The 72,089-nt window shown below is 40.9% G+C and overlaps 4 protein-coding genes across 4 annotated transcripts in view; 2 read left to right on the top strand and 2 right to left on the bottom strand.

The window, feature by feature from the left end:
* The window catches only part of crtc1b (CREB regulated transcription coactivator 1b), a 29,727-nt gene extending 9,312 nt beyond the window's left edge, over positions 1 to 20,415 (top strand). The window contains exons 6-12 of the mRNA XM_063012630.1: positions 2,460 to 2,550; positions 4,372 to 4,729; positions 6,298 to 6,510; positions 7,921 to 8,010; positions 13,819 to 13,905; positions 16,663 to 16,849; positions 19,599 to 20,415. Coding sequence (XP_062868700.1) covers positions 2,460 to 2,550; positions 4,372 to 4,729; positions 6,298 to 6,510; positions 7,921 to 8,010; positions 13,819 to 13,905; positions 16,663 to 16,849; positions 19,599 to 19,810 — 1,238 coding nt within the window. The 3' untranslated portion in view covers positions 19,811 to 20,415. The remainder of the gene's footprint in view (positions 1 to 2,459; positions 2,551 to 4,371; positions 4,730 to 6,297; positions 6,511 to 7,920; positions 8,011 to 13,818; positions 13,906 to 16,662; positions 16,850 to 19,598) is intronic.
* A 13,798-nt stretch (positions 20,416 to 34,213) lies between these two features.
* Positions 34,214 to 53,171, bottom strand: comp (cartilage oligomeric matrix protein). Its single transcript, XM_063013106.1, has 18 exons — positions 53,046 to 53,171; positions 48,255 to 48,328; positions 47,194 to 47,245; positions 45,327 to 45,478; positions 45,041 to 45,178; positions 44,872 to 44,946; positions 41,609 to 41,761; positions 41,218 to 41,322; positions 41,022 to 41,129; positions 39,427 to 39,586; positions 39,219 to 39,337; positions 39,078 to 39,130; positions 38,805 to 38,998; positions 36,300 to 36,478; positions 36,153 to 36,201; positions 35,859 to 36,055; positions 34,477 to 34,649; positions 34,214 to 34,363 (listed from the first exon to the last, which is right to left on the bottom strand). Exons 1-18 carry the CDS (start codon positions 53,128 to 53,130, stop codon positions 34,216 to 34,218), a joined length of 2,214 nt encoding a protein of 737 aa, XP_062869176.1. The 5' UTR covers positions 53,131 to 53,171; the 3' UTR covers positions 34,214 to 34,215.
* A 2,047-nt stretch (positions 53,172 to 55,218) lies between these two features.
* tmem38a (transmembrane protein 38A) lies at positions 55,219 to 69,567 on the bottom strand. Its single transcript, XM_063012736.1, has 6 exons — positions 69,337 to 69,567; positions 62,572 to 62,728; positions 60,036 to 60,220; positions 58,752 to 58,839; positions 57,132 to 57,249; positions 55,219 to 55,998 (listed from the first exon to the last, which is right to left on the bottom strand). The coding sequence occupies exons 1-6, from the start codon at positions 69,458 to 69,460 to the stop codon at positions 55,783 to 55,785; spliced, it is 888 nt and encodes a 295-aa protein (XP_062868806.1). The 5' UTR covers positions 69,461 to 69,567; the 3' UTR covers positions 55,219 to 55,782.
* A 2,052-nt stretch (positions 69,568 to 71,619) lies between these two features.
* The window catches only part of smim7 (small integral membrane protein 7), a 2,463-nt gene continuing 1,993 nt past the window's right edge, over positions 71,620 to 72,089 (top strand). Inside the window, exons 1-3 of the mRNA XM_063012997.1 lie at positions 71,620 to 71,691; positions 71,858 to 71,899; positions 72,000 to 72,058. Of these exons, the coding sequence (XP_062869067.1) occupies positions 71,666 to 71,691; positions 71,858 to 71,899; positions 72,000 to 72,058 (127 nt within the window). The 5' untranslated portion in view covers positions 71,620 to 71,665. The remainder of the gene's footprint in view (positions 71,692 to 71,857; positions 71,900 to 71,999; positions 72,059 to 72,089) is intronic.

The raw sequence follows: 72,089 nt of genomic DNA, 5'->3' as shown, positions 1-72,089 counted from the left end.
TGTGTGGAGTTTGGATGTTCTCCCCATGTCTGTGTGGGTTTCCTCCATGCGCTCCGGTTTCCTCCCACAGTCCAAAGACATGCAAGTGATGTCAATTGGAGATACAACATTGTCCATGACTGTGTTTGACATTAAACAGATGCTTTTATCCAGTACTGTGACAGCATAGTGTCTATGAAATTGAAGATTAATGTCCTTGCTCAAGGACCCAACAGTGGCAACCTGGCAGTGGTGGGGTTGAACCAGCGACCTTCCGATTACTAGTCCAGTACATTAACCGCTAGGCTACAACTACAAGCGTCTTTAGTATTTAGTAAAGCACCCTCATGCTGTTATGACCAGCTGTAAACATGTGCATAGCCAGACACCAGCTTCTGGAAGTGTTCATTAGGGATCTTAGCTTATTTAATTGGGTTCAGGTGACTGACGGTCACTCCATAATGTTCCAGGACTAATTCTGAAACCGAGCCATGGTGGATTTGAGGTAGCATCTGATCAAAACAAACCACATCACCGAGCTACATATCGACAGTGCAATCGTTAAGAAAATCACTTACACAGTGTGCAGAACCAGTTCAGCATTCAGAGTGTAGATTTCAAACACTCGCTAGTGAACGGTTCATTAAAGGTGCTAACCAAACATGCTGATCAAAGCAAATAAAGGTGCAGTCTTTAAAGATCACAGCTCATCCTGACTGTTATTATAAGATAATAAGCAGAGTTTAACCTTTATACTGGAGCACTGGCGCAGCGGGATATTCCACTAGCACACCAGCGCCGAGATTCTGAACTCCTCGGTTCGAAACTCTGCGTTGCCACCGGTCGGCTGGGCACCATCTAGCGGGCATAATTGGCAGTGCCTGCAGCAGACACGGTTCTGCTAGGGCGGGATCACTGGACCATGTGGGTGGGGTCTTAAAACGCTGTGTAAGGACCCTGATTGGCAGATAGAGAGGCGCCTGTGCAGAATGCAAAGGTGAAAAAGGGTTCCGGTAAGGGCTGCACGCGGGTTGGAGGAGGTGTGAGTAGCAATATACCCACCTCGACTGCAATCAGGAATCCCCCAGCAGCGGAAGACAAATTGAGGACACTAAATTGGGAAAAATGGGAGAAAATGCATAAATACAATAGAAAATATATATACAGTATATATATACAGAAAATATATATATATACACACACACTGGAGCATGATGCAAAATATCCACATCAGTTTAACACGACTCGAGTCCAGGTTGCACGTAAGTCGCACATACAGCAACTTCAGACTCTACTCAGGCTTGTTTCAAATGATTTGGACTCGACTCATGACTCGCAAAAAATGAATTGTAAACAACGAGTCCCTTTTATTAAAGATGAATGAAACGTCGATCCGACATCATTCTGATCGTGTCATTTTCTGCTCTATAATAACGCTCCGGACGTCTTAACGCACGCAATGGGTAACTGTTACAGCCAGCTTCCGGCGTATGATTTTTTTTTTGCTGTGTTTTGGATTTTGGCCGCTGTGCCGTGATTTATCACACGCTTTTGTTTTGCAATGAAAAGGAAACGTATCAGTTTAAGCTTTTAACTGGTACCTTCTTGTTACCAAAATTACATTCATTTGCACAATGACTAGGAAAGTAAAGGCACGAAGTAAAATGGCAAAATACAGTCACTAATCTGTTGTTGTTTTTTATCTGAACTTACATATTATTTGTTTATTTCTATGCTACATTTCCAATACAGTCGAATCCGGTTAATCGGACCACATCGGGACGCGATCGTTTTGGTCCTAATAACCGGCTGGTCCGATTACACGAACATGCCCTATGTTACAAGGAATGATAGTGGAATGATAGCTTTCTTGTGTAGACTTTAATCGTGTTTGACAGGAGGGAATTCCCTGCACGTTTTGCCGGACACTCTTGTTTACGCTTGACTTCATTTCGCCGAAAAGCGGAGATGCAGATGGATCCAATAACCACGCTGCTGGCTACTGGGTGCTTCGTTGTGGGAAAGAAAGTGGTGGGCGTGTTCACCTCCCGCTGGTTTTGCTCTTGTCAACACAACTTTTCGGATTTCCTGACCTTTGATAAAAGCATAAATTCTCCCGGGGAGCCCAGGAATCCTCCCATATCTCGCTGACGCGCTTTGCATCCGCTCTAAGTGGCGACTTGTGGCTTCTTTTTCTTATTCGCTCTCACGTTCTTTGGTCCGATTAAACGGAATTTTGGTCCAAATAAGCGAATAACATTACACGTACATAATAGGATTTGTTTCGGTACTTTAGGATTCGTTCCGAATAAGCGGCTGGTCCGATTAACCGGTGGTCCAATTAACTGGATTCGACTGTATATGTTTTGTGTAGATTATATTGACTCGTGATTGACTCTAACCTAAAGACTCGTGACTTGACTCGGACTCGTATTTTGTGACTTGTGAACATCTCTGGATCTGACTTGTGTTTCCTCTAGTCCTTTTGCTTACACCCCCGGATACAGACGAGCCTGAAACAGAAATGGAGAAAGACGACCAGAAGGCATCACATGATGTTCCAGGGATTAAGTGAGTATATACTAAAGTGGTTGTGAAATTGAAATATGTTTGCTGTTGATTTCTGCAACTCTAAATCTATCTGTGGCTGAATGTAGTAAATTGTTCTTACATTTCCCCCCCAAAAAATTAATTAATTAAAAAGCTCTTTATTTATTGTGGGTTCTCTAAAAATAGGACCGAATGTGCAACCTAGACCAGTAATTTGATGATGTAGAGAGTCCCATACTGTCATTTACCTTTGTGGCATAATGTACATCAATTAGGCATACCATTATGACCACCTCGTTGTTTCTACACTCACTGTCCATTTTATCAGCTCCACTTACCATATAGGAGCACTGTAGTTATACAATTACTGACTGTAGTCCATCTGTTTCTCTACATACGTTTTTAGCCTGCTTTCACCCTGTTTCTCATTGGTCAGGACCCCCACAGAGCAGGTATTATTTAGGTGGTGGGTCATTCTCAGCACTGCAGTGACACTGACATGGTGGTGGTGTGTTAGTGTGTGTTGTGCTGGTATGAGCGGATCAGACACAGCAGCGCCGCTGAAGTTTTTATACATCTTACTGTCACTGCTGGCCTGAGAATAGTCCACCAACCAAAAACATCCAGCCAACAGCGCCCCATGGGCAGCGTCCTGTGACCACTGATGAAGGTCTAGAAGATGACCAACTCAAACAGCTGCAATAGATGAGCGATCGTCTCTGACTTTACATCTACATGGTGGACCAACTAGGTAGGAGTGTCTAATAGAGTGGACAGTGAGTGGACACGGTATTTGAAAACTCCAGCAGCAGTGTATATTCATTATTATAATAGTTTTTCAGTGCAGCTGGCACATCCCAGTGCCCAGATAAATACTGCACCTATTAAAATGATCCACAATTTTATCCCAATCTAGTCATATCCAATTATGCAATTGCATCTCGCTTGCTCTACTGCTACTGACCTCCACTCCTGATCGAGGAGAGCCGTGACTAACACACTCCCTTTACATGTGTGCTGCAGTTGACCATATCGCGCACAGAGAGTCACACACTGATCTCCATTATCCCCCGTCTCCGTTCAAGCGCCATCGACCAGCCAGCCGAGGGCGTATTTGCAGCTCTTATGAGGAATCTTCTCTGACATCCCCAACCCTATTTTCAGGAAATCCACAATAAATCTCTCAAAAATAAAATATTTAAAATATAATAAATATTTAATCAGTTAGTCAGAAATTATTGGGATTAAGACCACTATGACGTACCTATTTTTTTTACTTTATACCTCTAGAAGTGGGCAGATTTCTTAAGGTGCCACATTAGAAACTGGGACCAGTGCTGAGATCAGGGTTTTGTCGTAACTACTGCAATTACTCTGCTGCCATATTGAAAAGAAGTGATTGAATGCGATACATGTTAGAGGGGGCATGTGACTGTTGTTACCCTCTTCAGTCAGGAGTGGAGGTCTGCAGCAATAGAGATGAAAAGTCATCGGGTAATTGGATACACCTTGATTGGGAGACACCATTGGCTGTGCCTTGTGCCTGAGGGAGGGACTGGACGAACAGGGTTTCTTGTTGATGCTGCAATTGCGGCCTCTGCTGGCTGCTCGAGACGCCTGCACGAGAGATGGTTGGTTCATGGATAGAAGTGTGTGACTCTCTGTACGCCATACTACCTTCTGCCAAACCCCATCTCTGGCAGGTGGAAAAAAAGCAGTTGGTGACTATGTATCTGTCGGAGGGGTGTATGAAATATTTTATGACTCTCTTAGGAAGAAAGGGGGGGGGGTGCAAACATACAGACTTACAACTCAGCTAAACCATTTGTGCCATCCTTACAGCATATTTCCATCCCCTGATCAAGAAGTGAACGCCACGTTGATGCCGGCCACACACAACACAGGAGGCTCTTTGCCCGACCTCACCAACATCCAGTTTCCCCCTCCACTGCCCACCCCGCTGGACCCAGACGACCCCGTGACTTTCCCCTCTCCCAGCGCCTCCGGCAGCACAGGCAACCTGAGCACTAACCTCACCCACCTGGGCATCAGCGCTGCTAGCCATGTGTCTGCCTCCACTCCTGCACCTGCTGTCACTGCACTTACGCTCAACCTCGACGGCCAGCAACAGCAGCCATGCCCACAGCAACTCTCACCCACGCTGTCTCCCACCCTCTCACCTCAGATGCCCATTTCTCAGGTAAAGGTCAAAATAATCTAGGAGTTGTCAGTTTGAATCAGCAAAATAAAAAAAACCCGATACAGCCAGTATACACTGGGTCAGAGTCTGTCCTAAACCTAGTGAGCTGCCTTGCTGCTTAATGCCTATCCAGACAGCTGCCAAACTAAAGAGGATTCTAATAAGGCATCGAAGCGTTAGACAGTGCATCATCAAAACACAGATTTGTTTATCAGACTGCCAGATAGTGAAGCATGATTCATTACTCAAGAGAACACTTTTCCACTCCTGCAGAGTCCAGTGGCTGTGTGCTTTACACCACTTTCTAAAAATGGATGGTACCGCGCTCTGCGGTGGATGATACTGCGCTCTTTGTAAGCCTGCCTCTTGCCTGGCAGCTGCATGGGTGCCCTCATCGACCGGGGGGTGCGTTTAGCAGCAGCGCCAAGAGAGAGAGACTTCAATTAGACACGACTGGATTGAGTGAAAAAAGAGAAAAATGAATACAAATGAAAGATAAAATAATGGGTAACAAGACAATGCATTCTATGTAAACAATAATAGGGACTATTAATAAAAACTAGGACTGGCATCGATCCAATAAAGCAAATAACACACAAAGATACGTTCCAACAGAGTGTTGTAAAATAATTCAATGTTCGTGGGGTTTCACGAGAACTCTACTTTAATGTCACAAACGCTCAGTGCAAACACAGAACAACATAGCACAGCCGGATACTATCATTCTCTAATCTCTTCACTACACACTCGCTCCCTATACCCTAGCATTGTACACTTAACATTCTTAAAGGGCCAGACAATATATATGTAATTCACATTCACATTACATATTAAGTGTCGGTTATTGCCACTGATGCTTGATGACATCATTAACATGTGCCACTGATCTACAACTCATCCGCAACAGTGATTCAGAAATTAAAACACAGATCTACTTTTTTAAAAGATTTTAAAAAATCATCTTCTACTGCCACATCTAAAACACTGTTTAAACACAATAAAAATCGCTTTATAAATGATAAATCGGACTTTGATAAATCGGTCTTGTCCCGGCTTGGAGATATCTCACATCCTCAACAATTAACCCATTAGTGTTATAATAAAACAAACTACACTGTTTCCCGGTTTCCTCTTCAAAATCCAGGAGGGTTTTCAATAAGCGCGCTTGGTCCATCGCGTTTGATTGACATCCACATCTTCCAACTGTAGACACTTTTGTTAAACAAGCCAAAAATGCTGCTAAATGTTGTGTGTGTAAATGTTAAAATAAAAACAGCAGTTTTGCGTAAGTGTGATGATGTAGGTTCTGTATTTATTCCTTTAGAATATTTGTTTCACAGTCTGAGCATTGTTATCTAGATAGCTAGTTTAACCATGGTGCATTGAGAGATGTATTATTACTGCTTAGTTGTTTGAGAGAAGAAATGATGGTATCAGATTTGTATCGGTATCGGCAGATACTCAATTTGCGGCATCGGTATCGGACATAAAAAGGTGGTATTGAGCCAGCCAAATTAAAAACAAAAACCGTGGACAAATCTGTAATGCTGTTTTTTTTTTTTTTTCAGCCAATCACGTTGGACAACATGTCTCTGGAACAGCAGCTGTCACAGTACTCGCTGCTCAGCCTGCTAAACGACCTGCAGAAGCAGCAGCAGACATTGCCGCAGAACATCCGCCTCATCCAGCTGCCGCCGATTACGGTCAGTTCTGCCCCCAGCCCTCCACAGACCACTATGGCCAGCCAATCACCGACGGGGACGAGCCCAACAGTCAACTCTGTGAGTGCTAGCTCATTAAGAACAGACTTCTTTGTGATTATGAAATGTTCTGGTATGTACTGTTATAATTATTAGTATTATTGTTGGTAAGCTTGATACAAGATCAAGTATGAATGATAATTTTGGTTGCCTGAGCTAGGCAATGATTTACAGGGGTGCCCTCATTATAAATATAAAAAAGCCACTGCGCTACTTCAGTATGCAGACAGGTAATTAATTATGGGAAAAAATAAATAAGTAGCTGTGAGTGGTTCCAAAGTTCCAAAGAGATCAATTTCAAAGTTATTTTGACTTATTTTATGTACAATATAATGGTACATTTCTATTTAAATGGGAATGGTCACAACGCTCCCATTAACAGTGCACCAGATTGCACTCCATTATAGGCTACACCGATTAGGCATAACATTATCACCACCTTCCAAATATTGTGTTTTTCCATACTCGACAAACTGTGATGCACTGTGTATTCTGACACCTTTCTATCAGGACCAGCATTAACTTCTTCAGCAGTTTGAGCTACAGTAGCTCGTCTGTTGGATCGGCGACCCACACGACCCAGCCTTCGCTCCCCGCCTGCATCAATGAGCCTTGGCCACCCATGACCCTGTCGCCGGTTTACCACTGTTCCTTCCTTGGATCACTTTTGATAGATACTGACCACTGCAGAACGGGAACACCCCACAAGAGCTGCTCTGACCCAGTCATCTAGCCATCACAATTTGGCCCTTGTCACGCTTGCCCATTTTTCCTGCTTCTAACACATCAACTTTGAGGATAAAATGTTCACTTGGTGCCTAATATATCCCACACACTAACAGGTGCCGTGATGAAGAGATAATCACTTCACCGGTCATAATGTTATGCCTGGTCGGTGTATAATAACCATAGGAGCTGGCTATTTTTTAAATTTTTTTCAAACACGTATCCCAGCTTGTTAGGAAGCTTGGGTCAGAGCACAGGGTCAGGCATTGTCGGTGCCCCTGAATATTTTACAGAATTAGTCATCAGATATGTTTTTAAATATTAAAAAGCCTCAAGCAGGGTGAACATTTTAAACAGTCTAATCTTCAGTAAGAAAACTCATGGACTCAAAAAGGAACAAACTTTGAGGGAAGCTGGATGGACTGACTTGCAGATCTGATGTTCATGGATCAATTATAAGCTCCTACTTGAAAAAAAAATGCTGTATTCATTTGGAACAATAAATAAATGTCTGTCACAATTATAGGAATGACAATTAAATGCCAGTTGAAATTATACCAAAATTATTACTTAACATTGTTAAGCTTGATTGTACCTTCATGTACTGTTGGAAATTTCAGTAAGAGTACGAGTACATCACCTTTGCTCACTTTTAGAACTTTTAGTGGACATGTGATATTATTTTGAAAGGCCTCTTCCTTTCAGCAGTATCGCAATCAGACTGGCTCTCCGGCCAACCAGTCTCCAACCTCGCCAGTCTCCAACCAAGGCTTCTCGCCTGGAGGCTCGCCTCAAGTAAGGGTGAAATCCCTTCTCATCACATTTGCTTGTTGTGCCTTTGGCCGCTCATTACTGTCACAGTTCTCTGTTCTCCCTCGTCCTCTCTGTCTGCATTTTAAATCCATGCTCATTGCTTAGATGATGCTGCGATCGTCTTTTTTCTTTTGTGCCACAGTGTAGGTTATATTATTATGAATTATATGGTGATTGGCTTGGCTTAAAATCCTCTTAATGCATGCCATGTTTGGATATATTTTTGCATTGGGAATACAGTAAGATTGTTAGCCAGCTGGTCAGGTTAAAATATGTAGAAGTGGTATAGTTTTACTGTATAAAAAAAAATCATTTTATTAATATAACACAACTAATGTCTCATAAGGATGTATGTGAAACCTGTTTAATTCGTTCCATGGTATAGTGAAATTGCATATATTTTAGGCTAATGTAAAATAATGGGGTTGTTTTGACACTTAAATACTGAAAATAACAAATCTAATATGAAAATATTTAAATACAATTAAAAAACAGTTAAAAACCAATAAAAAGTTGCATGAACAACGATTGGCTGTTGTTCATAGGGTAGGATAAGTGTGGCTGTCCGTGCACAAAGCTGATCGGCATATGAACTTGCCACGTGCAGGTGAAAAGATGCAGTCAGCTACTGCACACACACAGAGGGGGCTGTCTTGCTCTCCTCAATCGGGGTGGGGTCAGCTCCAGTAGAGAGGAAGCATAACACAATTAGGTAAAAATTGGACATGCTACATGCTGTTACAAATCTGTGTTAAAATACAAACAAAAAAACCTGATATCCCACATAACCCATATCCCCTCTGAAACATGGGCAGCAGCCGGACGCATTTTTGCCACCCACACATTGATGAGTTTGGCGCCACCTAGCATTGCACGCGGAGAGACACACACCCTAAGGGCACTCTTTCCTCATCTCTGTGCAGGCGCCTCCAATCAGCCGGCAGAGGTCGTAATCGCATTCTGACAGAGAGAGACCCACATCCGGTTCTTTGTCCCACCCCCCAACTGAGCAACCGGCCAATCGTTGCTCATACAGCCACTCAGCCTCGAACCGGTGAGGCAGAGCTGGATTCGATACGAGGTACTCAGAATCCAGCTCTGGTTGCAGCGTGTCTTTTTACCGCTGCGCCACCTGAGCGGCACCAGTTTGGTATTATTTATGGTTTTGTATTTTATGGGTTAGGCATTGTTGCTCAATTCCAGTAAAAGGAAGTCTTAATGCTTCAGTATGTAATGCTATTTTATATGCAATTTTGTGTGTAACATTTGGAAAAGAACCTGACTGGCCTGCACAGAGCTCGGACATCATCCCCAACCAACACCATTGGGGATAAAATAGAATGCTGACTCAGTAATACTAATTGAATACTGAATAAGATCTCCCAACTCTTAAATAAAAATCTAAAACAAAATTGGTATTTTATATTAAAATATTATTTATTATGGTGATTAAAACTCATATTTAAAGTGTAGGGTTGTTTACAGTGTGCAAATGTGTATCAGCAGTCAAAGCAAGGCCAGCGTCAGGATCCACTGGTTCGTCTTTCCTCCCCTCATTCTTCTCTAGACACTCTTTTTTGCTGCATGCTTAATCTCTATGCTGTTACTGAAATAATGATGCCAGTAGTTTCAAATATCAGTCTGTACCATTGCTTTTATAATCAGCTATAATCACAAACTAACGCTGTATACACTGCACATGGATATCCAGAGTAACTGACAATTAGAGATAATAGTGTCCTTACAGAGAAGTCTTTTTACTGGTTAATACTGTATTTTCAAACTGTGTTGAGTGACACCCCCCTTTCCCATTCCCAAGCAGTGATTCTTAAAATTGTAAGACCAAGTGCCACCTTTTATCAAACCGAAACCCCCAAGATACTAAGGTGCAAGTGATGAAAAAAGCTTGAGCCAGTAGAAAGAATGGTAATAAAAATACAGCAAAGATTTACAGATTCTTTATTTAAGTACAACAAAGGTACAACGAAACAATTATTGTTTACATGTGTGCATGGGGCTGCAACTAACAATTCTGATAATTAATTAATCTGTCATACTACTACTGTATATCTATTCTATAACTTATTACTAAGGGGCAGTTGTAGCCTAGTGGTTAAAGTACTGGACTAGTGCCGCTCAGGTGGTGCAGCGGTAAAAACACACCCTGGAACCAGAGCTGGGATCTCGAATACATCGTATCGAGTCTCAGCTCTGCCTGCCGGCTGGGGTGAGTAACCACATGAACAACTTTTGGCCTGTTGTTCAGATAGAGGTGGGATTAAGCCGGATAGGGTCTCTCTCTCATGGCTATTGCAATTGCGACCTCTGCTGGCTGATCGATGGCGCCTGCACAGAGATGGGAAAAGGGTGCTGTCAGGATGTGTTCTTCCGTACACAGTGCTGATCTGCACCGCTCTCATCAAAGTGTAGGTGACAAGATGCTTACGGCATGCTGCCCACGTGTCGGAGGGGGCGTGGGTTAGCTTCGTTCTCAGGGGACGCTACAGACGATGTTGCAGAACTCACAGTACATCCTTTAGGAGGTCTAGGTCTACACTTTGGATAAAGACCTCTGCTAAATGCCAAAAATGGAATATTACAAATAGTGCACAAAAACATAAATGTATTTGTTGTATTGGATTGTTAATGGAGACTGGGATGCAATTATGAAATAGTAAAATCATTTTGCAGCCAAGCATTCCCAGTATTTTTAGAAAAGAGTAGTAGTACAATAAACTGTAATACGGTGCTGTCCCAACTTTTTTAGATTGCGTTGCAGGCATCAAATTAAGATAAGATAAGGTGCTTTTATTGTCATTGCACAGTGTACAACGAAATTTAGCAGCAATCCAACAGTGCTTACACATACAATAAGTAAAAATAGAAGCAAAAATTATATACATATACACAGTACACACACATGTACAGTATATATGCCTAAGAATCTTAAATATAGTGAATAAAGACTAAACTATAATTATAAAAAGGATAATAGACATTGTTTAAAAATAAGCTACCCTGAGTAGCTTAAGAAAAATTTAATTTAAATTAAATTAAAAATTAAATTGTGCATTAGCTATATTTACTACATTCAAACTACAAATCACTGCTTACTGAATTGATTTGCATCTAACCTACTGTCCCAATGTTTTTGAAATTGTGTTTGTACATTGCATAGCTGTGTTTGATGTTTGCTTACCCTAGCAGTGCTGTGTGTGTTTAAATTAAAATTAGGCGCTGGTTGACTGCTGCTTTAGAACGTTAAACTCCAACGCACAGTATTGTTTATTCAATAGCACTTTTTTTTTTTTTTTTTTTTTTACATTATTGTTGCAGCCAATTTTTCAAGGTCATGTGGAGTACCACACCCGGGGGCGCTACACGTACCACCAGTAGTATGACTATTACCACCAGTAGTATGACTATTACCACCACAGTTTTAAGAACCACTGCCTAAAACTATCCCGTCGATGCATTCAGGTTGTTATTTTGATAAGAAACTGCTGCTTTACAGCTTTAACTGTTTACATAGAACTGTCTTAAATATTTTGAATTTTTTGAGTACTGTATGTCTTATTAATGTTAAGCTACACTGATCAGCCATAACATTAAAACCACCTCCTTGTTTCTACACTCTGTCCATTTAATCAACTCCACTTACCATATAGAAACATTTTGTAGTTCTACAATTACTGACTGTAGTCTATCTGTTTCTCTACATATCTTTTTAACCTGCTTTCACCCTGTTCAGACACAGCAGCGCTGCTGGAGCTTTTAAATACCGTGTCCACTCACTGTCCACTCTATTAGACACTCCTACCTAGTTGGTCCACCTTGTAGATGTAAAGTCAGAGACGATCGCTCATCTATTGCTTCTGTTTGAGGTCATCTAGACCTTTATCAGTGGTCACAGGACGCTACTGGATATATTTTTGGTTGGTGGACTATTCTCAGGCCAGCAGTGACAGTGAGGTGTTTAAAAACTCCAGCAGCGCTGCTGTGTCTGATCCATTCATACCAGCACAACACACACTAACACACCACCACCATGTCAGTGTCACTGCAGTGCTGAGAATGCTCCACCACCCAAATAATACCCTGCTCTGTAGTGGTCCTGACCATTGAAGAACAGGGTGAAAGCAGGTTAAAAAGGTATGTAGAGAAACACATGGACTACAGTCAGTAATTGTAGAACTACAAAGTGCTTGTATATGGTTAGTGGAGCTGATAAAATGGACAGTGAGTGTAGAAACAAGGAGGTGGTTTTAATGTTATGGCTGATCGGTGTATATGCTTCCAACTTTGTCTGCATAAATGCTCAGTTGACTAAATAGGTACAACTTCCCACAGGCACAATCTTGGGTCTTCTTTAAGGACAAAGGCTGTAGGAGGTGCAATAAAGGGGCCACATTCATACGATGTCACATGGTTTTAGAATAAGATGTTCAATAATCATATACGATGAGGCATAACATTATGACCACCTTTCTGATATTGTATCGGTCTCCCTTTTGCTGCCCCATACACAACAAACTGTGATGCACTGTATTTTGACACCTTTCTATAAGAACCAGCATCCGCTCCCTACGTGCATCAATGAGCCTTGGCCACTCATGACCCTGTCGCCGGTTTACCACTGTTCCTTCTTTGGACCATTTTGATAGATACTGAGGAACACCCCACAAGAGCTGCAGTTTTGGAGATGCTCTGACCCAGTCGTCTAGCCATCACAATTTGGCCCTTGTTAAAATCCTTACACTTCTCCATTTTTCCTGCTTCTAACACATCAGCTTTGGGGCGGCACGGTGGCTAAGTGGGTAGCACTGTTGCCTCACAGCAAGAAGGTTCTAGGTTCGATCCCCAGGTGGGGCGGTCCGGGTTCTTTCTGTGTGGAGTTTGCATGTTCTCCCCGTGTCTGCGTGGGTTTCCTCCGGGTGCTCCGGTTTCCTCCCACAATCCAAAGACATGCAAGTGAGGTGAATTGGAGACACTTAATTGTCCATGACTGTGTTTGATATAACCTTGTGAACTGATGAATCTTGTGTAATGAGTAACTACCGTCTCTGTCATGAATGTAACCAAAGTGTAAAACATGACGTTAAAATCCTAATAAACAAACAAACATCAACTTTGAGGATCAAATGTTCACTTGGTGCCGTGATGAAGAGATAATCAATGTTATTGACGTTACCCGTCAATGGTCATAATGTTATGACTGGTTTTGCCCTTCTAGTGTACCTTTGTTTTTTATTTATTTACAATGTTGGCTAGGATTACTTCAGAATGGGAAGGGGAAATTGTAATTAGCATGCTTAAATGCAGCACAACTAATTCATAGAAGCAACTAATTTAAGGAGGGCGGGTAACTTTATTATTAAAAAATTAAATGATTTACTTAATATTATAACATTATGAATGTTTACCCATTATGATCATTGGAAAGCCTTAAATTCAGTTTGTTCAATTTTATACAGCAAATGTTCCAATCTGAAGCAGAGTTTAGAGGGTTAATTAATGCCTACAGCATGGTTTTGATGTTTTAATTGCCAAGCTGTAGACAGTAAGACAGTTCGCAATTTGGCAACACACACCAGCCAAGCTTTGTCACCTCAGAATAAATCATGGCTTTTTAACAGATGTCTGTAGCCTTTTTTGCGCGGATGTCTTGTGCTAGACATTCCCGCGCGTGTCAGCGTCTTTCACATTTGTCCCGCAATGTACAAACAAACATTTTCACACTAACAGACGGCGCCACAGGCTGAATTAATCGAGGCATCTTTGTATTCGTAGCACATTCCGGTGGTGGGCAGTATTTTTGGCGATTCGTTCTACGAGCACCAACTGGCATCCAGACAGACCAACGCTCTGTCCCATCAAGTTAGTGCCTCCTTTTTAGCATTTCTTTTCCTGACAGAGCATGTGGTTTTGTTTGTCTTTTGTTACATATAAGCTTTAGTAGGGGGTACGATAGATTTAGAAGGTATTCAGACCCCTGATTTGATATGGATGTAATTGCTATTTTTACCCATCAGTCTTCACTCTGTCAGCTATAATAACAAACTGAAAATGTGGTTTTATAATTCTTTGATTTTTTAAAATCATAAAATTAGTCTTATTTACAAAATGGGACAGTGGTAGCCTAGTGGGTAGAGCTTTGGGCTATCAACCGGAAGATTGGCAGTTCAAATCCAGGCTCTGCTATGCAGCCACTGTTGGGTCCTTGAGCAAGACCCTTAACCCTGTTCTGCTCCAGGGGCGCCCCGTACGATGGCTGACCCTGCGCTCTGACCCCAGCTTCCAAACAAGCTGGGATATGCGAAGAAAGAATTTAATTGTACTGTACACCTGTATATGTATATATGACAAATATATTTTATATATATATATATATATATATATATATATATTTTTTTTTTTTTTTTTTTTTTTTTTTTTTTGATTATTTATTAATTTTTTTTTTTTTTTATTTTTTTTTTATTTAGCACGTCCAATTTCGTCCCATCTATCATCCTCTCATTAGTGCGGATTCCTGCTCCTGATTGGGGCTGACGAGGCCGTTCCACGCCTCCGACGAAACGTGCACAGCCAATCGACCGTCTTATCACCCACACTTGACGAGTGTAGCGTGGCAGAGTACTGTGCACGGAGGATCACACACTCCGCCACACCCCCTCCCGTCTCCATACAGGCGCCACCAACCAGCCAGCAGAGGGCGCAACCGCCCCGTTCCTGAGAGAGCATCCCCTACGGTCTCAAGTCCCGCCCCCCACCCGGACAACAGGCCAATCGTTGTCCATAGCCGCCCAGCCTCGACCGTGAAGGCAGAGCTGGATTCGAAACGACGCTCCTTCGAAATCCAGCTCTGGTTGCAGCGCGTGTCTTTTACCGCTGCGCCACCTGAGCGGCTTGTTATATTATTTTTTTATGTATATTTTTGTTTATGCATTTTTCCCCAAATACAAAATACACGATTGCGTCATGCTTCTTCTCCACTAATGCCGCCCCCGGCTCTGATTCGAGGAGAACGAAGCTAACCCACGCCCCCTCCGACACGTGGGCAGCACCGTATGCATTTTGCCACCTACACTAGACGAGATCAGCTGCGGATCACCTCTGTGTACGGAGAGACACACCCTGATCCGCACTCTTTTCCCAGCCTCTGTGCGGGCGCCATTAACCAGCAAGCAGAGGTCATACTTGCATCAGTTATGATAGAGTCCCTATCCGGCTTAATGCCCCGCCCCTATATGAACAACAGACCAATCGTTGTTTATGTGGTTGCTCAGCCCAGCCGGCAGGCAGAGCTGAGATTCGATACGATATATTCGAGATCCCAGCTCTGGTGTGCCAGAGTGTGTTTTTACCGCTGCGCCACCTGAGCGGCCCCCTAAGTTTTGTTTCATTCTTAATGCTTCTTCCATCAGATTGGATGGTGAGTGTCTGTAAACTGCCATCTTTAGGTCTCTTCACAGATGGCCAATCAGGTTTAAGCCTGAGGTTTGGTTGGGCAGAGTTTAACCTGCTCCAAAGCCACTCCAGAGTTGTTTTGACTGTATGCTTTGGGTCATTTTTTGTGTTAGAAGATTATTTAATGCCCCAGTTTAGGTTTGCATGTGCTATGGAGGAGAATGTAATTGTATTTGGCTGCATCCACATCAGTGTTGTTGGAAAGCACCCCCATAGTTAAACAAGTTCCAGTGCTGTCCAACTTTTTACTTCTATAAAGGCCCGATTTATGGAGTGCTGCAAGATGTCAGCCCAACAAGCTCGTCCAAATTGGCACATGACTTTTGGAGCTCTAACTGAGTTACTGTTGGGTCCTTATTACCTCCTTGACCAAGGCCTCTCTTGTCTGGATATCCAACACTAGAAAGGATTTTCTACTACTTTATTCATTCATTTTCTCCCAAATTAGTGCAGCCAATTAGTCTTCTATTGCCGGAGATGCCATTCACGTCCGAGGAGGGTATATTTGCCTGACGCACGCTCCTTCTGACACCTGTGCAATCCACCAACCCCTACTTATTTGCCCATACTTTGGCGGATACACCGGACCACAAGCTTCCTCCACTTCTGTACTGGCTCCTCAGCCTACACAGCATCGAATACACCACCCCATTTTTAGTCCGGTCTTTTCCCACACAGCAGACTAGTGGCCAATTTTGTCTGCTAATTGCCAGCCAATGGGGCTGATCGAACCCTAGGGAGGTTTCATTTGTGTCAAGCTGTTTCCATGTCAGAATTATTGAGGTCAGTTTGGTCCTTGGAACACTTAAAGCCTTAGATATTGTTTTATATCCTTGCACGAATCTATGCCTTGTCATAGATAGTTTGTGGAAATCCAGTTCACGTATCGTTCCTCGGACTTCATGGTTTGGTTTTTGTCCTGACAATGGAGTGTAAAACGTGGGTCCTTCTAGACCCATGTGTGTGCCTATGTCTAATCAATCAGACAGGATACACCGGACCAGAATTTGGAGTGCCACAGCTATACTATTGTAAATATTCCTTATTGTATATTAATGGGTAAAAAAGCAATTACATCCAATATAATCAAAATTAAATTCTCTCCTCAAAGTGTCTGAGTACTTTTTAATCCACTGTACATTTTCACTTCCTTCCATCACATTATAGCTGGAGCAGTTCAACATGAACATGATTGAGAATCCGAGCAGTTCCAACAGCCTTTACAACCCGTGTTCCACGCTCAACTACACGCAGGCGGCAATGATGGGTTTAACCGGGAGCCACGGCAGCTTGCAGGACAGTCAGCAACTAGGCTACAGTAACCATGGCAACATTCCCAACATTATCCTCACAGGTATGTGCTGTATTTTTTTATTTTATTTTTCCTGTTTCTTCTCTCTCAGGTACCTGGCTGTGCCACTGGTTATAATTAGGCATGTCCCGATAATACATTTTTACATCACAGAATAGAGCAGCATTTTATGTGTCTAACATGAATTGACATAAGTAACACTAGCCTTCAAATGACCAAATTGGCTCAGGTCTTATCACGCTAGCATGTAAGCCTATGATCATGTAATTTTTTTCTATGTGAGGCTGAATGATCTCAGATTATTACGTAAATCATATTTCACGACCTCATTAAATAACACGTATAAATTGAATGGTAGAGTAAATGGAAGCTACAATACACAGCACAGCCTTAATAGTTCTTAATAGTTGAAGTAGGAGTCTTTCAATCTCACTTCGACATGTTGGGCATTTTGACTAAGCAATTGCTAACTGAATTGCTGCAGGATTGCTAGTGTAACTTAATTGTGGTGTAATGTGCTGATCATGTTTGATGTATGTGTTTACATATTGAGTGTGTTCGAAAACCTAGGGAGCTGCCTTGCTGTCTTACTGTCTACATAGGCAGCTGCCTCAGTAGAGAGGATTCTAATAAGTCATTGACTTATAAGGCAGGTTATTCGACCGCGCTACTTAGACAGCGATAACATCGGGTTTAGCATTTAGCATCTTGCCATTAAAACCAATGGATTGAGGTAGCACAGCACGCTAACATGTCAATATAGCCTCCCTTCATGTACCGGTAACTGTTACATTTCCTGACAAGCCCAAACTTGCAAATAAAAACACTCGGTACAAATTTTTACAAGTTAAAAATCAGTAATATTTTATTTACGTTTGCAAATAACTCCATTCGTTTGTCCGCACCGTCAGCAATGTTTATTTTTCTGTGAGAGAAGAACACCCGACCCGCAATGAATTCTGGGATTGCCTTGATCACTAAGGCAGCGTCGGATGCTCACTCGTTCTTGAGCCAATATAACATTGAAATGTTAAGATGCCTCAGTAGTGAGGATATTAAGGCAGCTAGGATTTCGAACAGCCTCATTCTCGGGAGCGCGCACAGGATGGCGTAAAATGCTGTCTATGTAGAGAGCTCCATAGCTTTTCGAACGCACCCATTGAGTGCATTTTGTCCCTTTGGGGATTCCATAAACAATAGAAAAGTGTGCTTCTCTACACACGTGATCATCTCTCTGTAGTCTGTGCTGCACCTCAAAAGAACAAGCCAAAAGAACAAGTACTATGCTCCTGATAATTTGTCTATGTACAGTTTATTTCTTACTTCATAAACTCAGCAAAGTCTAAAGACGCTCGGTTACACTAGGACCACCTATTAGTGCAAGTTAACCTGTAAATGTGAGGCACTTAAATGCTACGAGAATGAAAAATGGGAAAAGACTGATTTTCATGGCCGTGAATAAAGTAGGGCCTTAGTTATAAAACACAGAGATTTGAGGATGGCTGGGACCCCTCCATCCATGGGATCATCAATGCCTCAGACATTGCTAGTTCTAAGCTCAGTTCTAACACATGGTTGTTTTCTTTATTCCTTTGAATTGTGATTCTTTCACTATTAATAAATCAAGTTTGGGGAAAATATTTACCTTTATGTACAGTACTTATACACTCCATCACCCTTATTCAGCTGAATCCTGAAGGTAATTGTAATAAGTGTGTGTGCTGCAAAGTTGTGGAACACATTACAAACCTAAAACAGTGAAATAATTTGTATTTTATAATAGAACATAAACTGATCAGCCATATCATTAAAACCACCTCCTTGTTTCTACACTCACTGTCCATTTTATCAGCTCCACTTACCATATAGAAGCACTTTGTAGTTCTACAATTACTGACTGTAGACCATATATTTCTCTGCATGCTTTGTTAGCCCCCTTTCACCCTGTTCTTCAATGGTCAGGACCCCCACAGGACCACTACAGAGTAGGTATTACTTGGGTGGTGGATCATTCTTAGCACTGCAGTGACACTGACATGGTGGTGGTGTGTTAGTGTGTGTTGTGCTGGTATGAGTGGATCAGACACAGCAGCACTGCTGGAGTTTTTAAACACCTCACTGTCACTGCTGGACTGAGCGTAGTTCACCAACCAAAAATGTCCCCGTGGGCAGCGTCCTCTGACCACTGATGAAGGTCTAGAAGATGACCAACTCAAACAGCAGCAATAGATGAGCGATCGTCTCTGACTTAACATCTACAAGGTGGACCAACTAGGTACGAGTGTCTAATAGTGGACAGTGAGTGGACACAGTATTTAAATACTCCAGCAGCGCTGCTGTGTCTGATCCATTCATACCAGCACAACACACACTAACACACCACCACCATGTCAGTGTCACTGCAGTGCTGAGAATGATCCACCACCAAAATAATACTTGCTCTGTTGTGGTCCTGTGGGGGTCCTGACCATTGAAGAACAGCATTAAAGGGGGCTAACGAGGCATGCAGAAAAACAGATCTATTACAGTCAGTAATTGTAGAACTACAAAGTGCTTCTATATGGTAAGTTGAGCTGATAAAATGGACAGTAAGTGTAGAAACAAGGAGGCGGTTTTAATGTTATGACTAATCAGTGTAACTGACAAATAAAATATAATCAGACATTTCACCTGTTATCGGGGCACGACTAAGCCCCGTCATACAATTATCCTAAATTTTTAAATGCTTTGGCTTAATTTGTGTGTTTTTTGTAATTTATTTATTTTTGTTGTATTAAATCAAAACCACCAGTCTCAGGCGAATCGCCACCGAGTCTCTCCAAGGAGCTGAGCAGCTCGCTGGCTGGCGTGGGCGATGTCAGCTTCGACGCGGACTCTCAGTTCCCGCTGGACGAGCTGAAGATCGACCCGCTGACCCTGGACGGGCTGCACATGCTCAACGACCCCGACATGGTGCTTGCCGACCCGGCCACCGAGGACACGTTCCGAATGGACCGTCTGTGAGGCCAGTGAACTTCCAAATAATCATTGACATAAAAAAAAAAAAGAATAGAAAAGCTCTCTGACGAGGAGGAGGCTGGAAACTTTCTCATTGTGCAGCTGCATGGCCAATCGGTTTTATCATTGCACTTGCGGGCCTCGCTGCCCTCCCCACACGATAGCATGCTGCAAACGCCAATGCCAACATCTGGGGAAGGGAGGCGTTCGAGCACAGATGGTGGACGTGCCGTCGGGAGATCCGCGCTGCCCGGTTTCGTGAGGCGGCTCATTTCGGACCACGTCCGTTGCGCGAATGTCTCTGATACCCCTCCTTAAGCCTACATGTTGAGTTGCTTTGGTTTCTTTTGTTGTTGTTTTTTTTACCTTGAGGGTCATTTTTGTCTTTGGCTATTCGTTTGCTTACCAAGATGAGTGAAATTGTGCGAATTGAACCTCAATATTGGGACTGACAAAGATAGCTTTTCCCTGAAAATATTTGACATACCGTTTAAAGTTCCTTTAATACGGTGTGTTCGTGTTTATTTATGTATGTCTTATCGGGTCATGTTTGTAGATTTGATTCTTTTTGGTGAATTGTTTTGTTTTGTTGTGTCTGTTCATTTTTAGATGTCCGTCTTGTTTCACGTGTTTGTGTTAAGTCTATATATTTAAAGATCTTAATTATTTATTGAACCCTTTTATTTAATATTAAGGAGTACTACTCCCCCCGTTCTACTTTTTTGGCTTTGAAAGAGCAGCATTGCTTCTGTTTGTACATTGACCCGACGTCCTCTAGAAAAGTCTTTGTTCTGTATTTTTTTGAAAAAAGACTTGGTGACGATCAGTATGCTGTCGTTTTTACGTGGTTCCGTTGTCAAAAGGGCGGTCCGGTGTTGCCTCGCCTTGTCTCGCCTCGCCTCTATTTTCATATCAGTATTGTTAAGCTTCACACTTGTCGCTTATTAAGTCGTGCCGTCATTGAGTTCTGTTCCGCATGAAAAAAATAAAGCCGTCGTCCTGCAGGGCTCGAGAGGCCGAAAGGAAGCTTCAGAAAGCTACTGAATTCATCACTGTGAGCCGACCTGATTTTGCCTTATGAACAAGAAAAAAAAATGCTGTTTTTAATCCGTCAGTGCAACGACGAGTTTTCTAATCGTCCCGTTAACGTTTTACTCTCGTATCCTGAGATATTTCTGATCGTGCACAATCAGTGGCAGTGTTGCGTTTTTATAAATGCAGTTTTTTCGATTACTTTACGACATGGTGAGGTGTCGAGCTTGGGCGGGTGGTGCGATTGGTCTGGGTGAGCTGCTGGGTGAAAGTCAGGGGAGGGTAATGCTCCTTATTTTCGCTGGTGTTTACAACAATGTTCTTCTCATATGTGTGTATACATATACAGTGTATCACAAAAGTGAGTACACCCCTCACATTTCTGCAGATATTTAAGTATATCTTTTCATGGGACAACACTGACAAAATGACACTTTGACACAATGAAAAGTAGTCTGTGTGCAGCTTATATAACAGTGTAAATTTATTCTTCCCTCAAAATAACTCAATATACAGCCATTAATGTCTAAACCACCGGCAACAAAAGTGAGTACACCCCTTAGTGAAAGTTCCTGAAGTGTCAATATTTTGTGTGGCCACCATTATTTCCCAGAACTGCCTTAACTCTCCTGGGCATGGAGTTTACCAGAGCTTCACAGGTTGCCACTGGAATGCTTTTCCACTCCTCCATGACGACATCACGGAGCTGGCGGATATTCGAGACTTTGCGCTCCTCCACCTTCCGCTTGAGGATGCCCCAAAGATGTTCTATTGGGTTTAGGTCTGGAGACATGCTTGGCCATTCCATCACCTTTACCCTCAGCCTCTTCAATAAAGCAGTGGTCGTCTTAGAGGTGTGTTTGGGGTCATTATCATGCTGGAACACTGCCCTGCGACCCAGTTTCCGGAGGGAGGGGATCATGCTCTGCTTCAGTATTTCACAGTACATATTGGAGTTCATGTGTCCCTCAATGAAATGTAACTCCCCAACACCTGCTGCACTCATGCAGCCCCAGACCATGGCATTCCCACCACCATGCTTGACTGTAGGCATGACACACTTATCTTTGTACTCCTCACCTGATTGCCGCCACACATGCTTGAGACCATCTGAACCAAATAAATTAATCTTGGTCTCATCAGACCATAGGACATGGTTCCAGTAATCCATGTCCTTTGTTGACATGTCTTCAGCAAACTGTTTGCGGGCTTTTTTGTGTAGAGACTTCAGAAGAGGCTTCCTTCTGGGGTGACAGCCATGCAGACCAATTTGATGTAGTGTGCGGCGTATGGTCTGAGCACTGACAGGCTGACCCCCCACCTTTTCAATCTCTGCAGCAATGCTGACAGCACTCCTGCGCCTATCTTTCAAAGACAGCAGTTGGCTGTGACGCTGAGAACGTGCACTCAGCTTCTTTGGACGACCGACGCGAGGTCTGTTCTGAGTGGACCCTGCTCTTTTAAAACACTGGATGATCTTGGCCACTGTGCTGCAGCTCAGTTTCAGGGTGTTGGCAATCTTCTTGTAGCCTTGGCCATCTTCATGTAGCGCAACAATTCGTCTTTTAAGATCCTCAGAGAGTTCTTTGCCATGAGGTGCCATGTTGGAACTTTCAGTGACCAGTATGAGAGAGTGTGAGAGCTGTACTACTAAATTGAACACACCTGCTCCCTATGCACACCTGAGACCTAGTAACACTAACAAATCACATGACATTTTGGAGGGAAAATGACAAGCAGTGCTCAATTTGGACATTTAGGGGTGTAGTCTCTTAGGGGTGTACTCACTTTTGTTGCCGGTGGTTTAGACATTAATGGCTGTATATTGAGTTATTTTGAGGGAAGAATAAATTTACACTGTTATATAAGCTGCACACAGACTACTTTTCATTGTGTCAAAGTGTCATTTTGTCAGTGTTGTCCCATGAAAAGATATACTTAAATATCTGCAGAAATGTGAGGGGTGTACTCACTTTTGTGATACACTGTATACATATATATTTGTAGATTTGTTTCAGTCTCGTCTGATGTTCACGTGATGTCTGTTGTGTTTCAAATGATATGTTTTGTGTAAGCTCATCTTTATATTGCGTACACTATGAAATGACATTTACTTAAAGTGTTATAATCCTGCTTTATTTGCAGTCTGGCCATTGAAGCATTGGTCTCAGTGCCGAACTACTTTGGTACCAAATCGGAGTGGCAACTAATGAGTATAGTGCCATTAATTGGTTGTAAACAACATTTGCAACTAAAATTGATTTGAGTTTAGTAGTTTAGGACTTGAAGTGAAGAAATGGCTCATTACAGAATGTCAGCCGTGTTTGGTTTGACGATTTTCTCTACATTGGGTGAACCACATAGAAATCACACTTCTTTATCTACCTACGTTCAACCAGATAGTGGTCAGTTTTCTTACCTCTATAGTCAGTGGTTGTATCCTGTATTATACTGTATCCAGTCTTGGCAGATATATGCTTAGTGAGCCACTTGTATTGCAAGTCACATTTCAGGTCAGGGGATTGGTTCAACCTATTACGATCATCAGGGCCGCCAGTACAGATACACTATATTGCCAAATCATTGAATTCAGGTGTTCCAATCACGTCCATGGCCACATGGTGTATAAAACCGAGCACCTAGGCGTGCAGACTGCTTCTACAAACATTTGTGAAAGAATGGGTCGCTCTCAGGAGCTTAGCGAATTCCAGCGTGGTTCCCGTGATAGGATGCCACCTGTGCAACAAGTCAAGTCGTGAAATTTCCTCGCTACTAAATATTCCACAGTCAACTGTCAGTGCTATGAGTGGGAATGACAGCAACTTGGCCATGAAGTGGTAGGCCACGGAATATGACAGAGCGGGGTCCGCGGATGCTGAGGCGCATAGTGCGCAGAGGTTGCCAACTTTCTGCAGAGTCAATCGCTACAGACCTCCAAACTTCATGTGGCCTTCAGATTAGCTCAAGAACAGTGCGTAGAGAGCTTCATGGAGTGGGTTTCCATGGCCGAGCAGCTGCATCCAAGCCTTACATCATCGAGCACAATGCAAAGCGTCGGATGCAGTGGTGTAAAGCACGCCACCACTGGACTCTAGAGCAGTGGAGACGTGTTCTCTGGAGTGACGAATCACGCTTCTCGGTCTGGCAATCCGATGGAAGAGTCTGGGTTTAGTGGTTGCCAGGAGAACGGTACTTGTCTGACTGCATTGTGCCGAGTGTATAGTTTGGTGGAGGGGGGATTATGGTGTGGGGTTGTTTTTCAGGAGTTGGGCTCGGCTCCTTAGTTCCAGTGAAAGGAACTCTTAATGCTTCAGCATACGAAGCTCCCATCTTTGTGGAAACAGTTTGGGGATGGCTCCTTCCTCCAACATGACTGCACACCAGTGCACAAAGCAAGGTCCATAAAGACATGGATGAGCGAGTTTGGTGTGGAAGAACTTGACTGGCCTGCACAGAGTCCTGACCTCAACCCAATAGAACACCTTTGGGATGAATTAGAGTGGAGACAACACAAACACACTCCTAAACCTTGTGGAAAGCCTTCCCAGAAGAGTTGGGTGGGCCAACATCATATTAAACCCTATGGATCAAGAATGGGACGTCACTCAAGTTCATATGCGTGTGAAGGCAGACGAGCGAATACTTTTGGCAATATAGTGTATAAGACCCTATGCCCCCTTTCCTCTGTATAGCACACTTCTGAAATCTGGTGCATGGTAAAGCACAGCACACTGACCGATAAGTCAAATTAATTTGATTTTAGAATTATTTACTTTTACTGGACCTTTATAACACACTTATAAGCTCTAGATAATTCTTGGATATTAATGAATGTGGTGACAGATTTTGTGCAGTATGTGAAATAATATCACTAAAGAGTTCTTGATTCTAATAATTTCTGGACTTCACAGCACTTTTTCTCACACTGGTCGTGCCAAACAAAATATTTATTTATTATAATATTTATCGTGCCATAACATTTGCACATGCAGCAGTATAATACGCTAGCACACCAGAGCTGGGATTTTGAATGCATCGAATTGAATCTCAGCTCTGCCAACGATTGGCTGTTGTTCATAGGGTGGGAAAAGCCGGACTGGGTTCTTCATAACTGGTGGCTGATTGATGGTACCTGTGCAGAGTTGGGGAATAATGCTGATCAAAGCTGATCCGCATATGAGCTCGCCTCGTGCAGGTGAAAAGATGCAGTCGGTACTGCACGTGTCGGAGGGGGCGTGTGTCAGTTGCGAGGCTCCTCAGTCAGCAGTGCAGGGTTGTACCGCAATCAGGGTAATTGGATACGACTAGATTAGGGGAGAAGATGGGGGGGGGGGGGGGGGGGGAGTTGATCCCACTGGCAGCCAGATGTGCCATTGTGTTTGTGCTTGGACCACAAGAGCTTAAATTTTTTTAGTTTCTACACTACTGAACATTTACTCTGGTTCCAGAGGTTTGTTTTTGGGGGGGAAGGGGGGGACTTCTCTCGGGGACTTTTGTTTTTATGTCACCTGCCGACTTATAAAAGCCAGTGGGTTGCACCTGAACTATATAACAAATGTACTTTATTTAATTATGTTATTATTATTATTACCATACTGCATAATTTCTTTATTAGTACTCGCCACATCTGTGCATTCATCTAACAGAAATGTCCCAATACTTCCCTGATCCGATACTAACATTGTCGTAGTAACTGTACCACCATCTGTGTGTTCAGTCAGTACCACACCCGCTTACTTTAAAACCTGTCAGACCTGATCCAGTGCTGCTGTAGTGTAGAGGCCAGCTTCAGTCCTAATCCTGAGCAGCTAAGTTGGTGTCAGTTTTGGGGGCAGGGTGGCTCCAGTCCAGGTTACTGTCTAGAAATGAAAAAGAAACCCAGTTCTACCAGGCTGCAATTGCTGGGCTCTTTAGCAAGGCCCTAAACCCTGTCTGTTTTAGAAACAGGGTAACAAACTGGTATATGTGACAAAATGGCATTCGTTGTATTGTACGAATTTAAGTATGTATCATGGAATTTATTTATTTATTTATTTATTTTATCATTGTGTAAAAGTACACTCGTACGCATTATTTAAATTAGAAAAGCAGACAGTGATGGCCAGATTGCTCACTGTATGTGCATGAGCTTTAATTTATTATATTTTGGATTTCGTCAGGAACGCACTGAAGACCATTCTAAATTTTAAATTGTTTATTATTCCCCTAGCACACCAGCATCGAGTTTCTGAACTCCTCAGTTCAAAACTCGAAGTTGTCACCGGTCAGCTGGGCGCCATTTGGCGGGCATAATTGGCAGTGCCTGCAGCAGATACTAATTGGCCACCGTATCTGCAGGGTGGGGGCCAGACTATGTGTGTGTGTGGGTCTTCATACGCTGTGTAACGACCCTGATTGGCGGAAGAGACGCCTGTGCCGAATGCAGAGGTGAGAAGAGGAGGGCTGTGCACGTGCCGGAAGAGGCGTGTACAGTGACGTGCTCTCCTCGGATGCAATCTGGTATCTCTCAGCAGCGGAAGACAAATCTGAGTGCGCTAAATCGGGAGGAAAAAAAAACTGAACACATTTTGGTGCTTGGTCATTTACAGTAAACAAACACTACTTTACCTAATGAATTCTATGTGTTTTAGGAATGTAGTAATAAAAAAGTATAGATTTTTAATATACCGATGAAGTACAAAGTCATCAGTAAAACAAACACTGAAGTACAAACCCTATTTCCAGAAAAGCTGGGGCGTTTTGTAAAACACAGTAGAAAGAAGAAAAACACACACTAGTACACCGGAGCTGAGACCTTGAATACATCGTACCAAATCTCAGCTCTGCCGTCCGGCTGGGCTGAGCGGCCACATGGACAACGATTGCCTGTTGTTCATATAGGGGTGGGGAAGTAGTAAGCCGGATAGGGTGTCCTCGTAACTGATGCAACAACGACCTCTGCTGGCTGATTGATGACGCCTGCACAGGGGCGGGGAAGGATTGCGTTGATCAGGGTGTGTCTCTCCGTACACAGGGCTGATCTGTATTAGCACTCTCCTAGTGCAGGTGAAAAGAGGCAGTCAGCTGCCCCACCACTGCCAGGTTGCCACAGTTGGATCCTTAAGCAAGGCCCTTAACCCTCAATTGCTTAGACAGTATACTGCCACAGTACTGTAAGTCGCTTTTGATAAAACGAGTCTTTGAACATTCTCTCACCTGATACCAATATCCTGCTTATTGTGGAATGGTGTAAAACAGAGTAACCTAAATGTTGTAGAAAATGTACATTTTTTATGCGCGTCCAATTTTTACCCAATTGCATTATGCTTCCTCTGTACTGGTGCCGACCCCTGCCCCGATTGAGGAGAGCGAACTGACACACGCCCCCTCCGACACGCGAGCAGTACCCGGCTGCATCTTTTCACGTGCACGAGGAGAGTTCATACTGTATGTGGATCAGCCTTGCGCACGGAGAGCCACACCCTGATTAGCATTATTTCTCTACACTGTGCAGACGCCATCAGTCAACCAGCAGAGGTCGCAATTGCATCAGTCATGAGGTCCCTATCCGGCTCCCTACCTGGATGAACAACAGCCAAACGCTGTTCATGTGGCCGCCCAGCTCAGCCGAATGGCAGAGCTGAGATTCGATTCGATGTATTCGAAATCCCAGCTCTGGTGTGCTAGTGTATTTTACCACCTAAATTCTAAATGTGTTTTCGTTTAGGGGCAGTTGTAGCCAAGTGGTTAAGGTACTGGACTAATAATCAAAAGGTCGCTGGTTCAAGCCTCACCACTGCCAGGTTGTCACTGTTGGGCCCTTGAGCAAGGCCCTTAACCCTCAGTTGCTTATATAAACTGTCTCAATACTGTATGTCGCTTTGGATAAAAGCGTCCGCTAAATGCCGAAAATGTAAATGTTTACAATATACAATGAAGTTGATCAGTGAAAACACTGGAATCCTTTGTGCTATTGTCTATTAAATAAAAATTCTTCTATTTATTGTATTTTACAAAACATCCCAGATTTTCTGGAAATGCGATCTGTCTGACTGCCTCAAAATCTGATAACTTTATATCTTTATAATCAAGCACTACACTTGCTTTACTTTGCTAACCTATTGAAGTCCTACAGGGTTCACGCAATATAGATGTGAATTGTTTAAAAAGTGGAAAATTTGCACATTCAATTTATTTTTCATTTCCTGAAACATGTACAGAAGCGAATCCGCAACAACGGTCCGACTCTGTTTACTCACTGCATTACATTTGGTCTTGGATGTGATCTTTGTTTAAGAAAAAAAAACTGAGTTTTGACTTTAAAAATAGTGAAATGTGAACTGTACAGATGTGTGATTCCTATGCAAACCAGATAAATTTATCAATCTATGAATAGAAGTATATATTGTAAAGTGAAATGGTTTATATATTGTAGGTGTAAAGCTTTTAAAATGAGAATACACATGATCATGGTAAGGTGTATTGGTTGATTGAAATAGTTTGAGCGTCCGTGGCGAGCGGCGGTTTACGGTATGCAGTGTTACACTTATAGGGCCACATTTATCTGAATTGTGATACTGTTTCAAATGTTTTAGCCCTCAAACCATGCTGTTTACATCGATCAGCCATAACATTAAAACCACCCCCTTGTTTTTACCCGCATTGTCCATTTTATCGGCTTCAGTTACCATATAGAAGAACTTTGTAGTTCTACAATTACTGACTGTAGTCCATCTGTTTCTCTGCATGCTTTGTTAGCCCCCTTTCATGCTGTTCTTCAATGGTCAGGACTCTCCCAGGACCAGTACATAGCAGGTATTATTTGGGTGGTGGATCATTTTCAATGACATGGTGGTGGTGTGTTAGTGTGTGTTGTGCTGGTATGAGTGGATCAGACACAGCAGCGCTGCTGGAGTTTTGAAACACCTCACTGTCACTGCTGGACTGAGAATAGTCCACCAACCAAAAATATCCAGCTAACAGCGCCCTGTAGGCAGCGTCCTGTGACCACTGATGAAGGTCTAGAAGATGACCGACTCAAACAGCAGCAATAGATGAGCGATCATGGGCCGCTCAGGTGGCGCAGCGGTAAAAACACGCGCGGCTCAGGCTGAGCGGCCACATGAACAACGATTGGCCTGTTGTTCAGATATGGGCGGGCCTAAGCCGGATGGGGTCTCTCTCTCATGACTGGTGCAATTACGACTGCTGATTGATGGCGCCTGCACAGAGATGAGAAAAGAGTGCTCTCAGGGTGTGTCTCTCCGTACACAACGCTGAGCTGCACTGCACTCGTCAAAGTGTAGGTGAAAAGATGCATACGGCATGCTGCCCACGTGTCGGAGGGGGCGTGGGTTAGCTTCGTTCTCCTCAATCAGAGCGGGGATCGGCATTGGTGGAGAGGAAACGCGACGCAATCGGGCAATTGGATGCACTTAATGGGAGAAAAAGGGGAGAAAATGCGTAGATGAGCGATCATCTCTGACTTTACATCTACAAGGTGGACCAACTAGGTAGGAGTGTCTAATAGAGTGGACAGTGAGTGGACGGTGTCTGATCCACTCATACCAGCACCATGTCATTGTCACTGCTGTGCTGAGTATGATCCACCACCTAAATAATACCTGCTCTGTGATGGTCCTGTGGGGGTCCTGATCATTGAAGAACAGGGTGGAAGCAGGCTAAAAAGGTATGTAGAGAAACAGATGGACTACAGTCAGTAATTGTACAACTACAAAGTGCTTCTATATGGTAAGTGGAGCTGATAAAAGGGACAGTGAGCGTAGAAACAAGGAGGTGGTTTTAATATTATGGCTGATCGGTGTATATTCAATGTCTTACGTTTACTTACGTTCAGATGTTACGTTTTTTTGGTTGAACATTTTGAGACATTTTACTGAAACACTTGTATGATAATACTGTACATAGAGCTTTTCTCTCGACTATGATGGCTGCATGTCAAAAACAAGAAAAAGGATAAGAGGCCTTCATGAGCTTGGCTGATTTTATTAGAAAATGTGCTGCACCTGATACATTATGGACTCTTTAGCGAGATGCGATGCATGCACTGATCAAAAGTGTGTTTTCGATTTTTCATTCGATTCGATTTGATTTGATTGATCATTCACTTTTGCGTTCGTATCGTTTGCCAACCTCTGCTGTATGGGGTTTCATACGAGATGTTGTACATCACACCAAATTACTTCTTGCTTGACCAAAGTGGTTTCGTTTCACCTTATTTTATTTGCGTGTTCATTTTCTTTGACACTACGTACTCATCATCCTGACTGTAGCAGGCTTTTTTTTTTTCAGTTCAGACACTGTCGCTTGGCGTAGCTTGTACACTTCGAGTCATGACGAATCCTTTTCAATCACTGATATGCGTATATGGCAGCTTATGTGCAATCGTGTGTCCTATTTTTTTGTATGTATTTTTTCTCGGTGTGTTGCTTTGCACTTGAACTGTGGCTGTACAGCATTAAATCTGGACTGTTTTATCCTACGAGAAAACTGACTGTTCAGGTCTGTAGATTTAACCCTGTTTTCTTTCCTCAACTCAGAACTAATTCTCTGTGATCGTTGTTTTCTTTTGTTTGTTTGTTTTTCCCAATGTGAAATTGCGGGGTGAATTCTCCACTGTATTGCACTTATCATGATGATGGAAAACACTTGGGAGCAAATATTGTTACTTCTCAATGCAAACTATAAAAAAGGGCTTGGTCTATGTGCTCTGAGTTGTGTAAAATTGGGAGATGCAGCCAGAATGTATGTTACAGTTTTATTTTTGTCATGTATGGTAATACAGGCTGGTAATACTGGACCTTTTTTTAACCATACTGCAACATTTAGGGTCTTCTTTTTCTTTTCTTCGCAGAGCCCCTTTAAAGGAGCCTCCTTCAACCTCCCCAATAAGCCTTAAAAGGACTGCTGGTTCTTATACTACGTATATATCCACCAACTTTACAACATAATCGAAAGAGAAAGTGGTTCTATAATACTAGAATAACAGTTAATTTAATAAATCTGTAGATTATTAGATTGTGGCCTGTAGCAAATAGATATGGCATTTATAATCCACCAAACGTGTGCCATCAGCATTTATTTACATTTTTTTTACTTTAAAATAGTGTCTCAGCAGCTATGAAGAAAAAAAGATTACTAGAAGATGCTTAAACCTGCAGTCAGATCCAAAACAGTGCTGTTTATATGCATTTTAAATATGTAATGAGCAAAGGAGAAAAAAAACATCACTGGCTGGAGCATTTTTTCCCCCCAGCTATGTGTAGTGAAACATTATCAACACATTCATGGAAAAAAATAGAAATAATTAACAAGTGTGAAACTCATGTAACTGTAGTTTTCTTGTGTGGTCCATATTTTGCCTCATGTTTGTGGAAAATGGTTGTAGAAGGCCACTTTCTCTCTGTACAAAGTCTCAGTGATCGTTTCATGGATGTTCTGCATTCTCAAAATATGCTAAATATGAAGTGCATGATGTCACGGCTACATATATCAGATCGTTCTTATTACATCGTTTATCTTTTGTAAGCTGTATTTCTGTACGTGTTTTTCAAATATATACATTTAAACTGCTGTCTTTGTGATTTTAGTGCCAATGTATTATTACCAATGCTTGTCATTGTTACAGATTATGCCACGTGTCAAACTCAAGGCCTGCCATGTCATTTTATGTGGCCCACTGGAGCTTAAGACGTACGATTGTCTTAAAATGGCAGTGTTTCCACATCAGCGTTTAACTGAGGCGGTTTTCCAACAAGTGATGTTGAGAAATATTTACTTATAATCCCAAAATGTACAAGAAGAGAAAATTGAAGCAGAAGGAAATTTAGGTAATTTAAGGTAATTTAATGAAAGATGGGAAAGTGAATACAAGTTTGTGTCAAGAAGAAAAACCGGTACGTCTCTTGTGTTATGAGGCCGTGTCTGTGGTAAAGGAGTACAATATAAATGTAGATATACATTATAAATATACAGTATAAATTTGTTCTTTTTGACACCAAACACAGAATTTGCCCCCAAGAAAAACAACGAATGGTTGAAGACTTAAAAGACAGACTGTAATCACAGCAGGATATGGTACAATTGGTCCTTGGAGGGCCACCATAATGCAGATGGACATTATAAGATTCTTAGCTGTTTGGCAAACAAGGAAATAGGAATAAACACAGTAGTGATGAAAGAAAGCAACAAAAAAAACATTAATTTGAATAATTAGCTTGGCTTAATGCACAATCCATACTAGCTTGTTGTTTTTCTTAGTGATCATAGCTACTGTGTAACTGCTGTGTCTGTCATTAAAATCACTTTAGGTAGTTTTTCACTTAATTGGTTTACAATGATAAAGCTTAATTGATTGATGTATATTAAGTGGTTGAATTTTTGGATAATTTTTGCTTGTGGATCAGCTTTGTGTACGGAGAGCCACACCCTGATCAAAGCAATATTCCCCGACTCTGCAGGTGCCATCAGTCGGCCAGCAGAAGTCATAATTGCATCAGTTATGAGGTCCCTATTCGGCTTCCCACCCTGTATGAGCAACAAGCCAACGTTGTTCATGTAGCCTCCCAGCCCAGCCGGTCCTATGAACACCTAAAGCCATTGATGTTGTATTATATCCTTACCCTGATCTATGTCTTGCCACAATTTAATTGTGGGTCATTATAGACCCAGATGTGTGTCTTTCCAATCTATCTCCATGTGCAACAGGTGGACAGTTGACTTCTAAACACAACTCAAGGATAAGTAAAAGTTAACAGGATACCACCTGACCACTATTTGAAGCACCACTGCAGAGGATCTGTACTGGTACAGGTAGGTTTTAGCACAGTCTACATTTGTATGCCTGTATGTATAGTCATAATGTAGTATTGGAAACAATATATAGATAAAGTAATGTTTTATTCCATTTAAATTTTTGCAGCAAATGAGGGTTTGAGTTTTTTGCATGTTTTATTGAGGTTGGGGGGGGGGGGGGGGGGGGGGGAGTGGGGGGGGGGGGGCAGAGGCTCTTCGTAGTCCCAATCGATTGGATAATGTGGGTCCACATCATTTTGTCTTTGTTAAACAGATTTTATAGCAAATATCTTTACATCAAATTAAATGTTTCCATTACATTTCCATCACTGTACTATCACTGTACTCCTACACCAGACATTTATAGATTCAACTTATGTACATCCTGCCAAAATGTAGCTTTTAATTACTTTCTCCTCTTTATGGTGTTTGGGTGTTTGAATGCATGTCAACACAGACAAATAGCACTTTTATACCACAATCATGTTATGAGCCTGATTTCTTACAGTTGTATAGAGTTTGATGGTGTGATCTATGAAATAATAAATGTAATGGATAAAATAATGACACGTGTTAAATCTGATACTGGACTGACTGGGTTCTGTATACATCAAAGTCTTCCGGAATGGTATCTGGAACGAAATAAATGGAAGTTAGAGACCGTTCATAGATCAGTGCTGCTTTGTTTTAAGTATTTTGAACATTTTGTAATCTTATTAAATTATAGTATTGAAAATATCCACATTATTTTATAACTACTGTATTAGCCATCAACTACTAGTCATTATGACATGTTTAAAAGGTTTATACAGCCTTCAAGTTGTAAGGGCTTAGAACCTAATTATTTACTCCCTGCTAATACCATAACCAGCCATGCCAAAAAAACCTTCATTAATCCTGAACTATGGGTAGTAGGAATGTTATTCTTGTCTCTTCTATTGATTAAAGTAAGTACCCAATCTTGTGTTAACGATATGTACTCTTATCTGCTGAATGTGCTGGTGTTTAAAATGGGGGGTTAATTAGCCCTTTTTTCTTAACACAAAATGCTAAGTCACAAAGAGACTGTTCATCCATCTGAGATACCTGCTATGATGGTAGTTTTATATTGGGAAGAAGTGGTAGCTCAGTGGTTAAGGTACTGGACTGGTAATCAAAATGTTGCCGGGTTGCCACTGTTGGCTTATTATATTAAGTCACAATTGTAAGTCGCTTTGGATAAGATTGACCAGGAAGAAACGGAACTAGAGGAAAAAATCCAAGGGACCAAGAAAGAGGTTTACATTTGAGTAGGATAATGAACGTAACACACCACTAAAGCTAAATTGGTGTGGCTGTTTTCCAATAGACATTCCAGTTCATTTCAAAGTTGTTTAATGGGATACTGTGCAGGCCAATGTTTTACAATGGGCTGCAAGGCAGAAATGCCCTGGATAGGGTGCCAAACCATTGCAGGGCTTCGGCCAAACACCCCCTTCCGTAGACACCCTGCCAGCCAATATCATTGCTGAGATTCAAACCACAGACCACTGCACCACAATTTTTTTATTTGAAGTTCTATATGCTATAAAAACAATTAAACAATGCTAATCACCATTGCATCTGTAGCGTAGGTTGGCCCAGATGATGTTCTCCTGTGAGAAGCAGAATACTCCTAGTCGCCCGCCTCTCATAGTCGTGTCAATAATGATCCCTGTGTCTGCAACCATCTTCGGACCCTCATAGAATCGAACCCTGCATGCGAATAAAGAGGCAAATATCGGTACTGGTGTAGAACCAGGCTGTGAATTGAATCATGACTGGATGGATTAGCTCTGTAGATGGAGCACCGGTCACTGCTGTTGTACCTGATGTACCCATCGTGCGGCCTGTGCTGCAGGAACCAACGGTAGGAAGTCTTGTCCTTCCAGCCGACGTTTCTTGGATCCTTCCACAGAAGCTTCACCTGATCGGTAGTATCGCCCGTGTGCCACAGTGAGTTGCGCAGGTTCTCTCCTGGCCCTGTGTTCGATTTCACAGCCTATGAACCAAAGATAGTAATGATACACAAATTATTGAGTAGTTTAGTGTATATTTCCAGATTTCTGTGGGGTTTTGTAGGTAAAGTGAATGTGTAAGTGTGATACCCTACAATGGATTGTCTAGTTTTTTCAGTGGTGCTGAACCTACTTTGAACCTGCTCAGGATGTTTTAAGTGTAATGCACCTTATAGACTTGGTATGCCACTTTCTTACTCACCACTTACTAACAACTAGTAGGTGGTTATTTGGACATAACCTATTAGTCCCCACTGTGGGACTAATAAAGGATTATCTTATCTTATCTTATCTTATCTTACTGCTGTATGTTTTTGTCTCTAGAAGCCAGTCACATCCTGGATCCTGGATGTCAAACCTGGATGTGAATATTAATTATTCAAATAAACCAGTGGCACAGCTGGTAGTTTTGGTGCTGCACATCTACAAGCTCCTAGGCGACTACGTTTATTTTTTTCCTATGTATTTATATGATGGCTCTTCAAAAAGTTTCAGCACTTTTATATTTTTGTTGGAAATGATGAGGGTGGGAGGAGCAATAATTGGTCATGTCTGAGAGACTGAGAGAGAGCTTATAGTCCGGATTTAGCGGCATCTGATTTCCACCTTTTTGGACCACTCAAGGAAGCTTTAAGGGGAAGAAGATTTTTATGTGATCATGATGTGAAAGCAGTGGTGCATCAGTGGCGACATGCAAAACCCAAAACATTTTTGGCTGATGGCATTAAAAAGTTGGTATGATGCTAGGATGAATGCATCGAAAGGTGGCTATCTAGAAAAGTGATGTCATTTGTTTTTAAAATTCTTAATAAACACAGTTTTAAAAAGTGTGGAAACTTTTTGAAGAACCTTCGTATATTTTAGCAGTTTATTGACTAGCATAGTAACTAAAATGCATTATGACGTCTTAGGTAACATTGTTTTCTTATATTGATACATGGTCTGAAATTAACCTGGCATTTGTGCCCAACTGTCCACTTGGTAGCAGTATTAAATTAGACCAACTTTAACCTATTACCCACACTGCAAAAGAACAATCTAGCCAGTATTCTGACTTCCTCAATAAGTTGAGTGTCCTGTGATAATTTGACCCTCTGTTTGTTGGTATTCCCATTTGTGCCCAGTCTAAGCCTTCTCTTTTTCTCTTCTCTAGTTATGAATTACTAAATGAAGGTCAGTTCAGCCATATTTACCTTGAGCTGAATTCCTGGTTCGGCCACAGCTCGAAAAGGATTAGCCTGCCAGTAGATCTGCTCCACCTGCTTCCACATGACCACATAGAAACTCGAGCTGTCTTGAAAACCGAAGATAAACCCAGCGTAGTCATCATCCGTTACCGTATTGACGTGAAATGTTCCTTCAAAGTCCACACCATTGAATGCTGTGTAACCTGCATGGAAGAATAATTAAAATAAAGGTGAAGGTTGTAGATGAACAACTTGTAATTATGTCCATATTGCGTGTAAAAGTTTATAACTGTGCATTACCGACAGCTAGTCCTGGGTCACTGTTCATCGTTTGAATAATCTCTTTTCCCTGTTTGAAAGAATAGGATAACAAGAGCTTCTTTGTTTCTGCTGCACTATAACACTTAACTCTGCATCATTTCAAAGGACAGAGAAAGCAACACAGACCTGATTGAGAACTACCCAATTTGGGTCGATCTGTGCATCTCCTTCTGGATCCAGTACGACAGTCTGGTAAGCTTTGAAATCAGTCAGGGTGACCTCTGCGTTCTCAGGGCACACATCAACCACGTCTATAAATGTATCATTGTCGAAGTCCTTTTCACAGACGTTTCCAATTCCATTACCTGCAAGTCAGATGCGGAAGACAAATGTACAGATCAACAAGATATGTTCTACCTTCCATCTCCAGATATGTTCTACCTTCCATCTCCAGATATGTTCTACCTTCCATCTCCAGATATGTTCTACCTTCCATCTCCAGATATGTTCTACTTTCTATCTCAAGATATGTTCTACTTTCTATCTCCAGATATGTTCTGCCTTCCATCTCAAGATATGTTCTACCTTCCATCTCAGATATGTTCTACCTTCCATCTCAAGATATGTTCTACTTTCTATCTCAAGATATGTTCTACCTTCCATCTCAGATATGTTCTACCTTCCATCTCAAGATATGTTCTACTTTCTATCTCAAGATATGTTCTACTTTCTATCTCAAGATATGTTCTACCTTCCATCTCAAGATATGTTCTACCTTCCATCTCCAGATATGTTCTACCTTCCATCTCAAGATATGTTCTACTTTCTATCTCAAGATATGTTCTACCTTCCATCTCAGATATGTTCTACCTTCCATCTCCAGATATGTTCTACCTTCCATCTCAAGATATGTTCTACTTTCTATCTCAAGATATGTTCTACTTTCTATCTCCAGATATGTTCTACCTTCCATCTCAAGATATGTTCTACTTTCTATCTCAAGATATGTTCTACCTTCCATCTCAGATATGTTCTACCTTCCATCTCCAGATATGTTCTACCTTCCATCTCAAGATATGTTCTACTTTCTGGCTCCAGATATGTTCTACCTTCCATCTCAAGATATGTTCTACCTTCCATCTCAAGATATGTTCTACCTTCCATCTCAGATATGTTCTACCTTCCATCTCAAGATATGTTCTACTTTCTATCTCAAGATATGTTCTACCTTCCATCTCAGATATGTTCTGCCTTCCATCTCCAGATATGTTCTACTTTCTATCTCAAGATATGTTCTACTTTCTATCTCCAGATATGTTCTACCTTCCATCTCAAGATATGTTCTACCTTCCATCTCAAGATATGTTCTACCTTCCATCTCAAGATATGTTCTACCTTCCATCTCAGATATGTTCTGCCTTCCATCTCCAGATATGTTCTACCTTCCATCTCAAGATATGTTCTACCATCCATCTCAAGGTATGTTCTACCTTTCATCTCAAGATATGTTCTACCATTCATCTCAAGATATGTTCTACCTTCCATCTCAAGATATGTTCTACCTTCCATCTCAAGATATGTTCTACCTTCCATCTCAAGATATGTTCTACCATCCATCTCAAGGTATGTTCTACCTTCCATCTCAAGATATGTTCTACCATCCATCTCAAGGTATGTTCTACCGTTCATCTCAAGATATGTTCTACCATTCATCTCAAGATATGTTCTACCATTCATCTCAAGATATGTTCTACCATCCATCTCAAGGTATGTTCTACCTTCCATCTCAAGATATGTTCTACCATCCATCTCAAGGTATGTTCTACCGTTCATCTCAAGATATGTTCTACCATTCATCTCAAGATATGTTCTACCATTCATCTCAAGATATGTTCTACCTTCCATCTCAAGATATGTTCTACCTTCCATCTCAAGATATGTTCTACCTTTCATCTCAAGCTATGTTCTACCTTTCATCTCAAGCTATGTTCTACCTTCCATCTCAAGCTATGTTCTACCTTCCATCTCAAGGTATGTTCTACCTTCCATCTCAAGGTATGTTCTACCTTCCATCTCATGCTATGTTTTACCTTCCATCTCAAGATATGTTCTACCTTCCATCTCAAGATATGTTCTACCTTTCATCTCAAGGTATGTTCTACCTTCCATCTCATGCTATGTTTTACCTTCCATCTCAAGATATGTTCTACCTTCCATCTCAAGATATGTTCTACCATTCATCTCAAGATATGTTCTACCTTCCATCTCAAGGTATGTTCTACCTTCCATCTCAAGATATGTTCAACCTTGAGTTTTAACTTCCATCTCAAGGTATGTTCTGCCTTCCATCTCAGATATGTTCTACCTTTCATCTCAGATATGTTCTACCTTCCATCTCAGATATGTTTTAACTTCCATCTCCAGATATGTTCTACCTTCTATCTCAGATATATTCTAACATCTATAAATATCCTAATTCCAATTTAGTACAAAACAACACATTTACAAAAATTATTGTTAATTGTGATGCAATTAAACACCAATTATTTATTTTTCTTGAACTGTTATGATCAAATACCTTTAATACAGTGACAACACTAAATGTTATGAGAAACACTGTTATTTTACAGATTTTTCTTAATTACTACCAAATGCCACATTTTGTTAGTAAAGCAATCACAATAAACCAACCATCTAAGTCTTCCTGCAATGGGTTGGGGATAAGTCTGCAGTTATCTGGTCCCGGAGGAAGAAGATCAGGAATTCCATCATTGTCATCATCATCATCACACTCATCCCCAATGCCGTCTTTGTCTGTGTCTAGCTGAGCACTGTTGATGACTGCAGGACAGTTATCTATTGAGTCCTGATGACCGTCTCCATCACTGTGGGTGAAAACACAAAAAGCATTTAATTAAATGTATGTGGAACTGGACTGTTAAATTGTCCTAAAGAATGCGATACCTGTCTTTGTTGGTATCACAAGGATCACCAATCAGGTCGTTATCTGCATCCGACTGTAAGTACAGAAAATTGAATTTAGAAATTGTGTTTGAGGTGGGAAACCAAGAAAGTCTAGTGTGGCATACAAAATGAGAAATGGACCTGGTCAGGATTGCGAACGTAAGGACAGCTGTCACATGCGTCACCAATGTTATCACCATCTCGATCAATCTGGTCAATATTGGGAACCTTCTTACAGTTGTCCTGGTCATTTCTGATGCCTGAAGGGACACAGCAGTAGCTGAATGAGGAGATCCAGGTTTACAGTGATTGATACAACAATCCAATACAACATTTGTGTCGATCGTACCATCGCCATCAATGTCGTCATCGCATTCATCACCCTTTCCATCGCTATCGGTGTCTTTTTGGTCATTGTTTTTAACCAGGGGGCAGTTGTCACAAGCGTCTCCATAGTCATCTTGGTCGACGTTTTTTTGTTTCACATTTGGCACGTAGACACAGTTATCCTAGAGGGAAAAAGTAACAGGTAGACATGATGTATCTGTTATGGTTTGTTGGGTATTTATTTATTTTTATTTTCTTGATTAGCACACAACAGTCATTAACATTTACACCTGGGACAGTTAAGGGCAGAGTGACCCAGGTTTGATCCCAGTTTCTGGATACTTTGTGGGATGAGGCACATTCTACTAATGTCAAAAGGTTTTCTCATATTTCAGGAAATACACTGGCTACAAAAAGTTCCCCTTAGATGTAGGTCAATTTTGTCCTGTATTTATAACCAACCCACTCCCAGAGTTTCTGGGATAAGCACTGAACCTAGTGACCTAGCACTGCGACCCAGTTCAGAACAAAGTGTTTCTAAAAATAACCATATACACTATATTGCCAAAAGTATTCGCTCGTCTGCCTTCACACGCATATGAACTTGAGTGCCATCCAATTCTTAATCCATAGGGTTTAATATGATGTCGGCCCACGCTTTGCAGCTATAACAGCTTCAACTCTTCTGGGAAGGCTTTCCACAAGGTTTAGGGGTGTGTTTATGGGAATTTTTGACCATTTGTGTGGTCAGTCTCGCAGTCTCTGCTCTACTTCATCCCATAGGTGTTCTATCATGTTGAGGTCAGGACAAGTTCTTCCACACCAAACTCGCTCATCCATGTCTTTATGAACCTTGCTTTGTGCACTGGTGCGCAGTCATGTTGGAACAGGAAGGGGCCATCCCCAAACTGTTCCCACAAAGTTGGGAGCATGAAATCTCTTGGTACGCTGAAGCATTAAGAGTTCCTTTCACTGGAACTAAGGGGCCGAGTCCAACTCCTGAAAAACAACCCCACACCATAATCCCCCCTCCACCAAACTTTACACTCGGCACAATGCAGTCAGACAAGTACCGTTCTCCTGGCAACCGCTAAACCCAGACTCGTTTATCTGATTGCCAGACGGAGAAGCATGATTCGTCACTCCAGAGAACACGTCTCCACTGCGTCCAGTGGCGACGTGCTTTACACCACTGCATTCAACGCTTTGCATTGCGCTTGGTGATGTAAGACTTGGATGCAGCTGCTCTGCCATGGAAACCCACTCCATGAAGCTCTCTATGCACTGTTTTTGAGCTAATCTGAAGGCCACATAAAGTTTGGAGGTCTGTAGCGATTGACTCTGCAGAAGGTTGAGGACCTCTGAAATTTCAGGACTGGACTTGCTGCACAGGTGGCATCCTATCACAGTACCATGCTGGAATTCACTGAGCTCCTGAGAGCGACCCATTCTTTCACAAATGTTTGTAGAAGCAGTCTGCATGCCTAGGTGCTTGGTTTTATACACCTGTGGCCATGGAAGTGATTGGAACACCTGAATTCAATTATTTGGATGGGTAAGTGAATACTTCAATATAGTGTATAATGAATTATAATCTAACATGAGTTACAAAACTACCTCTGTGTTAAGAATCCCGTCGCCATCTGCATCCTCTTCGCATGCATCCCCGATACCATCATCATCAGCGTCTTCCTGGCCAGAGTTTGGTACGGTGAGGCAGTTATCCTATCAAAGTACACATTTACAATGTTTAAGTTTGGGTCACATGATAAGATGTTTCTCTAGAATCCAACTCCTTGTATTATTTTCATACCTTGGCACAGTTTCTTTCAGGGCACTCCAATTTCTCATCAGGGAAGCCATCAATATCTGTATCTGTTCCACACCGGTATCCATTGCCAGCCAGGCCAACTCCACACTATGTACAGACGTTACGATTCAAGTTAGATTAGGATATTTAGGGAAGTTTCAGTGTGCACACTGTATAGCTAAAGTCAGTGTTTGCATGGATTAAACTGCAGTCATGGGATTTTGTTACTATATGGCCAAACACATGTAGACAATTGACCAAAGTCATGAACATTAATTTAAAGTTAATGTTCTGTTATGACTGTTCTTTCTTAAAAAGAAACAAGATTCCTAAGATTTTCTGCTACGTACAGTAGATTCAGCTTCATTTAAGAAAATCAACATAGCATACTTACAACACACTCTATACTGCCATCTCGATGGACGATGCAATCAGCGCTTGCGTGACAAGGATTGGGCTGCCCATTCCCGCAAGCCCTCTTGGGCTTACAGCCGAGTGTCTGGTTTCCTACAAAGCCTGGCTTACAGTGACCACAGCGGAAAGACCCCTGTATCATACACACAGACAGATATAGTGGGGATGCTGGAAGTGTGAAGTTTTCTGGATGTCTTTATTACTTGCTCATAAATTTTGGTCTGATATTCTACTGTTAAAACAGATAAACACATTAATAAGAAACTAAAAAATGCACAAACCAATTGACTGAATTCTGTGAATAATAATGTAGAGTTCAGGCCTGAAGCTGAATGTGGATTGAGTAGCTGGTGTGCTGTACCTAATCTCAGTTCTACTTAGCTCTCTGACCTGTTTGTTTTCTTGCAAACCTGTTGTTGTTCCACACCTTTTAGGCTTTAACCCCTTTTGTTTTTGCTTTCTCCCAGCTTGCCTGATAGCTCATGCTGTGGAACAGTTGTCTCTGATGCCCTACAGTGTAGCATCGCATCCCACCTCAGGTGATTGTCTTCTTTTCCTTTTTTTCAACGGGGACCGCTCTTTTGAGGGTTTTCCAATGATTTATCAATGTCCTCTGATGCAGGTGAATGTTCTGTTTTGGTTTTACTTGACCAGCAAATAATTTTTTATAGCTCAATGCAGAAAAGACTGAGGTTATGATTATTGCCCCTGATAAGGTTACTCCCTTGATTAAAAATAGTCTTGGGTCTCTCTCCTCCTAGCTGACTAGATCTCGTGATCGCTTGCAGGCAGTACACAGAATGCTGCTGCTAGATTACTTGCTAGCTCTAATAGACGGTGTCACATAACCCCACTGTTAATATCTTTACACTGGCTTCCTGTGCAGTATAGGATCCAGTTTAGAATTTCGACATTTACTCTCTTAGGTCAGGCAAGATAAACTTGCTGTCTGTCCCACGCTCCCGCTTAAAGACTCGTGGGGACCGCGCGCTTGAGGTCAACGCTCCAAAATTATGGAACGCATTACCCGGCTTTTTAAGATCCGCAGATTCTGTGGATTCTTTTAAAAAACAATTAAAGACATATCTTTTCATGCAGGCATTTGAATTGATGTATCTGGCACAGGGGGTTGTTGCTGTTTGTTTTATTAGGTGTTTTTTATGGTATTTTATGCTGTGTGTTTTATTATGTAGATGTGTGTGTATATTTTATGTTATGTAACGTTTCTGGAAAGCACTTTGTGATTCATATATGTGAAGAGTGCTATATAAATATATTTTATTACTTACTTACTTACTAGTCTAGCTGATACTTGTTCCTCTTTGGCTACAATTGTGTTCTGATTCTGTTTTGCCAATGCACTTGAGTCCAGAATATTTAGATGGTGAACTTCACCACTCCGTTAATTGTCAATATAGCAACATTTTAGTCAACAACAATGAAAACACAATCTGTAACTTATGAACTACATCGACTAAAGTATTTCCAGACATGTACGTATTGGCATTGTGGACTATTAAGTAGCTTAAACACATATTCAGTGTTTGCTAGCGTAAAGGGCAGCAAAGTCATTTCATTGAAAAACTAAGGTTTAAGGCCTACTCTACTTATTTTTTCTATGACATTAAAATCTATGTACAAAGATTAAAAAAAGAAAATACAAACTTAATACTCAACAGGAGAAGTTGTTAACTTTGTTGTTGTTACTTCAGTGCCTGGTCATTGCTTAACAAGTCATTACTTTGCAATCCCTGTTCTTAAACAATAATACCTACAGACTTGATGGTCTTACTGCCTTTATGTGCCAGAATTCCCCTTGACTCCCTGAATCTTTTCATGATATTATAAACTATGGATGGTGAAAATCTAAATTCTTTGCAATCTTAAACTGAGAAACATTGTTTTTGAATTGGTTGATGCTCTATTTATACTTAGTTAAACTGCTAATTTTTAACCTTCCAGAACTTTCACTGTCACCTTTGCCTTGTCACAAATTCCGTTGTCTTTTTTTTATATTGCCAAAAACAATTACAATTGTCAGTTAAAACACTGAAAGTGTTTTTTTGTACCTTTATCAGTTAAATAAAAGTTCAAGCGATTTAACAAATTACAGGTTTTTAAAAAAAAGTGTCCCAACTTTTTTGGAAATGGGCTTTGTACACACAAGCATACAAGAGTTCATGGTTGGCTTGTTAGATTAATTTTTCATTGCTTATCTCACCCACTCAGTAAGAGGTGCATCGTACGGTTCACTAAAAAGCACCAAAGTTCTGAGAAGTCGGAACCACTTCAACAGTTCTTTTTGGTTGAAACAACTTGAGAGAGGCTCAAAGTGGTTTTGATGCCAATAGGATGAACGCTTTACTGATTTCCACTTTGAAGCTATAGATTTTTTGATAGTGTAGAATGGATCCTATATTATGTAAAATACACATCATAGTTACACTGATCAGCCATAACATTAAAACCACCTCCTTGTTTCTACACTCACTGTCCATTTTATCAGTTCCACTTACCATATAGAAGCACTTTGTAGTAATACAATTACTGACTGTAGTCCATCTGTTTCTCTACATACTTTTAACCTGCTTTCACCCTGTTCTTCAATGGTCAGGACCCCCACAGGACCACCACAAAACAGGTATTATTTAGGTGGTGGGTCATTCTCAGCACTGCAGTGACACTGACATGGTGGTGGTGTGTTAGTGTGTGTTGTGCTGGTATGAGTGGATCAGACACAGCAGCGCTGATGGAGTTTTTAAATACCGTGTCCACTCACTGTCCACTCTATTAGACACTCTGCCCACGGTGTTGCTCATGGGGCGCTGTTGGCTGGATATTTTGGCTGGATATATTCTCAGTCCAGCAGTGACGGTGAGGTGTTTAAATACTCCAGCAGCGCTGCTGTGTCTTATCCACTCATACCAGCACAACACACACTAACACACCACCACCATGTCGGTGTCACTGCAGTGCTGAGAATGATCCACCACCCAAATAATACCTGCTCTGTAGTGGCTCTGTGGGGGTCCTGACCATTGAAGAACAGCATGAAAGGGGGCTAACAAAGCATGCAGAGAAATAGATGGACTACAGTCAATGATTGTAGAACTTCAAAGTGCTTCTATATGCTAAGTGGAGCTGATAAAATGGACAGTGAGTGTAGAAACAAGGAGGTGGTTTTAATGTTATGGCTGATCAGTGTATATTAGCATTAGCAATTATTGTTTTCTTGTTACTCACCGGTATGTTCAGACAGATGGAGTTCTCCACACAGCCTCCATTGGAAGTCTCACACTCATTTATGTCTCGGCATACCTTTAAAAAAAAAGTATGTTTTTAACAATGACTCCTGATTACATTACAAGTTTGACATCTAAAGGTTTGACATAAGTTCATTGAGGGATATAACCTGTTTGTTGTTGATTGCATAGTCAAGTCCGACTCCTTGCACCTGGAATCCTGCATAGCCAGGAGGACACTGGCCACAGTGGAAACCAGGAGACGTGTTGATGCACCTTACACCCATATGGCATGGTTGTACAATACACTACAATCATAAACCAAAAGATTATCATGATTAAATATTACTTATAATCTTAATCAAATTATTTCAAACAATAAACAATCTGTGATTATTTTGTTCAGTGGCATAGCTTTTGCTATTGGCCAAGTTCACTTCCTCTGCTCTGTCCCACCTCATCGATGTCTGTGCAGTGGGTGCCATTCCCTTCCATGCCCTCAGGACACGGGCCACATCTGATACCATTAGCAGTCTCAGTGCATTTAACACCTGGGTGGCAGGGATTGGGATCACAGGAAGGTTTGGGTTCTGAGTCGGAACGCATACCTACAGAATAAAATATAACAAATCGAGTTAAAATTAAGCACTCTGCAACACTGTGACCACTTTGTTATTCTCAACGTAACAGTAAAGAAAAAATTAATAAGTCATAATAAGTCAAATTTAATTGTATAGCACTTTTTACAATAGACTTTGTTTTAAAGCAACTTTTCAGCATCCAGGACCAACAGACCAAAAACCCCTGTTGAGCAAGCCAAGTGGCGACTGTGGCAAGGAAAAACTCCCTTAAAATTACAGGAAGAAACCTTGAGAGGAACCAGACTCAGCAGGGACCCCCATCCTTGTTGGCTGGCCTGAAGAAAATTTGAATAATCTAAATAAAAGACGCAACTTATATAATATATCTAATATATAAAACTTATATAATTATTAGGGCTGTCAAACGATTAAAATTTTTAATCGCGATTAATCTCGGAATTTCATATAGTTAATCGCGATTAATCGCATTTAAAAAAATCTGTGTAAATGTTATAGAAAACAAGGATTTTTAAGTGAAATGTTACAATTAAAATGGTGAACACATTTTATGCTAAATGTACTTATGTTAAAAACTGCTGGGACAAGAGAAAACTGTAAGGGAGTTTATTCACTCACATACTAGGCAGTAAATGTCAGATTGTAGGTTAGAATTTCTCCATCAGCAAACATTGTAGATCAGCGGTGCTTTAGGTGGGATAAGGCGTAGTTATTGTATCAGACTTGTCTGTGGTTGTATCGTGACGATGGTTTGATGGACGTTTCTACACGAAGTGAGTGTGTTTTGACCCTTTGGGGCTTCCATAGTTCATGAACTAATGTGCTCGACTTAGCTTTCCGGTATTCGGTACAGAAGAAGAAGTTAATTAAGTGTAATAAAGTGTTCTGCTCCCGACAACTTGTGAATATAGCGTGTATTTATTTCTTTATTATGCAAGTGCATCACTACCACGATCGGTTACATTATGTTAACAAACCGCAAATGAAAAACGGTGGCAAGTCCGACATTAAAACGTTTGTTCTACCAGTCAAGTGTCAACATGAACTAGAATTTGCGTTAATGGCACTAATTTTTTTAATCGCGTTAAATTGAGGTCGCGTTAATGCGTTATTATCGCGTTAACTTCGACAGCCCTAATAATTATATAAAATAAATATAATTATTTATTCTTTCTGTGCGGCCCGGTAATAAATGACCCATGGACTGGTACCGGTCCGCGGCCCGGTGGTTGGGGACCACTGCTCTAATGGACTCAAAGTTTAACAATCCTTTAAAAATTCTCAACAACATTTAAGTCATGAGGATGGCTAGGCCATGCAAGCACCTTAGAATCTAATTTTAATTTGCTTTATGAATCTTTCCTTTTTTTCTCCCAATCTAGTCATATTCAATTACCCAGTTGTATCCCCTCCACAGCTACAGACCCCCACCATGATCGAGGAGGGCTGTACCTAACGTGTGTAGTAGGCAACCGCTTCCTTTCACCTGTACTAGGTGTGTTCAAAGCAGAAAGTCACACACTGATCTCCATTTTTCATTGGTCTCTGTGTAGACGCCATTGACCAGCCAGCAGAGGCCATTACAGAAGCAATGAGAAATTCCTTTGGCCTGCCCTCCCTCAGAGGGAGCCAATCATGTCTGTGTAGGCACCCGGAGAAACTTGACACCAGTACTAAATAAGTACTCCTATTATGAAAATACAAGCTATCAGAGTTTTACTCACCACAGGCTTCACACTCCATAACTGTGTTCTTCAGAAACACAATTTCCTCTATCTACGTGAAATGATGCAACAGTCAGTCATTTGCCATAAATAAATGCTGTATTCATTAAACTATATATGTGAGAGGCTGTTATTGTGAGGGTAAATATAATTATTCAAACCTTATAAACAAAATTAATGACATGCTCAGAACTGTTCGTTTATAGCAGTCTTTGAATTTTGGTTATTTAGCAAATTATTTACTATTAAATGTATTTATGTATTAAATGTATTATTTACTGTATAATTTGAACAAACTTTCATTTGAAAAGTCACTATTTTGAGGAGGATTTCGTATGTTATCTACATGTCTATGTAGGTTTTTCAAAAACATGCAAAAACTGAATTGGCTACAATAAATTTGTTTGGTATTGTAACATTTTTATAATGTAATTTTACTTTATTGTGTCATGGCTTCCTACAGCCCCGGTTCTGGGCTGCTTTGCTGGGGGAGGGGGCTGTCGTTAGTCATATTTTGTACATTTACATTTACATTTTTGGCATTTAGTAGACGCTTTTATCCAAAGCGACTTACAGTTGGGACAGTATACAATCTAAGCAATTTAGGGTTAAGGGCCTTGCTCAAGGGCCTAACAGTGGCAACCTGGCAGTGGTGAGGCTTGAACTGGCAACCTTCTGATTACTGGACCAGTAGCTTAACCACTAGGCTACAGCTGCCTATTTTTAAAGCCAAGGCTTGATTTGTGGAGGGATGATGACAGCAGAGCTAATGATACTGGTTTAAATTGAAATATGAGGTAAAGAAATAAAATGTTGTATGTGTCTTCAAACTTAAACTTAAAACCTAATGATAATCCTGAGCGACATTTTTTAGAAATGTTAATATTTTATTCATAAAATGTATGTATTTAGTCTCTGTAAATGTTAGCTAGCTTTTTTTACAAGAGAAAAAGTAAAATTATGGAGATACATGAAGTAAGGTTATGACAGAGTTTCGGGTTCTGAATACTACCTGAATGAACTGCAGTTTGGAACAGGACTGTTTATGGAGTGTAATTTACCTGTAGTTTCAGCAGTTCCTTGATTTCCGCCAGGGCCTGGTTCGTGGACTTAATCTGATTTACTATCTGTTCATCTGTTGAGTAAAAAAAATGCTTGAATTATCACTAGTAAACGTCAAATAGTAAAACGTTCACTGTTATATGAATTAAAAGAGTCTTAAATTTCTAATGATGAAAACAGATCCATAAGGTCGTATATGTTGACTTTTACTCATGTTTTGATTCATTTTCCATGAGGCTTTTGTGAGGTTCTCATGTCAGCAGGCTATGATGAATGATGGTGGGTTGTTCACTGAGAATGGCCAGATCTTGCTACAGTTTTATAGAAGAAAAAGTGCATTTGTGAGGTAAGTTTTTTTTTTTGTTTGTTTGTTTGTTTGTTTCTGTACTAAATGAGCTACATCAGAAAAGTTCCAGAACTTGTTGTGCAGGAACATCAGGACACAGTGGAAGCCAAAAGTCTGATATTTTCATTTTCAGTACTGGATGCCAATAGTGAACACGCTTCTATTTAGCATTTTTCTCAAATGTAATGCAATGTTTTTTGTTACAAATCATATAATCATAAGTTCTATAATCTACTACCACAAATCAGAAGTTGGGACAGTATGGAAAATGCAAATACTGTAAAATAAAAATGCAGTGTTTCTTACATTTAATTTGACTTTTATTTTATTGAAGTTTGAACCCAAAATATTTCATGTTTTATCTGCTCAACTTCATTTCATTTGTTAATATACCTCCATTCCTGCATTTCAGGTGTGCAACACATTCCAAAAAAAGTTGAGACGGCAGCAATTTAGGGCTAGTAATGAGGTGAAAAAACTAAATAATGATGTGATTCCAAACAGGTGATTGTAATCATGATTTGGTACAAAAGCCACATTCCAGGAAAGGCTGAGTCTTTGATGAGCAAAGATGATTAGAGGATCCACTTTGTCAACAAATGTGTGAGAAAATTATTGAAAAGTTTAGAAACAATGTACCTCGAAGAAAGATTCGATGTGATTTGCATATTTCTTTCTCTACAGTGCATAATATCATTAAACTATTCAAGGAATCGGGAGGAATTTCAGTACGTAAAGGCCAAGGGCGCAAGCTTAAGCTGAACGCCTGTAATCTTTGATCCCTCAGACGGCACTGCATCAAGAACCGCCACTCAACAATAGCTGATATAACCACATGGGTGAGGGATTACTTTGGCAAACCTTTGTCAAGCACTACAATACAGAGTTACATGCACAAATGCCACTTAAAACTTTACGTTAACCATGTCCAAAAGTGGCGTCGACTTCTCTGGGCTCAGAGGCATCTAGGATGGACCATCGCACAGTGGAAATGTGACAAACTTTTTCTGATTTGGGGTTTTAATGTTGTTATACACAAAATATGTGTTATGTGCAAAGTTGAATCAGAAAAATTCAAGAACTTTAGTATTTTGTACTATTTGCCTTTGCTAAAAAAGAAAGTAATCAAATTTGTGAAATTGACCAAAAAGGTCAGCTCTCCTTCAGTCGTATCCTTTCCACTGAATCAAGTGCTCATGACTTTGGCATGTGGGTTTCTATCTACTCATCGTTCTACAAAATTCTAGAATCTAAAATGTAAATACTTCAAAGATGCAACTTTTTAAAATGAGTATTGCCTTTGGTTTTATGATTTGTAATGAAAAGTATTGTATCAAATTTAAGAAAAATGCAAAATAGAACCATATCCTTTATTGATCTGAGTTTTGGCACCGACTGGAGGGCAAGTCTAACACCCCTCCTGCACAGTTTTGCAGTAATCTGATCTTAGAGCCGGACTTCTATAGGTAGTGTGTTTCAGGAAGGTTGACCTCCCCATGAGACTCAGACAAGAAGAATGAAAATGTGGTGTTTCCATTAACTGCATTTATTCACTACATGTGTCAGATACATCAGCCGAACAAAATCATACAGCAGTACAAAGTATTTGATATTTCTATTTAATAGACATTATAGCAATGCTGGTACAGTATCTTGCAAACCACTGACGGAATTCAGATCCTAGATACCATTAATAATATTAAGCATTTTATTTTTGTAATGTGACTTTTGAATTGCATTTAATTATGAAGCTGAAATAGACACACAATTGTTTGATAGTTTAATTAGCCAATAATTTGCTGGAAGTTTAAATATTAAGGCATAATTTTTAATGCTGAAGTTTAACTGAAGTTAAGAGATTTTTAGTCTACCTGTCACATTAATATTTGGGATTTAAATGTCAGAATTACACCGATGAGCCATAACATTACAACCACCTCCTTGTTTCTACACTCACTGTCCATTTTAGCAGCTCCACTTACCATATAGGAGCACTTTGTAGTTCTACAATTACTGACTGTAGTCCATCTGTTTCTCTGCATGCTTTGTTAGCCCCCTTTCATGCTGTTCTTTAATGGTCAGGACCCCCACAGGACCACCACAGAGCAGGTATTAGTTAGGTGGTGGATCATTCTCAGCACTGCAGTGACACTGACATGGTGGTGGTGTGTTAGTGTGTGTTTTGCTGGTATGAGTGGATCAGACACAGCAACACTGCTGGAGTTTTTATATACCGCATCCACTCACTGTCCACTTTATTAGACACTCCTACCTAGTTGGTCCACCTTGTAGATGTGAAGTCAGAGACGATCGCTCATCTATTGCTGCTGTTTGAGTTGGTCATCTTTGAGATCCTCATCAGTGGTCACAGGACGCTGCCCACTGGGCGCTGTTGGCTGGATGTGTTTGGTTGGTGGACTATTCTCAGTCCAGCAGTGAGAGTGAGGTGTTTAAAAACTCCAGCTGCGCTGCTGTGTCTTATTCACTCATACCGGCACAACACACACTAACACACCACCACCATGTCAGTGTCACTGCAGTGCTGAGAATGATCCACCACCCAAATAATACCTACTCTGTAGTGGTCCTGTGGGGGTCCTGACCATTGAAGAACAGGGTGAAAGCAGGTTAAAAAAGTATGTAGAGAAACAGATGGACTACAGTCAGTAATTGTAGATCTACAAAGTGCTTCTATATGGTCAGTGGAGCTGATAAAATGGACAGTGAGGAGGAGCATTTTATCTCTCCTCACTACATTTTGGGGAAAAGAAATAACAAATATGTGTACCTTATCATATTTTTCAAATACGTTTAATACAATATACTAGAATTAATCCAGGAGATTTTGTTTTATTGATCAGACAGCTTTAATCATGGCATCCCAGTGAGCGTCAAAATTGGTTTTCCAGCCTTAGTTTGGTTGGAACATTTAGGCGAAAAGTAAAATTTTAGTTTTTTTAGAGACAGTAAGGCATTTACCATTTTGTAATGTTGCCTTCCTTTCTCACAACACTTAAAGGACTTTTTGGCACAGAGGATACGAAGTGATTTATTGTTTCACTTGTTATTTTGTCCTGTTCTTCCTGCAAACACGTCTTAAGATGTGCAGCAGTACAGGGTTGTCATTGTTGCCTTTTCTGTTCTAAAATTCTCCACACATTTTGTATTGAAGACAGATCAAGTCTGCAGGTAGACCAGTCCAGTATCTGTATTCTCCTCTTTCGCAGCCATGTTTTTGTAATGTGCGAGGCATGTGGTTTTGCATTGTCTTATTGAAAATAGCATGGCCATCCCTGGAAAAGATGACGTCTCAAAGGCAGCTCCTCTGCATTAATGCTGCTAAATTACCTTTGCCAAGGGCACTGACACAGCCCCATACCATGACAGACCCTGGCTTTTGGACTTTCTGGATGGTCCTTTTTGTCTTCGATCTGGAGCACACAGCGTCTTTTTTTTTTTTTTTTAGAAAAAGATCTATGATTCGAATGATTCGTCTGACCACAACATACATTTCCACATACTGGAATTAAACCAGGAGATTTAGTGTTATTGATCAGTCATGGCATCCCAGTGAGTGTGAAAATTGGTTTTCCAGGCTTAGTTTGGTTGGAACATTTAGGCAAAAAATAGAACCAGGAGTTAAGAATTCATACAAATTAAGACACTTTATAATAGTCTCATGGTGTGGCCGATGGTCTGATCTATTATTTTCCTTAATAGATATTTATTATTAATATTTTACCTATTATTGCTTCAACTGCTGCTTCCATTTGACTTAGACCAGTTGGGGACAGTGGTAGCCTAGTGGGTAGAGCTTTGGGCTATCAACTGAACAACTGAGAGTTCAAATCTCAGCTCTGCCATGCAGCCACTGTTGTGCCCTTGAGCAAGACCCTTAACCCTCCCTGCTCCAGGGGCGCCGTACACTGGCTGACCCTGCGCACTGACCCCAGCTTCCAAACAAGCTGGGATATGCGACAAAATAATTTTGTTGTACTGTACATCTGTATATGTATATATGACAAATTAAGGCATTCTATTCTATTCTAGACTGCTCTCACCAGAGAATGTACAAGCACCATTTAATTTTCTTTACTTGATAAGCAGACTTGGATTATTGGGATTTATGTATAGTAATCTCAATGCATATTGTTATATACTGTATATATACTGTATTTTTAACCAGGTAAATATGCTGTAGGTTCAAAAGTAGTTCTATTACGTTGGGGTTTCACAGCTGATAAAACATGCATAAAAATAAGGATTAAAATATTTAGTAAGGATTCAAATATTCACTTATAAATTATTGTACACTAAATAGAAACAGAAATGGTAATGTCTGGTAAAACCATATAATATCAAGTTCACAAAGTATGTTCATTATATAACTTTAACATTATTGGATAAATGCTCATCAGTTATTCAATAAATAAAAACTACCTACCTTTTGACGCTCCAAGCACATACACTGCATTCCTTCTCAGATTAGAAAATCCAGATAACAAAATAAGGAATCCAAATATTAACATTTTTAGTCTTCCTATCAACCAGTTCAGGACTGTGAGGTTGTTTGCCTGACTGTAACACCCCCTCAATATCCTCCTCTGATTTTATATTCCATCCGGACCTCTGACATCACCGAAGCCATGTATTTAGCTCCCTTTTAACATCTGTGCAAACATGAATCTGGGAGGAAATGAATGGTTCTTGCATAAAACGTCTCCCCTGGAAAGGGTTTTTCTGGAAATTCATATGTGAATTGTACTGACTATGTTTGATGTTTTTAATAAGCACTTATCCAACATGCCAAAATGTTACAAGTTAAACAAAAGAATAGTGCATAGTTTTTTCCACCCTTGTATTTTGTTTAGCATCAGAATGATAAATGGAGTTCATTGGTGTTGGTGTGTTTATTCTGTGTGTCTTGGTGGTCAGTGATTGCATCCACAGATGTGGGTTTGTATCCTGTTCGTGTGCTCTGGGGGTTCTTTGCTGCAACCTGACAGGCATTATTTTTCATGGTCTCATGTTTCCCAGCATGGGTTTCAGAAATGGAAAAACAAACAAAACTTTGGAATGCTATCACAGTGAGCGGGCATCCTGGTGGATAAAAGTTAATTACGCATCATTTGTTCTTTTAGAGCCGCTCTTAACATCTCTATCCATAGTGTAGAGGAATATGTTTAAATTTTCATTTGTTAATATTCATCTGTTCCTGCAAAAAAAGCATTTACCATTTTGTAAGGTTGCCATTCCTTCTCACAACAGTTAAATGTTTTGGCATGGATGATCCCAAGTGATTTAGTGTATCAGGTTTTATTTTGTCCCATTCTTCCTGCAAACACGTCTTAAGGTGTACAACAGTACAGGGTTGTCGTTGTTGCCTTTTCTGTTTTAAAAGTCTCCACACATTCTGTATTGAAGTCAGATCAGGACTGCAGGCAGGTCAGGCCAGTATCTGTATTTTCTTGTTTCGCAGTTATGCCTTTGTAATGTGTGCAGCATGTGGTTTTGCATTGTCTTGTTGAAAAATGCATGGACGTCCCTGGAAAAGATGACGTCTCAAAGGCAGTATATGTCGCTCTAAGATCTCAGTGTACTTTTCTGCATTAATGCTGCCCCATACCATGACAGACCCTGTTTTTTGGACTTGTTCCTGATAACAGTCTGGATGGTTCTTTTTGTCTTTGATCTGGACCACACTGCATCCTTTTTTTTCCAGAAAAAGATCTAGAATGATTTGTCTGACCACAACATACACTTCCACTCAGTAATGGTCCATCCTAGATGCCTCTGAACCCAGAGAACTTGATGCTGTTTCTAGACATGGTTAACATAAGGCTTCTTTTTTCACAGTAAATTTTTAAGTGGCATTTGTGAACTCTGTATTGTTGTGCTTGACAAAGGTTTGCCAAAGTAATCCCTTGTCCATGTGGTTATATTAGCTATTGTTGAGTGGTGGTTCTTGATGCAGTGCCGTCTGAGGGATGGAAGATCACAAGCGTTCAGCTTGTTTTTAAACACTTCAATCATTTTCTCACGCATTTGTTGACAAACTGGAGATCCTCTGATCATCTTTGCTCATCCAAGACTCAGCCTTTCCTAGATGCTGCTTTTGTACCAAACCATGATTACAACCACCTGTTGTTTGGAGTCACATCATTATTAAATTTTTTCACCTCATTACTAGCCCTAAATTGCCCCCGTCCCAACTTTTTTTGGAATGTGTTACAGGCCTGAAATGCAGGAATAAATGTTTATTAATAAATGAAATGAAGCTGAGCAGATAAAACATGAAATATCTTGTGTTCAAACTGTCTGTAATCAAATTAAAGTCAAAGTAAATGTAAGGAACACTCAGTAAAGGTCCATTCCAGATGCCTCTGAGCCTAATGACCATAGGTGAGGGTGTGGACACAGATAGACCGGTAAATTTAAAGCCTTGCTTTATGGCTTAACTCCCTCTTTGCTACTATGGTCTGGTACACTGACTGCATTCGAAACCCTCTTCCCAACACTCGTGAACAGGACCCCAAGACACCCCAGAGTTCTTACCCCCTACTCCTTTTCCATTAGATAACCATTACATCTTTATGAATAATAGTAAAGCAACAGTATTGATTGGAAAATATATTTATTTGTAAAACTGTATGGCCAGATGCAATATGGTGTAAAGATTGTTCATGTTGTGTGCATTCTTTGGCAGTTCATTCAGAATCCATATGTTGCCTTGAGAGTGATTTCTTGAATGTAACCTGGCTGGGACTGGTTCACTCTTTCATTGGCCTTGATGATCCAGTGACAATGTCCATTAGGTAGTTCACCACTGACAAGTGAGGGATCTTGGCTAATGAAAAGCAATGTACACAATACATGAAATAAATAAAGAAGCACACTAAATTTACCAGGAAAATGAAATAAATAGATAAGTACACTGCATAGTATTAGGAAGGATGAGAAATATTGGTGAACTATTTACAGAGGTCCTACATAGTACCGGTCATTTAAAGCACCATTTAAAAACAAGAAACTCGCATTGGTGAACATCAGACTGAACACCCCGTCAAGTGAGAAATAGAATAATAGAAACCCCTGTATTACCAAATTACCCATGAACAAACACCAGCAGTTGTTTTATTTCTTTTTCTTTTTCGTTTAAATTCTAACAAGAAGTTTAAGTTCTACTCGGCTTTCTTGGCCTTTCTCTTGCGAGTGCCTTCGCTCAGTTCCTCCTTGGTTTTGGCTGGAGAGGAAGGGGCGACGGCAGCTCCTGGAGCAGAGTAGTGGTGATCGTGAGCGTCTTCGACAGCAAGAGGGGAGCCAAACAGCACATGGGACACCCATGACTCCACAAAAGCAAAGGGAGATCCGTGAGAGTGGCGAGCAGTCATAACCACCTACAAAAGAAGAGTTTATTAGATTATCTATATTACGATGCTAAATAGTTCATAACAGTTGTGTATGTCACAGTCTGGACTATATGAAATGCTGGTAGTTGGTAGACTGTAGTTTATTGTAGTACAAGTTTTGAATGTAGCAGATTTGTATAATATAAGATAAAGACAACAGGAGTAAGCAAAATCCATTTTCTCGTATCCAATGACCCGAGGTAATTCGTCACCCCGTGCTCCCTCCAACAAATGTGCAGTACCGGCCCATCTTTCCACCTGCATGAGGCGAGGTTCATATGTGGATCCGATTCACACTTGGAGAGTCACAAACCTACCTCCATTATCGCTCGTCTCATTGTGCAAGCGCCATCGATCAGCCAAAAGAGGCCATAATTGCAGCAGTTATAACGAAACCCTGTTCAGCCATTGTCCCACCCATTATACATATACAGCCAATCGTGTGTCTGTGTAAGCCTCTAGCCGACTAATAGCAAGGCTGAAACTACCGTTTCTGTTGTGGATGTAACCAAAGGGTGTAAAACATGACGTTAAAAATCCAAATAAACAAACAAAAAACATGCTGGGGAGCAGAAAGTTCTCGTTATGTTCTATTCTATCCCTTTCCCTTCCTAGGGGTTTGTGGTTATTATATTTTATAAAAATTATTCCTTTGTTACTTTGTATCAAGTGGTTATTTTCTTTGTAAATTTTCCCCTATTTAGTTTGTGCTTTTTCAGCCACAGTATTATTCTGCCTTGAATTGGAGCTATGTATGTTGGGTTCTGTTTCATTTCTACCACGTGTAGGGATGGTGCCTTTATTTCTAGACACAAGGCAAGGAGAGCTGATGAGAACCTACAGAATCTGTAAGATTCCCCTAATTGAGGAGAGCTCTTGGACTCTAAGATTGCTCTTACAATCTTATCAACACTACAGGAGAGGAGTTTGTGCCCTTATGTTGGCTAAGGGAGGTTTCACAAAGTACTAATTGCGAAATGAGCTTTTTACTCATCTTTACCTAGAGTTTTAATACTTCTGGAACTTAATGTATATACATGCAACATACTCATTATCTCCTTACTATTCAAATCTCAATCCAGTCCTACCATTGTTTTCAAAGAAAAGAATACAGGCCTTACCTTAGAAGTAGCCATTAAGAGAGTGAAGAGACAGATCAGAGTGCTCTTGGACACAGGAAGCCAGTGCGCCTCCTGAAGTGTAAACAGAATGGCTCCATACAGACTGGCTTTGGTAGGGCTGCAAACACATACAGAGTGGCATTATCAGGACTGCTGGTGGAACTATACAGTTCAGAAATGAAATGAATATGTTACTTTAAACATTGCAGTCTTCTAGCACTCAAATTGTGCAGTATGGCTCATGAGGTGCATTCCAATCACCTCAGTAGATTACATTTATGTTAGTCTAATACATAAAAAGTGAACACATAATCAAGAGCAAATACAGTGGTACCTTGTAACTCAATGTCCCCTAAACTCAAAATCTTTAAAAGTCAACATCCTAAGCCGCTCAGGTGGCGCAGCGGTAATAAGACACGCTGCAACCAGGGCTGGATTCTGAGTACATTGTACCACCAGTTCGAAGCTGAGTGGCTGTATGAGCAACGACTGGCCGGTTGCTCAGTTGGGGGGTGGGACAAAGAACCGGATGTGGGTCTCTCTCTGTCAGAATGTGATTACGACCTCTGATGGCTGATTAGAGACGCCTGCACAGAGATGAGGAAGAGTGCCCTTAGGGTGTGTCTCTCCGCATGCAACGCTAGGTGGCGCCAAACTCGTCAATGTGTGGGTGGCAAATGCATCTGGCTGCTGCCCATGTTTCGGAGGGGATATGGGTTAGCTTCGATCTCCTCTGTCAGGGCAGGGTTCGGCATAGACAGAGAGCAAGCACGATGCAAAATTGAACAATTGGATGTGCTAAAGGGGGAGAAAAGGGTGAAAAATTTAATAAATAAATAAATGTCAACATCCTTCATCGAGAAATTTGTACCCTTAAACTCAACGTGTGTGCGACTGCTGCTTTGCTCAGTGCTCGGCTTCAGTGGTGCGGTAAAAAAATCTGCACTTGTGTGGAATAATCATCCAATTTACTCTGAAAGCTCCACATGTATCTGTGTTCAGCTGGATTTTTCTCCTGTTTCACTTTTTTTTTATAAACATATATTTTCTTTATGCATTTTCAGCATGTTTGCATGGTTACAGCATGTGTTTTTACCGCTGCGCCACCTTAGCGGCCCTCCTGTTTCACTTTTAAACTTGTGTTACGAGGTTCTGAGAAATGGTAAGAATCAGCTTTTCTGAGAGAGTGTACAATGCTTATCATTAAAAAAAATAATGTAACTTAATGTATTAAAAGAACAACATAGAAACACTAAACCTCTCTTAATTATTGCTGCTTATTTGTTCTGCCCACTAATTAAGAGGCATAAGGAAAAAATAAAGGTAAAGTGCAGGTTTTATTGTATTTTTGATTGATTTTTAATGGTTGTTAATTGTATTTCAGTGTTTTATATTATACTTGTGTTATTGTCAGTGTATAAGTGTAAAAAACAACCCCATTATTTTACATTAGTCTTAAATATTCATGAAGATTTCACGAATCTTTAGTTTCTTCTCATGAATCTTTCGTTTCTTCTCATTTTATTTCAGCAGCATGACAGCAGCGTGTAACTGTATAACTAACAACACTGTTGTTGAGGAACCTGAAGTTTAATTAGTGCTCAGTAATGAGATACTCACAATGACATGTTGAGAATTTCGTTGGTCTCCGGCCTCCACACTCCACGCAGCAGTTGCTCAAAATTTGACATGAGAGCCACTCCAGACCCTAGGAGGAAAGGAACAGAATAAGCAAGCGTTATCTGATCAGGAGTAACTGCACGTTTCGCACTAATATGGACACGTGCACATTGCACCAGGAGATGTCTACATTTTGTGTTCATATAATTTGTTTTCAACATTTTGTGTTCATATAATTTGATTTTGATATTGACCAGACTTTCTCGCCTTGGCGGCAATAACAGATTTAACACACTTCCCAGCATTGGGGCTTATTCTTGAGCTTAAGATCATCTTAACTGAGTAACTGATACTCTTGCTTCATGTATTTTAAGCCTAAGGTCACTCCTCAAGAACAAGCCATGTGTTCTTTCTTGCTAACAAATGTATGGTGTTGTGTTACCAGTCGCCACTCTTCTGGTAAGGATTTTTACAAGATGTTAGAGTGTATTTGTGGGTAATGGTGCCTATTCAGTGGAGAGCAATTAATTAATTCCAATTAATCCATTGTTTGGAAGCTGAGGTGATAAGTGGGGTTATGGAGAGGCCTCTGTCTAGGCCACTGGAGTTCCACATTCCAAATTTTCAAACCTCTTAAATGTCTTTATGGACTGTGCTTGGTGCACAGGGGCACAATCTTGCAAGAGGAGGTAAAGAAGAGGTAAAAACCTTCCCCAAAGTGTCCCCACAATGTTGCAAGTAGCAATATTTGTGTCAACTAAAATCCCTGAACCAAATTATTAGGAAGGGTGTCCTAGGGGGAGTCCTTCCACAAGTCCTTCAATGTTGTCAAGTGGGTGCCTCATCACATGCGTAACTTGACTTAATGTAGTTTCTGATGCACTTGATCTCAAAAGCCTAAAGTCCTCTTCTTCTTTCCTCAGTGTCCAGGCTTCACATCCATATGTGGCTACTGGCCAAACCAAGGCTTTCATCAACCATAGCTCGGTAATGGTGCTAATTTACATCCTTGTCAATTTGATCATCAAGGCCATGCCAGTTGCCATTCTTGACCTTACTTCATCAGCACATTGCATTGCATTGTGCATTATTTGATACCCCCCGAAACTATCTTCACAATGCAATGCCTTGGGGCCCTTTCCAGGGTATTCCTGCCTTGCGTTTTCAGGTAGGACCAGACCCGCTCTGACTCTGATTGGTATCTTTACATTATTATAAGACAGGAATGTCCCAATCTGATAATTCCCTAAAATGCTGGATTGGTATCATGCTTCCCATACTTACCCTTGACGTAGCCAGTAATGATCATGATGAACCAGCCGTGGTGATAGGCATGGTGAGCGTGGTGCACCCCGGCAGCAATTTTGCGAGTGCGGACAACTTCCTTCAGGGCTACCAGCACAAGTTTGATGGGCAGGAATGCGACACATTTGTAGAATAAGTTAAGGGGGCAGTAGAAGATGAGATACCTGTGATGTTTAAAAAGAAAAAAAGCGTAAACGATAATACATTATAAATAAATGCGTCATGCTTAGATAGAAAAAATGCCTTTTTCTTTTAAAATGCCTTTTGTGTCATACACAAATACACATACAGTATATACAGGACAATGAAAATGGTCTCTATGTGATCCCAGCTTGTTTGGAGGCTAAGGTTTAAGCACTGGAGCCATTTTAGGACATGCCTAGAGCCAATAGGGCCTTGCTTAAGTGCCCAAAAGTGGCTGAATAGAAATCACCTGAATATTTACACTAATCTTCTCATCCTGTTTAGGATCATAAAGGGTACAGTGCCCTGGACATACACCGATCAGGCATAACATTATGACCACCTTCCTAATATTGTGTTGGTCCCTGTTTTGCTGCCAAAACAGCCCTGACCCGTTGAGGTATGGACTCCACTAGACTGTGTGCTGTGGTATCTGGCACCAAGATGTCAGCAGCAGATCCTTTAACTCTCGTAAATTGCAAGGTGGGACCTCAGTGGATCGGACTTTGTCCAGCACATCCCACAGATGCTCGATTGGATTAAGACCTGGGGATTTTGGAGGCCAAATCAACACCTCCTGAAACCATTGTGCTCCTTGTGCTCCTCAAACTATTCCTGAAGCATTTTTGCTTTGTGGCAGGGTGCATTATCCACAGCTATCAGAGAATACTGTTTCCATGAAAGGGTGTACATGGTCTGCAACAATGCTTAAGTAGGTGGTACGTGTCAAAGTAACATCCAAATGGATGGCAGGACCCAAGGTTTCCCAGCAGAACATTACCCAAAGCATCACACTGCCAAATCCTTACGCTTGCCCATTTTTCCTGCTTCTAACACATCACCTTTGAGGATAAAATGTTCACTTGCTGCCTAATATATCCCACCCAATAACAGGTCCCTTGATAAAAGATAACCAGTGTTATTCACTTCACCTGTCAGTGGTCATAATGTTATGCCTAGTCGGTGTAGTACCAGGTAGAAGGAAGGTAGACGGAAACAGAAACACCTGGAGAAAATCAGGTGCTGACGTGGAAAGACTAAGTATTCAAACCCAGGTCCTCATGTTAATGTGTGGCACTTATTTTACTAGCTGTGCCACTGTGCCTGCTGTATACTACTGCTTTATACTGGTCAGGATCACAGTGGGTCTGGTTTCCATGGAATCATTGGGCGCAATGCAGTAACACACCCTGGACAGGATGCCAATCCATCATGAGAGAGACATAGCCAATCATGTCTGTATGTAGACGCCTGGCGAGTTCAGTGTGGCTGAGGTCTGGGAGTGTCTTTAAACCAAGATTTTCTTCATGTTTTTATAGACCTTGCTTTGTGCATGGGGCACAGTCATGCTGGAACATTCATTCATTCATTCATTTTCTTATCTGCTTACGCTTATCCAATTAGGGTCGTGCAGGGGGGTTTCTGGAGCCTATCCCAGCCTTTCAACGGGCGCAAGGCACACAGTAACACCCTGGACGGGACGCCAGTCCATCGCAGGGCAGACACACTTATAGGGCAGTTCAGTGTCTCCAATTAACCTGACTGCATGTTTTTGGACTGTGGGAGGAAACCAGAGCTCCTGGAGGAAACCCACGCAGACACGGGGAGAACATGCAAACTCCGCACAGAAAGGACCCGGACCGCCCCACCTGGGGATCTAACCCAGGACCTTCTTGCTGTGAGGCAACAATGCTACCCACTAAGCCACCGTGCCGCCCATGCTGGAACAGGAAAGGGCTTTCTCTAAACTCTTGCTGTAAAGTTGGAAGCATATCGTTTTGTTTATATAACTGATTTATTACACCTGTTAGCAACTGTTGTGGAATCACTGGGCACAATGCAGTAATACACCCCAGACAGGATGCCAATCCATTGCGACTTCAAACACTCCGCAATGGTGTGGTGATACCAACTCCAATTCTATTCTTTGATTAGCATGTGTAGTAATGAACTGTTATGAACTGTATTTACAACGGTATGCTGTTTTTATTTGCTAAAAAGTGACTTGTTGATATGAAACTATGATGTGTCTAATGGGGGTTGATTATTGTGTAAAAGAAATTAGAGTTTATTTACATCTTAAAGACACATACTCTGAGTGAACTGGGTAGAAAGTATAGTGCTCATTATCTTAATCAGAAATCACTTTGGAAATCTCTATATGAATGTTCATTATCATTATGTAAACAGGCTACATAGAATATAATGGTTTGACCAGTAAGAACTTGCATAAACGCATGTAAATTTGACACAAATCAGTCTGCCAGCCTGCCAACTGCCTACACGTGGGCTACAAGGTGTCTGGTTACTGAAACAGACTAAAGACTCTTACCATACAGCTGAGGCCAGGAGAATGTGGCTGTTATTATGGAAATAGTCGATGGGGCTGTGTCCGAGTATGATGTCTGCTAGGATGTAGCTCCCAAAGCAGTAGAGCATTGCGCAGAGCCACGAGGCCACGGGGCTTTTGCGGGACACCTCCACCGAGCCTGCGAACAGAGGTTCTGGATAATTATCTTATTTTATATATTTCTGTGACATAATGAGAGCTCAGGTTATGATGTTTTAAGATTTATACACCTATACACCTGAATATCAAATAATGACAAGGAACTGTGGGAAACTCGAGGTCATAGTCGTAATCACAATATATACATGCCACAATATTCAAATTTGCTCAAAATGTCCCCCTACAGTATATACTGTATACATATTCCACTCAATAGCTTTATGTTATATTAGAATCTGTCAGTGCTCCCATCAGCTGTTGATATGGCAGGAACGTTTTAGAATGGCAGGAACACACCCAGTAGACTTGGTACCCCCCAATGTTCGATTCAAGGCTACAACCTTTCTACAGGGAACCATCCATATTGTAGAAAGTTGTACAGCCTGGGCTGATCACAATTATAATATATAGGATATGTGGAAAATTATTTCATTGTACTGTACACTGATCAGCCATAACATTAAAACCACCTCCTTGTTTCTTACCATATAGAAACACTTTGTAGTTCTACAATTACTGACTGTAGTCCATCTGTTTCTCTGCATGCTTTGTTAGCCCCCTTTCATGATTTTCTTCAATGGTCAGGACTCTCCCAGGACCACTACAGAGCCGGTATTATTTAGGTGGTGGATCATTCTCAGTACTGCAGTGACACTGACATGGTGGTGGTGTGTTAGTGTGTGTTGTGCTGGTATGAGCACAGCAGCTCTGCTGGAGTTTTTAAATCCCGTGTCCACTCACTGTCCACTCTATTAGACGCTCCTACCTAGTTGGTCCACTGTGTAGATGTAAAGTCTCTACATCTATTGCTGCTGTTTGAGTTGGTCATCTTCTAGACCTTCATCAGTGGTCACAGGACGCTGATATTTTCGGTTGGTGGACTATTCTCAGTCCAGCAGTGACAGTGAGGTGTTTAAAAACTACATCAGCATTGCTGTGTCTGATCTACTCATACCAGCACAACACACACTAACGCACAACCACCATGTCCGTGTCAGTGCAGTGCTGAGGATCATCCACCACCTAAATAATACCGGCTCTGTGGGGGTCCTGACCATTGAAGAACAGGGTGAAAGCAGGCTAAAAAAGCATGCAGAGAAATAGATGGACTACAGTCAGTAATTGTAGAACTACAAAGTAATTCTATATGGTAAAAAACAAGTAGGTGGTTTTAATGTTATGCCTGACAGTTTCGGTTGTTATACTTATACTTATATATTTATCAGGCTCCCTTAACCAAAATTGGATTGAAAATGAAATGAGATCAAGACATTCTAATAATAATGTCCCGAAATATCGGCTTATCTATTTTAGTAAATGCTGTCACAAGCAATCACATGAAATATCAGCCAGACATCAAAGTGACAGCAGCTTGAGAAGAACCTGACTAAAAACTTATATTCAACACATATAGAAAAGAAATGTGATATCCAGGAGTCTTTCCCTGCCTCCAAAAATCCACAGACATACAGATCTTATGGAACAGGTGTGGCCACCAGACGTTCCGAAGGAGAAATGATCCTATCAAATGGTGACTAAAAATAAACATCAGCACAGTGCAATTCATTCAAAGCAACTGGCAAGCCTGCTTCAATCTTTGACCTCCAACATGCTCAAATGGTGACATTTGTTCATGAGGCATTTCAAAATGCTGTGAGACTGAGCTTTTGTGGCTTTGAGTTTACAAGTACACTGAAAGGCTTGGGAGCAAACTTAATGTGTGTTTGTATTGTATGTTGAAGGGCGGTGAAAGTGTATTGTAAACATTGCAAGTTATTAAAAAAAATTCAGAATGGTACTATACACCGATCAGCCATAACATTAAAACCACCTCCTTGTCACTGTCCATTTTATCAGCTCCACTTATTATATAGAAGCACTTTGTAGTTCTGCAATTACTGACTGTAGTCCATCTGTTTCTCTACATACTTTTTTAGCCTGCTTTCACCCTGTTCCTTAATTGTCAGGACCCCCCACAGGATGACTACAGAGCAGGTATTATTTTGGTGGTGGATCATTCTCAGCACTGCAGTCACACTGACATGGTGGTGGTGTGTTAGTGTGTGTTGTGCTGGTATGAGTGGATCAGACACAGCAGCGCTGCTGGAGTTTTTACATCCCTTGTCCACTCACTGTCCACTCTATTAGACACTCCTACCTAGTTGGTCCACCTTGTAGATATAAAGTCAGAGACGATCGCTCATCTATTGCTGCTGTTTGAGTTGGTCATCTTCTAGACCTTCATCACGGGCGCTGTTGGCTGGATGTTTTTGGTTGGTGGACTATTCTCAGTCCAGCAGTCACAGTGAAGTGTGTAAAAACATCAGCAGCGCTGCTGTGTCTTATCTACTCATACCAGCACAACACACACTAACACACCACCACCATGTCAGTGTCACTGCAGTGCTGAGAATGATCCACCACCCAAATAATACCTGCTCTGTACTGGTCCTGGGAGAGTCCTGACCATTGAAGAACAGCATGAAAGGGGGCTAACAAAGCATGCAGAGAAACAGATGGACTACAGTCAGTCATTGTAGAACTACAAAGTGCTTCTATATGGTAAGGAAAGCCAATTAAATGGACAATGTGTGTAGATAAAAAAAAGGTTGTTTTAATGTTATGGCTGGTCAGTGTAGTTTATTAAATGTGGCACGACTGTACAGCTAAGATAGTGGGTGCTACACAGCTACATGGCTCTTACAGACCTGCTATTGGTTACTTTATGGAAGGTATGTTGTATTTTTTCTGCATATGTGTGGGTTTTCTCTTGGTATGCTTTTTTGGAAGTTTTCTTTCCACTTCTCAAAAAGATGCAAATGGGTGCTATAAATTTCCCCAAGGTGTGATGAAGTGACTGAGTGGATGTTTAAGCCAACACTTAAACCAAAGACTTGGACTTGACTACCATCAATCTGGGGCGGCATGGTGGCTAAGTGGTTAGCAATGTTGCCTCACAGCAAGGAGGTCCTGGGTTCGATCCCCAGGTGGGGCGGTTAGGGTCCTTTATGTGTGGAGTTTGCATGTTCTCCCTGTGTCTGTCTGTGTGGGTTTTCTCCAGGTGCTCTGGTTTCCTCCCACAGTCAAATAGACATAATAGTATTCAAACTAATAGGTTAGCTAATTGGTGCCTACACTACATATATCCAATAAACTCCTCTCAGGATCTATGTTTGATAGGTGCCACCCACCCCCCTTGTTATATTTGTGATTGTAATAAAAAAAAAATACAATTATAAGCTAAGAATACTACTAATAAATTATAAATCCAAGAAATTAAAAAAGAGCTTTCAAAGGCTTGACCAGTATGGTGGCTAGGTGGCTTATGATAAAAACTGAAAAAACTGAAGGTCTAACAAGTGGCCAAAAATGTCATTTGTCAGTATCCAGGATAAGTATATTGTATATGTATAATGTGTATACAGTAGATATATTAAGATCCATTGCCTATATGTTACAGATGCAGTAAATAGAGATTAGATATTCATTTGTTTGTCTAAAGTAATAGAGGTATTTTGACTGTTAACTGTAATGTATATACATTTGTATTAACCCCTTACATTCTTATATTAACAGGCTACATGTGCAGACACGTCCTCTTGCAGTTGTCTATTTAAGGCAAGGCTATTTATTCCTAGCATGTGAAGTGCATCTATCACATTTCGTAGAGGGGGTTCTCTGAGTAACTTAACACTAGACATAAGTGCTGAAAAAACTATATAAAAACAAACTAATAATTACCAATAACATACAGTTGAGTCCATTTACAGCTGGCATGCTTTAATTGGACCTACATGGGTTGGATAAAGGCTAGAAAAGCTGTGTCTGATTAGTGGGTTTATTTTAAAGCTGCACTATTGAAGTTTTGGGGGTTGAGGCATTTGGATACATGTTTGGCAAACATGTATATAAGATACGTTGTTCAGAACAGATTGATTGATGGTTGCAATCAGCAAGTCGATGAAAATTCAAGAACATTCAAGTCAATGTACATTATATATACATGTACACACAGACATATATATATATATATATATATATATATATATATATATACACAAACATATACATATATATATATATATATATATATATATATTTATATATACACACAAATATATACAGATATATATATATATATATATATAAACACATGTACACACATTTTTATATATATATATATATATATATACACACACATATGTATATATATATATATATATATATATATATATATATATATATATATATATATAGACACACAAATATATATTTATAAATATACACACAGATATACACACACACACACATATATACAGTGTATCACAAAAGTGAGTACACCCCTCACATTTCTGCAGATATTTAAGTATATCTTTTCATGGGACAACACTGACAAAATGACACTTTGACACAATGAAAAGTAGTCTGTGTGCAGCTTATATAACAGTGTAAATTTATTCTTCCCTCAAAATAACTCAATATACAGCCATTAATGTCTAAACCACTGGCAACAAAAGTGAGTACACCCCTTAGTGAAAGTTCCTAAAGTGTCAATATTTTGTGTGGCCAGCATTATTTCCCAGAACTGCCTTAACTCTCCTGGGCATGGAGTTTACCAGAGCTTCACAGGTTGCCACTGGAATGCTTTTCCACTCCTCCATGACGACATCATGGAGCTGGCGGATATTCGAGACTTTGCGCTCCTCCACCTTCCGCTTGAGGATGCCCCAAAGATGTTCTATTGGGTTTAGGTCTGGAGACATGCTTGGCCAGTCCATCACCTTTACCCTCAGCCTCTTCAATAAAGCAGTGGTCGTCTTAGAGGTGTGTTTGGGGTCATTATCATGCTGGAACACTGCCCTGCGACCCAGTTTCCGGAGTAGGGGATCATGCTCTGCTTCAGTATTTCACAGTACATATTGGAGTTCATGTGTCCCTCAATGAAATGTAACTCCCCAACACCTGCTGCACTCATGCAGCCCCAGACCATGGCATTCCCACCACCATGCTTGACTGTAGGCATGACACACTTATCTTTGTACTCCTCACCTGATTGCCGCCACACATGCTTGAGACCATCTGAACCAAACAAATTAATCTTGGTCTCATCAGACCATAGGACATGGTTCCAGTAATCCATGTCCTTTGTTGACATGTCTTCAGCAAACTGTTTGCGGGCTTTCTTGTGTAGAGACTTCAGAAGAGGCTTCCTTCTGGGGTGACAGCCATGCAGACCAATTTGATGTAGTGTGCGGCGTATGGTCTGAGCACTGACAGGCTGACCCCCCACCTTTTCAATCTCTGCAGCAATGCTGACAGCACTCCTGCGCCTATCTTTCAAAGACAGCAGTTGGATGTGACGCTGAGCACGTGCACTCAGCTTCTTTGGACGACCAACGCGAGGTCTGTTCTGAGTGGACCCTGCTCTTTTAAAACGCTGGATGATCTTGGCCACTGTGCTGCAGCTCAGTTTCAGGGTGTTGGCAGTCTTCTTGTAGCCTTGGCCATTTTCATGTAGCGCAACAATTCGTCTTTTAAGATCCTCAGAGAGTTCTTTGCCATGAGGTGCCATGTTGGAACTTTCAGTGACCAGTATGAGAGAGTGTGAGAGCTGTACTACCAAATTGAACACACCTGCTCCCTATGCACACCTGAGACCTAGTAACACTAACAAGTCACATGACATTTTGGAGGGAAAATGACAAGCAGTGCTCAATTTGGACATTTAGGGGTGTAGTCTCTTAGGGGTGTACTCACTTTTGTTGCCGGTGGTTTAGACATTAATGGCTGTATATTGAGTTATTTTGAGGGAAGAATAAATTTACACTGTTATATAAGCTGCACACAGACTACTTTTCATTGTGTCAAAGTGTCATTTTGTCAGTGTTGTCCCATGAAAAGATATACTTAAATATCTGCAGAAATGTGAGGGGTGTACTCACTTTTGTGATACACTGTATATATATATATATATATATATATATATATATATATATATATATATATATATATATATATATATATATATATATATGTGTGTGTGTGTGTGTGTATTACATTTTAAATTTGACCTTGTTAGACCCAGTGTACAGTGATTTTGAGGTTACTGTTCAACAATTTTCAGACATTTGTGTGTATATATATATATATATTTATATGTATTACACTTTAAATTAGACCTCAGTGTACAGTGATTTTGAGGTTACTGTTTAACAATTTTCAGACATGTATATATATATATATATATATATATATATATATATTTATACACACACACATACATATATATATATTACATTACATTACACTTTAAATTAGACCTTTTTTGTTCAACAATTTTCGGACACCTTGATCAAGTTTCAATTAGACAATTCCTCATGGTCAGACCCTTGATTCTTACTCTGGTATTAGTCCCTGGTCTAAATATACACTTGTGCAGAATAATTAGGTGGAAAGCACTCAAAAGAACATCAAGCAGGTGAAAGATGCCCATCAACGTCACATTACCCCATGCTGACAGACTGGAAAACTTCCTATATGACACATTCGACACATATGACACAAGTACAAATTCCATCGTTGACTTACCCGGTTCATACTTCAGGTAGAGTATGGACACGATGTAATAGGCGAGATCAAAAACAGGGAACATGGCAATTTTGGAGAAATATTGGGCAAGTTCGCCCAGGTTGAGCGCGTCTAGTACCTCCATGGTTCTGGTTGTGAAGCTGATGTCTGTATCAGTGCATATAGAGAGCTGAAGAAAGGACGGTGGACGGTGTGTCCCCGCAGAGCCTGAGAGAGCTCTGGACGCATATATCCTCCTATTAATACTGACAGGAGCTCATCTGCACCCAGAGCTGCCATACAGGCTGGAGTAGAGGATGGCACGGAACAGCGGACCTGCTTCCGAGTAGCGTTATACTGCCCCTTATGGGTGGCACCCATAAGTCCTACACCGATCAGCCATAACATTAAAAGCACCTCATTGTTTCTACACTCACTGTCCATGTTATCAGCTCCACTTACCATATAGAAGCACTTTGTAGTTCTACAATTACTGACTGTAGTCCATCTGCTTCTCTGCATGCTTTGTGAGCCCTCTTTCATGCTGTTCTTCAATGGTCAGGACCCCCACAGGACCACTACAGAGCAGGTATTACACAGTGTCCACTCACTGTCCACTCCAACCTAGTTGGTCCACCTTGTAGATGTAAAGTCAGAGACGGTCGCTCATCTATTGCTGCTGTTTAAGTTGGTCATCTTTGAGATCTTCATAAGCGGTCACAGGATGCTGCACACGGGACGCTGTTGGCTGGATATATATTTTGGTTGGTGGACTATTGGTGGACAACCTAAACACTGCCACATCACCCCACTGCTGCGTTCTCTTCACCGGCTTCCTGTAGCTGCCCCAAGCTACCTTCGTGGTCTGATCAAACCCCGCTCTGTACCACGCAATCTCCGAGCCACTAGTCTCGCTCGACTTGATCCTCCACCCAGGACTAGAGGAAGACAAGCATCAAGGCTCTTCTCTGTACTGGCACCCAAGTGGTGGAACGAACTTCCTCCATCAGTCTGAACATCTGAGTCTCTTGCTATCTTTAAAAAACGATTAAAAACCTTCATCACCTCTTTACTAAGCACTTAAGCTGACTTGTACTTACTTACTAACATTTCTTTCAACAACAAAAAAAAAAACTTTGGTTCTTACAGGTTTTAGCAGATTTGTGTTCTTGGACTGTTGTTTACTTAAACTAGAGTATGGTAATATTTACTATGGAAGCATTTCTGTAAGTCGCTCTGGATAAGAGCGTCTGCTAAATGCCGAAAATATAAATGTTATCCACTCATACCAGCACAACACACACTATCACACCACCACCATGTCCGTGTCACTGCAGTGCTGAAGATAGATAGATAGATAGATAGATAGATAGATAGATAGACAGATAGATAGATAGATAGACAGACAGACAGATAGATAGATTCTTTATTGATCCTTTGCAGGAAATTTCTTTGTTACAACAATTTCTTGTATACAGACATTCACTTACAGTATAAAAACAAGCAATAACAATAAAAATGTACAGTATGGTCCTATATACATGTAAACACTTTTTATGGTGTATGCATAGCATACAAAAAATGGTATTTATTATAAATGATTAGGAATTATTTGGATTCAGAGAGCTCACAAAATTGTTATGGACAAATCTCACCCCATCCACCATCTGTTTCAGTTGTTCCCGTCAGGCAGGCGGTATAGGACTATTAAGACAAAGACAAACCGGCTCAGAAATAGCTTCAACCCCACTGCGGTACGAACCTTAAATATTTATTTATAAGGTTATTTAAAACACATGGGACTGTGCAATTTTCAGACAATGTTTACAAAGGGTAATGTGCAAATTTTCACCAGTTTTCTACTGAACAGAAAGTCTATTTTTTGTGTTATTGTTATTGTCATTGTAAATTCTGTAAATTTTTAAATTTTGTCTTTAAATATTGTTTATAACACTTGAGAGTATGGCACCTTAATTATTATTAAGGTATACCTGGTATAATGACAATAAAGATATTCTGATTCTGATTCTGAATTGTTAAATAGTCTGATTGCAGAGAATGATCCACCACCTAAATAATACCTGCTCTGTGGTGGCCCTGTGGGGGTCCTGACCATTAAAGAACAGGGTAAAAGCAGGCTAACAAAGCATGCAGAGAAACAGATGGACTACAGTCAGTAATTGTAGAACTACGTACAAAGTGCTTCTACTGTATATGGTAAGTGGAGCTGATAATATGGACAGTGATAGTGAGTGTAGAAACAGTCCGGCAGGTGGCGATATTGAGCGTATACAGTGTGTTTAACGTTATTTAATACTGCTAGAAGAAGAGGAAGCTGTAGGGTGGCAAAATGATCGGGGATCTGTTGATATTGTGGTAAATATCTTTAATACACATAAATCCATGTATGATCGTTAAGTTGTAATGTAATTCTATTCTGTATTTAGATTGGTCAGTAGAATGTAAACAGTAAATCTGTGTTGTTGTTGATCAAGCTTACCACGTCACTCATGACATTTGCTTTTGCTTTTGGTTGTTTCAGCACTCTGTTAGTGAACGCAGGCGCAGTGTTAAACTTTAAACTGTAAGTATTGTGATGATGATGTTATTGTATAACATGTGATCGGTAGTCGTGATGGTTTACTTCATAACGTTCTTGCATTCCTGTGTGTTTAACTTGACAGAAAACGAAAAGAGGCACCAGGACACGGGTTCGGAGATGATCCGAGCGCATCAAGAACAGGTATAAACCAGTACAAACCCATAATATTACA

The sequence above is a fragment of the Trichomycterus rosablanca genome, chromosome 17, assembly GCF_030014385.1.
Source record: "Trichomycterus rosablanca isolate fTriRos1 chromosome 17, fTriRos1.hap1, whole genome shotgun sequence".
NCBI lineage: Eukaryota > Metazoa > Chordata > Actinopteri > Siluriformes > Trichomycteridae > Trichomycterus > Trichomycterus rosablanca.
This window is presented reverse-complemented; position numbering and strand designations above follow the sequence as displayed.

Excerpts from the sequence above, each read along its gene's own strand:
- tmem38a (XM_063012736.1), bottom strand. The coding sequence starts at position 69,460 with ATGGAGGTACTAGACGCGCTCAACCTGGGCGAACTTGCCCAATATTTC. Across the intron at positions 62,729-69,336 it reads CTACCTGAAGTATGAACCGG|GCTCGGTGGAGGTGTCCCGC; the intron begins GTAAGTCAACGA and ends CTCTGTTCGCAG. Across the intron at positions 57,250-58,751 it reads GAAATTCTCAACATGTCATT|CCCTACCAAAGCCAGTCTGT; the intron begins GTGAGTATCTCA and ends ATGTGTTTGCAG.
- comp (XM_063013106.1), bottom strand. The coding sequence starts at position 53,130 with ATGTTAATATTTGGATTCCTTATTTTGTTATCTGGATTTTCTAATCTG. Across the intron at positions 36,056-36,152 it reads TGACCCAGGACTAGCTGTCG|GTTACACAGCATTCAATGGT; the intron begins GTAATGCACAGT and ends TCTTCCATGCAG. Across the intron at positions 34,364-34,476 it reads CCGCACGATGGGTACATCAG|GGTTCGATTCTATGAGGGTC; the intron begins GTACAACAGCAG and ends ATTCGCATGCAG.